The sequence below is a fragment of the Cottoperca gobio genome, chromosome 10, assembly GCF_900634415.1.
Source record: "Cottoperca gobio chromosome 10, fCotGob3.1, whole genome shotgun sequence".
NCBI classification, from domain to species: Eukaryota; Metazoa; Chordata; class Actinopteri; order Perciformes; family Bovichtidae; genus Cottoperca; species Cottoperca gobio.
In genome coordinates, this window is record NC_041364.1 from 8,853,064 (window position 1) to 8,914,975 (window position 61,912).

At 40.9% G+C, this 61,912-nt stretch overlaps 3 protein-coding genes and 1 long non-coding RNA gene across 13 annotated transcripts in view; 2 read left to right on the forward strand and 2 right to left on the reverse strand.

The window, feature by feature from the left end:
* The window catches only part of map7d3 (MAP7 domain containing 3), a 28,397-nt gene extending 13,721 nt beyond the window's left edge, over nt 1–14,676 (reverse strand). For 2 of the 10 annotated variants that reach the window (XM_029441169.1, XM_029441168.1), the window contains exons 1-10: nt 14,526–14,676; nt 7,288–7,389; nt 6,862–6,942; nt 6,576–6,739; nt 6,247–6,358; nt 5,106–5,189; nt 4,231–4,338; nt 3,352–3,453; nt 2,846–2,944; nt 778–903 (exon numbers count right to left, since the gene is read on the reverse strand). In XM_029441169.1, the coding sequence (XP_029297029.1) occupies nt 778–903; nt 2,846–2,944; nt 3,352–3,453; nt 4,231–4,338; nt 5,106–5,189; nt 6,247–6,358; nt 6,576–6,739; nt 6,862–6,942; nt 7,288–7,389; nt 14,526–14,571 (1,024 nt within the window). In that variant the 5' untranslated portion in view covers nt 14,572–14,676. The remainder of the gene's footprint in view (nt 1–777; nt 904–2,845; nt 2,945–3,351; nt 3,454–4,230; nt 4,339–5,105; nt 5,190–6,246; nt 6,359–6,575; nt 6,740–6,861; nt 6,943–7,287; nt 7,390–14,525) is intronic. The other 8 variants (XM_029441172.1, XM_029441171.1, XM_029441176.1 and 5 more) reach the window with 6 other exon arrangements.
* A 26,911-nt stretch (nt 14,677–41,587) lies between these two features.
* Nucleotides 41,588–49,763, forward strand: tmtops3a (teleost multiple tissue opsin 3a). Its single transcript, XM_029441733.1, has 4 exons — nt 41,588–41,972; nt 42,234–42,562; nt 49,113–49,346; nt 49,452–49,763. The coding sequence occupies exons 1-4, from the start codon at nt 41,588–41,590 to the stop codon at nt 49,674–49,676; spliced, it is 1,173 nt and encodes a 390-aa protein (XP_029297593.1). The 3' UTR covers nt 49,677–49,763.
* LOC115014698 (uncharacterized) lies at nt 44,867–45,980 on the reverse strand. The gene is made up of 3 exons (XR_003832929.1): nt 45,808–45,980; nt 45,052–45,724; nt 44,867–44,893 (listed from the first exon to the last, which is right to left on the reverse strand). It is a non-coding gene; the product is annotated as an uncharacterized LOC115014698 (long non-coding RNA).
* An 8,333-nt stretch (nt 49,764–58,096) lies between the features above and the next one.
* On the forward strand, nt 58,097–59,982 carry cd40lg (CD40 ligand). The gene is made up of 4 exons (XM_029441911.1): nt 58,097–58,357; nt 58,884–58,917; nt 59,013–59,099; nt 59,212–59,982. The coding sequence occupies exons 1-4, from the start codon at nt 58,157–58,159 to the stop codon at nt 59,589–59,591; spliced, it is 702 nt and encodes a 233-aa protein (XP_029297771.1). The 5' UTR covers nt 58,097–58,156; the 3' UTR covers nt 59,592–59,982.
* Nucleotides 59,983–61,912: the final 1,930 nt, after the last annotated feature.

Below are 61,912 nucleotides of genomic sequence, written 5' to 3' on the forward strand. Positions count from 1 at the left end.
TATATATATATATATATATATATATATATATATATATATATATATATATATATATATATATATATATATATATATATATACATACATATACATACATATATACATATATATACATACATATATACATACATATATATATACATACATATATATATATATATATATATATATACATACATATATATACATACTATGGAAATGCCAGTAATTACTATTTCAGCACTGCGTACTGAAGTCCCCAGCACTATCAGAACACATGCAATAGCACAACAGTCTCATTCTGACGTAACAAGAACCAACAGGTAAGCAGCTTAGAGCAAATCTCCCAGCATGGACCCGGAGGCTCCTCAGATGCAGAGAAATGCTCCCGGCCAAGTGAGACCTGCTCAGCTCAGCTCAGCACACAACAGCCAATTGTGTCAGATCTGAGATTGCATGAGAGCTGGACGTGTGTGTGTGCGTGTGTGTGTGTGTGTGTGTGTGTGTGTGTGTAAATGTTTACTGAGTAACTATGCTCTCTCACATGAGCGTACTTTGCTGCAAATAATAACTGTACACACACACACACAGCATAAACAGCTGATTGTTTACAATAGTGGCTTAAAAACAGCGACTTCTAGAACTCCACCACTAAGAGGCAACTATTCACTTTGAGTGTTACAACAGCTGGAGGATCTGCAGTAAGGCTGACTTTCTACTGATAGAATGAGGGTAAGTAGGGAGGACCGGGGTCTTTGTCTAGTTATCCTTCCTCTCTGTCAGGGTCTCCTAGGTTACCTGGAGCATCTGTTCCTTCAGCTGACAGGGCGGCGGCGCTCTTGCTCCTAGCTAGTGAGGCCTGGGTGGGGGTGAGCAGGCGACTAAGGACCCCTCCGTCCACAGTGCCGGCCAGTGGCCTGCGAGCTACACGGCCAAAAAATCACCCGAAAAAACAGAGAACACAAAGAGGCCAAGAAGGAAAGAGTGGATGAGAATGGGGGATGAAGGCAAAACAAAGAAGGGAAAGGGAGGGGGGGGGTCAATTAAGTTTAGAAAGGTCACCATGTGATTTAACCAACAGGAAATAATCAACATTAAGAACCAAAGGTTATGTCTCAATAATCTTACATGGGCTCCTTATCAACAGCTGTATCCTGTTAACTTTCAGTGATATTCAATTAAATGAGGATAGTCGTCAAGGAAAGGACGCCATGGAAGAGTGCTGAGACAGACCAAAGACTGATTGTCTGGTAACTGAAGATCAGTCAAAACAATAGTCAAAGTAGACAATGAGGTCAAATCAATGGTCCCTAAAAAAAAAGGTAGAGGGAGGTGTGCTGATGGGGAAAAAACAATCCATTAGTGAACTTCAAAAAGACAGTAGAGGAATACTATTGGGTAGGAAGATGAGAAGTGAAACAAACCTAAAAGTGATAGGGCAAGTGACATGCAATAGTTCTTTTAGCTTCTGCTGTGCAAATCCTTCTATTGTTAATATAAAGTACGTTAAAACAAGGAGCCTACAATAGTCAGCATGTTATGGAAGCACTATGGTGGACATTGATTTCACAGCAGAAACAAAGAGCTCTTGCTTCCATGAAATGAAATAATTAACAATTCCCCATTCAGTCCGTCGTTGCTACCTAAGCTACAAAGTAAAAGATTATACCAGAGGAAGAGTTAAAAATGTTGATGGGTTGATGTCAACACATTCCTTAATGCTAGCTCTTGATAAAGGAGAGTACAGAGTCACACACACTTCTCTTTGAGGCCCCTTACGGAGAAGACATCTGTTGCAGACAGATTTGTTTGTTAGCTGTTGAGTTTTAGCCCTTGAAGCTCGGCAGCACGGCTCGATGCTCTGCACCCAGGTATTAACAATCTGGGTTATTAGTCTGAGATAGCGTTCTAGTAAAGGTTATGTTTTATGTGTGGGGAGCTTTTTGGGTTAGGTAATTTTAAGGAAAACCTTTTTTTTTTGGTTGCAAATGATAAGTCAGTATGAATGATGATGTTGTATTAATGTCTAGTTTAAGCACACCGAACAAACATGTAAACAGAACAGGAACATTTTTACACCTGATCATCTCCACAAATGCTGACATGGCTATAGGACAAACAAAAGCATTGGTGGTTAATGGCGATACACAGACTGCAGTGAGTTGCTGTGGTTATTTCTGTGCTCTGGGGGTGCTATGGTGGGATGGCACTGACACACACCACGCTGAAGCACGAGCCTAGTGGCTGAAATCCAGCTATGACGTCATCTTGGATGGAGGAAACAATCAACACTTTGTGACAACAAAACAATACACTGTGTTAGTGCAGACACGGCACACAACAAAACCATTCCTGGGTTGTCACTTTGAGAGAAAACAATAAAAAAAAAAAAAAAAAAAGAAAAAAAGGTTAACAAAAGATAAGCCGTCAGTGAGAAACATGGCAGCGCACAGGATTTGGTAGGTTAAGACAGCAGAAAGGTTAAGGCATACATGGAACGAGCCCAGTGTTCCCAGTAAATCACACACACACACACAGTTTAGAGAGGATTAGCAACGGGCCTGGGGGTAATTCAGCAGTCAGTGAGCAAGACTTAATTAGAGAGAACATGGACAGAAGGAACATATCGAAAGACGAGTCGGCCCTTTTATATAGAGCCATAAAGCTGATGACACTGAAATGTGTTAGCCCCGAAACCTCTTAGTAAACCGACGGCGTTGATAAGGTTCTAAAAACAGAGTCAATTCAGAATGAGCAAGCCGTTAACATCATAGCAACATGCTTTGTTATTCAAAAAGAGTTGCGCCTGAGTGATGCAGACAGGGGCGTGAGAAAAAAATGATTGCCGATTGTTCATGCTAGCCACCTTGATCATCCGTTGTCCCCTTATCAGGCTTGGCAGGGGTCTGTGCTCTGCCCACACTTACTCGTGTGAGGGAGGAACTTCTCTTCTTGACGGAACGGCCTACGGACATGAAAGTGGAGTTACAGCCAAGCGGGCACTGCAAAGGAGTTAACAAGGAATCCCCAAAGACAGTTTACAAGTCATGTGCACTTTATTTGGCCTTATGCGAGTCACCAGGCTGGGGCAGACAGCAGCTGATGTGAAGTGTAAATAGACAATGCCCAAGTACACAGAGGAGAGTTGGAACTGATAATAATTCAGGACGTGATGCAGCTTCCCTGTATTAGTATTAAAAGCTGTGTGTGTTTAAACTATTAGCATGTACAAAGTCAGCTTGCTATGTGGTTGTCATAGCTGGGACGGAGATACTTCATAAAAAGGGACCTGTGGTGGTTTGCTAAATTGTGCACTGTACACCATCTTTGTTATGAAAGCATAGTGGAGGGTGGAGAGGGGATCTTTGGCACCTGTCTGTTCCACCTGAAGCTTTTTGGCGTCTTCCTTACTGGCCTGAGTAGCGTTGCCATTGCTAGGCAACCGGTTACAAGACGAGCTCCTCTGCTTAACACCTGAGAGACAATGATGAAACACCCAATGGTGAATTTACACAGCGCTCTCTTGTGAATGGTACAAAGTCTCTCAGACGTTTTTTAGAATATAGTCACAGACCTAGGAATGGAAAAGCTGAAATATTAAACAAGTTGAGAGGGATAGAGAAATCAACAGAAAGACACACATGGAGTGAAGCTGTGGAGAAATATGAATCAACTGGTTGTGCTGATTCTTTTTTTCAACAGAAATCAAATAAGACTTTTTGTGAATCAAAATATGCTGAGGAAAATTGTGACTATACCACTATGTGCATATTTATTAATGAATCACCAGTGCTTGGGGCCCCCCCCTTCTGATTCTGAACATGTGATTCAGTGCTTCATAGAGCTGCGTAGTGAATGGATTGAGAGGCTACTTTATCATTAGAAGGAAGCAGAGAGCTAAGGCAATTTTGTTTTTACCAGTCTGTCAATGCTCCAGTGAGCCTGTGTGTAAAACCCTGGACATGGAGAGCACAGGGGTCAGAGTTCACTCCACTGTAAGAGTTGGAAGAGAAAGTGGGTTTGTCCCAGATAATCTAGTTTGTCATCGGGTAGAACTCAGTACATTAATCATCACAAAAGACACATACACTCGGCTGATAACAAGACTGTTAGACTGTGGACCATACTACTTTGGTTAAGACACAGAACATGACTGCAAGGAAGGAGGGAGGGAGGGAGGGAGGGAGGGAGGGAAGGAGCAAATAAGGAAGGGAGGGAAGGGGAAGGAGGGAGGGAAGAGAGGAGACTTACTTTTGTCAGGAGATTTTATAAGGGTGGCAGAGGAGGAGGATAGGCGTTTGCTGATGCCAGCCTCGGACAGCTGTTTCAGGTTCATGGTGGATGTGGAGCGCTTGTCCACTATAAAGGGAGGAGGAGAGACAGACAAGGGAGGCGGGGTTTACACTGGAAGTTAGCCAATGGGGGAGGGCATTTGGATGCACACAAGGGAGTACAAGGTTCTGCAAGATCCTAATAACCCTAATATGCAACGGGTGATATGCTGCTTCATTACTATACCTAAAATAAACACTACCCCTATTAATATCTAATCTGCTACTAATGCAGTGACACACACTTAGCAAAACACATGATATACAGCATGAATTTGCTGGAAAATATCATGTTTAACGCGACAATGTACATTTTTGACAAACCATAACAAAGTTGTTGTGGTTTTAGAGTCAAGCATGGTGGTTAGTAAACAACAGATTCTTATGTTTGACCACTCCAAAGAGAGGAGCATCACCAACATTACATGACCCGTGCCAGAGAATCCAGAGGCGATATTAGTCCAGTTTTTTTGGTGTGTGTGTGCCATTCCACTGGACTTCCATGCAAAGTCGCCCACGTGACCCGGAAGTGGTCGACAGTGTGAGTGAGTGAAAAAACCTAAAGTTTCACTTCCAGCTATTCACCCAGCAAAAGGCACATTCAGAACACAGGCCACCCATACAAAAACTGTTAGTGAAAAGCTGCCAGTTAGACTGCAGGTGGGGGGGTTGGTGAGGTGGGGGTGGGGGGTGGGGGGGGGGTTTGGTGGGAAGCGTAGTAGGTAACCAAGATATCTAGAGTGCCAGTCCATGCTGTGTTGCTACATTGGTGGGCATATTATCAACAAACAAAACCTTGTCGACTCCTTGGAGGCTTGTCTGGCGAGGCAGGGGAGATAACTATAGTTACTGGAGATGAGGCGCCGGCGTCAGAGTCTCCTGTGGGAAAAGACAGCTCTCAGAGAGGAGCGATAAAATACAAGATGCTGAGGCACATCCTTCATACAAGGAAAGAGAGAAGAGGTGAAGCCTGGCTGTTAGCCATCAGCCTTTGCTTCACAACCAGAGCCTAAAGCACAACATATACTGACCTGAGTATTTACCACTGTGGCACCAAAGAGTCATCAGTTGGTAACTCAAAAACACAAGACAAAGTTACATTTAAATTACCCGTATATTTCAGAGTTACAAACAAAATGAAAACTGTGGGAGTGATTGTACAGCGGGAGCAAGTGATATCACATGCATGTAGTGTTGTGAGAGTGAGAGCGTGACAAACTAGTTGTCATTTACATTACATCCTCAGATCTGCGTGATAAAATTGGATTGTATTACTGCATGACAAAACAAGGCTTGCATAATTACTGACAGCTAACAAATATCTGACCGTACTGTTCGCAAGATCTGATTCCATAAATGAGATTGTTGAAGGCTCTCCACTTTAACAGTGTGATTAGAGAGCATGTAACTGGGGGGGGTTCAGCTCTGGAGCCATTAAGTTGAAAAGTATCTCTATAGCATTAGCGATGATAATAAAACAAGGCTTTATTATAGCTGCTGCTGCCCCATGAAAAATGAATTAAAGATTTAACACAAAAGCATGAATATGGCAGCCAAATGTATCATCATGCATAGCTCCCCGGTTTATATGTGGTTAAACAAAGACAGTCACCTGTGAATAGCCACATTTGACCGTGTGTCATGCGTATCAACACCCGTTTGAGAACACATTTACCATAAGACAGCTAAGAGGCGTTACCTGGCATCAGTTGCTGGCAATACAAATAGTTTTTTAATTATTTTAGGCACGTCGTGGCTGGATTTAATCCCGACAGTGTTGAAACATAAACCACATTGTTAACTTGACAACTTTCCTGTCTAGTATTAAAGAAGTGCGGAGCGTTTGGTGTATCCTAACTGGCTCTCTGATGCACCATGGCGAGTGAAGTTAGAACAGAAAAGAAAAAGGTGAACTTTTAAAAGAAAGGGCCTCTACCTGTTCGTCCATCAGAGTCTGTGGACAGTCCTCCCCAGGACCATCTCTTCTGCCTCTGCTCCACTCGCTGACTACGCTCCAATGTCCGCCGCATCACTGCCTCGTAGTGCTCCTGCAGCGTTACAGGGGCAGATGAAGAGACAAATGCAAGTCATTTACAGCAGAGCAATATCGATCCCTAAGCCAGAAGCAGAGAGGACAAGACCTGCGTGGCTTTGTCATTATTCTAAATTCTCTTGCTCTCCTTTTACAAATGATATGAAAGGAAACCGTGCAACATAAAGCTGCGTTTCTATGTAAATGTAATTATTTTAGTCAGCTGCAGCTACCTTTTCCTCTTCCTGTTTCTGCTTCCTCTTCTCCTCCACAGCCAATCTTTTCTGCTCCTCCTTTTTTCGCTGTTCATCCACCTTTTTCTGACGTTCCTCCAACTGACGCTCCACTTGCATCTTGGCCTTGCGCTCCCGCTCCATGATCTGAGAGTCTCGCAAACCTGCCCGCACATATAACGTATGTACGTGCATGCAGGGAGAAAAAAAGTATTTTATTTTAGTATGGGTTTTTTTTTTTTAGGCTAAAATAATTTCACACAGAAAGTGGGATCGCCCCTCTTACCCTGTTGTCTCTCTGCCTCCTCTCGTCTCTCTTTTGCCACTCGCAGTCGGTCGTCTATTCTAAGTGCGGCACCGTCGATGACTGCAAACACATACATGTGTATATGTGGTTAAAAAGGTAAAACATATCAGCAACGCATATTCAGAGAACAAAAGGAGGGTGGGGATTACAATGCAGCATAGAGTTACTAACGGCTTTGAATCTGGCAAGCAGATGTGTGCATGTGACTGTCATTAATGAGCTTTGTCAACTGTTACAGTAATAAGATGATGGCTTAGGTTTACCTGCAGTAAGTTACACTGACAGGCTGCTGGAAGTGGATTGTGTTGCATCTAATGGTTCGGATTATGGAATACAATAAAGCGGTGACAGGGCAGTATCTGTGGGAACCGGTCTGTTTCTGTGTCACTGTGTGGTGTCATTTACCTGGCCTACTCCCCTGAGGTTTAGCTGGTGGGTTGGTTGTAGGTCCTGGGCTGTTTTCTGACAGGCTACGCCGCTCCTCGGCTTGTGCCTGTGCAGCTGCAGCTGCATGTAGGAAAGCACACAGACACCCACAGTTTACACACAGGGAAATCGAGTCACATCATGTCATGGCAAAGCAGAGGTATCAAATAATATCTAGGAAACAAAATTGCTTTGGGTTCTCCAAACAAATCAAGTTTAAATCAGCCGTTTTTCCCTGTCCTTTGTTTTCCATAGGAATGCTAGTTCTAGACAGATCCAACGGATTTGAAACTACAGAACAATCCAGCTATTCAGAAATCTGACATAACCCCCCCCCGCTCATGGTCAACCCTGTAGCCAGCCATACACTGCTTTCTGTGACCAGCTCGGAGGGATGGGCTGCTGTGAGAAACATGTCTGGAATCAAACCCTTGTGAGCTTCCTGGTATACAGCGAATATGACCAGGGGTGTACAACATTACAATCATAAATACTCCCTAAAATATAAACATTTAATGAAAAAAATCATAATGGGAGAAATGTCATGTCATGCTTGCAGAAGTTTTAATTTCCAATTTGAACTGTTTTTGTCTGGAACGGGATTTCTCACACCACAGACACAAAATGCCAGTGCTGTGCATGTATGCAGTAGGCCACGTGTTGTTTTGCTGCAATACAGTCCCCGAAGACTATCGAGCAACGTTACGAATATGCTTTTAGAGTGGCCAATTTATGAACTTTCCCATCCAGACGAACAAGGGATCAATAGCATGCTCCTCTAACAAAACTATTAACAAGAACAATCACGATTAGGAGATACAGGGGCAGGAAGGAAGGAAACAGTGAGGACGTGATTGAGCTTTATGCACTGTGGTATCAGCCTTTTCTCCAGTCTCTTTCCTTTTGTGTCGGTGTGTATTCAGCATTACAGAACTGCTGACAGAGAGACAAATGATGGTCAGTCATGTGATATTCACATTACTGGTGAACACTTCTAACTGTGTTCTGAAAGTCTCTCACCGTCTCCATCACCACCACAATAACACTCTACTGTAGCTTAGAACCATTAAAACTAGTGATTGCGACAGGAAACTTTCTGTGATCATCATTACATCTATATTTATTATGTAATCCCTTCTCTTCAAAAAGACCAGACTGCTTCTACAGGTTTAAGTCTGTTTATGGTACTACAAATCACATGTTCTTTACATCACCACCGACATACGTTTTGTGGTAATAAGGTTCAAACTGTTTAGTAAGTTCTGACAGGTGAGTTTTGAGAGTAAATTGCTGAAATTACATAAATTCACCTGCTTTATTCATACTGTACTTCACCTAAATTAATCAAAGTAAGGACTGTCTGGAAGGTATGCTTTGGTAAATGATCAGTCGTAGTGTGTGCAATTTGTAGTAATTGCAAAAGGCAAAAACACCAGCATAACTGACTCAATTGGATGAAGAACATCAAAAATGAGGTCATCAATGACATAGTTAATGTGGAAAATAATATATAAAAGATTAGATTTGCTCGTCAACATGAAAACCGCACTGATTTGTCGGGTGTAGTGTCACAGAACAGCCAAGCCAATGTTGACCAAATGAACTTAAAACACTTAAGTACTGCATCGCCCTCATCTTTCGGAGGGTTGTCAAGATAAGAAATGGAACATTTCCATTGCTTGTGACATGAAGTGCTGAGTCATGATGCGCTTCCAAGCAGTGGATAACCAAACTAACAACTCCTGTACTTTTGTTCTTCTCTTTTCAATTCCTGTTCTGCCTTTCCAACATAAAGCAGCCACTGTATTCACATCTGCTCTTCTTTGCCATTAGTACAGTAGTATCTGAAATAGGGGTGGGTTTATGTCATTTCGCAACATAGATAAATATTGTGATACAACTGATGGTAGGCAAATTCATAGTTTACCAGAAATATTGTAACCTCTCCCACCCCTAATTGGAAAAATCATTAAGATTCTCTGCAGCTTCACATCAAACACGTTCCAGCAGTGAATCACAGGAAGGCAGCTATAGGAAGTGCAGCCTTAGACATTTGTCTACAAAAGAAGGAGGCACAGTGAATTCGTTACATGAAAGCACTGATTGGATGTCCTCGAAGTACGTGATACCTTTTACCGTGCGGTCTATAGTGTATGGAAAACATTCATGCTGTGTCCGCCACAGGCGCTGACCATGGTTTCTCAGAGTACAGCGTGGTGTGCATGTCCTGTCTGTATGGAAATGTACACTCTCCTACGTTGCTCTCTGGAAGGCAGAGGAGACAAAGAGTCCTTCTTACATGAAGTAACACAGACACATTGAGAGATAACATTTGTTCACTATGGATTATGCTTAAAGATTTATCAATAAAGAAAGCTGTAAAAAAACTAGCTCTCAGAGTTAGCTGGAGCTGACAGGGTAAGTAATCATGCTCTGATTATCTGTATTCTGCTCTATCTCTGACTGTAGGTGTACGTGTGTGTGTGCGTCGGGAGCGATGCCCCGCCCTTTGCAAAACAGCGGAGGAGTGAATGTGCAAAGCAACTCTGTAAACACTGAAACGTGCACATAAATTAGATAAATAACACGAGCGTTTACTTTATTTAATACAAGAGCACCTGTTCAGTGTGAAAAGTGAGTTGTGAATATATATATTTATTTTAAAGAAATCCACAAAAAACTAAAACTAAAAAAGAAAACACCTTTTGAATTTCAGGGGGGGGGGGGGGCGCGGGGTTCCGATGGGGAGGCACAGCGCCCCTCCAAGACAATGGTAGGGGAAACACTGGTGTGGGAATCATACAATACCACAAAGAATACACTGACCACATAAGCAAACATTTTATGTTTAGCAGACAGTATAGGTTAGCACAGTGGTTCCCAAAGTGGGGGGCGCAGAGCAATTGCAGTGGGGGGTGCGGCAGAGGGACATACAAAGATGCTCAGCTATTGTATCTTCATGGCTCAGGGACCAGTTGTGCAGAAAACCCAGCACATAATCATTACTCAAGTCTTTTACCAAACATTCCCTGTTTCTCTGCACCTTCATATAAAAAAGGTAAAAAAAGATTCATTAAATAAATGCCAAGTGATCTGTGTTGCATGGTAACGGTTGCTAAGTGATACACACAGCAGTTCAGGATGGATAAAAAGCTTCTCCACCATTGTTAGGCCTGTATCACAGTAGACACGGACGTAGCTCAACAAATAGAGAGAACAGGTCGGTAAAGCTTTGAACGCTTACTCAGACTAATGTGTCAACTTACTAGCAACAATTACTTAGTTAGACTGTACAATATACAATATATCAACAATAATCAATCAATATCAATAATCGGTGGAGTTATGGTCAAATCTATGAAGAGGCAGCTCAGCTTCTCTGGTCTTTAGAGGGAAGTAGAATCAGACAGGACAGCAAAAGGACTGAGGAGGAAACAACTGCTTAGCCAAAACCATGCTGACTCTTTCTTGAGGAGACTACTCATGCATGAAATCATCTTCAGTAATATCCAGCTTATTGAGCAATTCTGTCACAAACATTGTGGACTGTTTTACTGAATTTCCACAACCACAGAGGATGTACCTAACCACTGAACTTACTGTTCAACATAAGTGCAATATAAGGACACAGGATCTCGGGAAACAACATTTAAAGAAAATGAACTCTCCACTGACGCACACATTCATGTGTTGATTAAAATGCCTAAATGAGATGGGTGAAGAGATCCTGTTTTCCCAACAGACCTCAAGAGAGCCAGGTGTGCTCATAGAAATGGAAAGAGCCAATCGGAGGAGCTGTCTCTCATCCCGCTATCGTCACTAAGGAGATTTGCATGCATTAACATAAATCACTGCTGCTGCATCGACAGACACAGCTAAACCCTTCAATAAGTTGGAGGGACAAAACAACTAGTAATTAACCTGGCCACTTATCATACACCAGGCTGATCAATGGCATTATCAGAGCTAGACAATCAATCATGTATATGTATATGTGGGCAGTTAAAGGAGTGGGGAGTTAAAGATCCAATAATAATCATGTGGTCATCAAAAAAAAATCATCATGTAGTTTAATGTGATGAATTTTAGTCATGATTTAGTAAGTGATTAATCCTGATTAATATGGTCACATACAGTATATTGAAAATACATTTGTACAGCTATAGTGATCCTGACAACATGTTGAGTGCACCACATGTGCCTATACATATTGATTTGATGTGGTTTAACCTTCAGGCCACTGAGTTATAATGGCAGGAGTGAAGGCCACCAGGGGGATTGGTGATGACCCGGCTCTGCAGGCCAGAAAAAAAAAAACACTTAACAGGAAACAGGCCTGTCTGCATTACATCATAACACTTCTAGTCAAATGCCAACATGGATTCTAGTTCTCTAAATAACAAGCATCGTTGGACATATTTGTCAGGCTCTGTCACAGAGACCATGTTGGTATAGTTGGAAAGCAATAGAGGGTTAGGGCTCTCTCCTGTCACTCTTCAGCAGCCTATAATGAGCCCTGCTGCGTGGTGCAATTAAGTAGCTTGTCGCACAGGAAGTGTCGGTGCTGCTTAATGCAAGGGTGGACAGCCATTTGCCACTGAGTGCTCAAAGTACATAGGGATTTTCAACTCCAACCTATATCCTAACTATAACAGCCTAATTCAATGGCCAAATGACCATGATCTTGGCCATCTATGGCACACAGAGCTTCCCATCGCTGGGTCAAGATTTCAGGTTCTCAGATAACACTGCTGATGCACGCTCACAAGTGCACACACACACATGCACGGCACTCACAAACACAGCAGATCTTCTATGGGATTACACAGGACCTGTTCATGCAAAGGTAAGCCTTGGCTATTTGCAGGACAGGCAGGATAACGATGACACATCCCAGTTTCCTAGGGAGTCTCCTCTTCCTGGTGGACCATATTCTCTTGTGTGGATGGGCATGGAGGCTAAAATAGAGATATTAATACATTGCAAGTATTCTGGAGTTATTAGTTAGATCCCAAAAGGTAGACTGTAATTAGACTTTATTGGTGTATTAGTTATTTAACAAGTTAGAACTAAAAGTGCCAAACCAAACATCCAACATGTTGTGACAAATACTGTCACATGTTACCGCATTAAATCAAACTTTAACTCCATGCCTCAATGACAGTTGTTGTCTTTGTTAACAATATCTCAAACATCGACAGAGAAATTGACTTTCAATATTTGAATAACTTGGAACTGGTTGCAAATGGGAATTTATCTAAAACCCCAAATGTCCAGGAGAGGTTGTCAGGGTGGTTGTGTATGTGCATGAAAGTCTTTTCCGATGTGAAACGATAGACTGACCTTAGTTATAGCATATACAAATGACCATGTTTTGTTATTCAAATCTTGCACACATACTGTAACGCATCCCGTCAGACAATTGTAAAAAGTTGACTTACAAATGGAGGTGGGGCATTTGAGCTAGAAGTGCAAAGCTAAGTGGACAGCTCCAAGAAGCTCCACACTGAAAATGAGGCTGGTCCATTTCTTCCTTTGGTTAAATCTGACCAGTTCAGAAATACTTCTCATGCTTTTAATTCTGCAGCAGCAACTGCTGAGCCAGGATCAGGATAGCCTTGCCTGCAGTGCGACTTGCAGTAGTGTGATCTCCTTCCATAATAGCAGGGTAGATGTTAACCTTGCTCACATTCTTGTGGAAATGACCATGCACACGAGCTAGATTCCTAGCATTATTGCATTATCGTCAGTCTTCTGCTCCGACTGAAGGCCGAGCAAAATGACATCCTTTTATTCCTCGCAGTGCAAGGATTCCTACATTTCACATCACTCTAAATATTGGGGATATTTCCATAAAACCACAGAACTGGGTGGGTGCAAATTCCAAATTGAAAGTATTGAATGGAAATGTTAAGGTAAACAGGAAGAATATGGACTAAATACGGTCCAGCCAGAAGTAAAACATGCCTACACCCACACTGGGTATGCAGAATACTCCCTCTTACCCTAAAACACTAAAAAAAAGTGTCAGCCCAACTGCAGCTCGAATCATAACAAACTGGGCATTCATGCCACAGATGCAGACACAGTAAACATCCATGTCTAGGCCTGGAAGGGGCCAGCTGAAGCATGGATAGGAAGCATTGATAGATACTTTCCTGCTGGAGTTGGCCTATATAGTACTATTTACAACAACAAAAAAAGCAATGTGCCTTTCGCTTAACAGAGCTGTCATATGGCTGCTGCTGCAACCAAAACTCCTTTATTATCACTCAATGCTATTTAAAAAAAGAAAGAAAAGGTATGCAGCCTTATTCTCTTATCAGAGCTGTGTTTCTGACAGTGTCTGACACCCCAGCTTTATCTCAAATTCAGGTCAGACATTGTTGTAGTTACCCTCCCCGGGGAATGGAGGGGGTTAGGCCATATGTCAACAAATAAACATAACTGTCCAATGGATATAGAGGCAAACAGACCACTTTTGTAAAAGATAAGGAGTTTTGAGCAGGAAAATACAAAACTGTTGATGTACTGTGAACCGGCTGGTCTGTGGCTGTTAGAAAGTTGCTCCTGTAGGCATCAACTCACATCGCTGTCAACTAGCAACAGAAAGGCGCTTCCTGAACTCTTCCTGATGGGGTTAGCAGATGATCACTTTTGACAATAATCCCCAAGTGATGAGCAACAACGTTATCTAACCTGCTGACCGATGTCAGTTACAACGCAGTTAGCTTAGTTCACGAAGCATTTACAGTGTGTCCATGTCGTCTAATGTATCCACACAGCAGCAGTTTGTTCAATAACGTGATTAAAATGCGGTAAAGCAAAGCTAAAGCACAGCTAGGTGAGCTAGGCGCCAGACAAGTAAAGTCGTGATACGTCAACCGGCTCTCAAAACCGGCTACACAAAACAACGCTAACTTTAGCTGACGTTAACTACAAGTTAGCTCGTTTAGCTAACTTATCACTACACACTACAGGTATCAGGCTAGGATGGGTACAACCAATCCAACTTTTACTGATTTTCCCGCATCCATTGTGAGCAGATAACCGGACAGCGAGCTAACGTTACTAGCCAAGACAAGCTGGTTGCGTTACAACGCGTTCAAATAACCCGGTTAGCGGCGGCAGTTGCCGGCAAACATCATAAAGTGATTAGTACATTGTAAGACACAACTGGGACAACAAATAACCACGACTGCCAAGATGTTTCTTACCCATTTGGGCTCGCAAGCCTTTGAGAGTCGTTGTACCCTCCGCCATTTCTATGAAGTTTCCTTCTCTGTTTTTTCTAAAGCAGGGGCGCGTAACACATCGCAGCCGGTAGGACTCGGACACCACGGGGACGTGGACATCAAAGATAGTGTGACACGTGACGAGATCTCACTCTGACCGATTCCCGTAAACCAACAAAGCGCGGAGGAACTAAGCCTTTAAAAATGCTGCTGTGTGAATAGAAAGTTCTCAAATATCTTCTGTTATTAAAAATGTTTTTCAAAAACAATCCCATAGCCTGTAATTTAAATACAAAATAAACAGTGTTTTAAATCAGCAGTGGTGCAGTTTACTTCAGTAAAAGTACTACACATTGTAGAGATGCTCCACTACAAGTACACATCCTGCATTCAAAACCTTATGCACTGAAAGTATGAAAAATATAAGTATTCATTGTGCAGTAAAGTGTTTTACTATTATATATGATGTTTTTGGATTAATAGTACTGATGCGTTAATGTGTATTTTGCATTTTATTGCAGCAGATGTAATTTTAACTGCTTTATATGCTGTTGGGTAGTTTGGTAAACAGAAATGCATCATATTCTCTAAGATGTCAACAGCTCTATTTATCTATCTATCACATCTTTGTGATCATTTTCCAGCTGATCCCAGAGGGTATTTAACTAGTTTGTTTTGCTTAAGAAGTAGGGGGATCTTCTCAAAACTCAAAGAAAGCCTTTATCCTTCAGTCTATCACAAACATTCACTGGACAGAAAGGGGATGAAAACCTGTATTCTGAAAAGTAACTAAAGCTGTCAGACAAATGTAGTGGAGTTAAATGTACAATATAACTCTGAGATGTAGTGGAGTAGAAATATAAAGTAGCAGAAAATGAAATTACTGTTAAGAAGAAAGAATTAGAACCCAATATCTTTAAATTACATTTTTTGTTTGCAGCTGAACACAAATGTGCAACTGCAAATAAAACACATCTTTATGAGCTCGAGCTCTTACAGTAAAGACTTCAAACATGGTGTTCGACATGTGAACTCTTCCACGTCCACTTCCAAGAACATAACGTTACGTAGGAGAGGCTGCCGAGCAATTTGCAGATCCTTCCTCACGCCACCACTCTGGTTAACAGTTAACATCTGTCATATGATGTTATATATATATGATGTTATACATATATATTTACAGTTTAAAATACACAGTGTGCTTTAACATGTATACATCATCACTGTCAAATATAATTCCTGTAGTTTTTGTACATGTTAACATGCATATGGGCCTACTATGTTGCTTTTATATAAGCATATTTATTTTTTCACCTACTTGTACGCACGTAATTGTCCTTGCTTTTAGCTGTGTCTATTTCTAGTAATAATAATAATATTAATACTAATATTAATTAATACTCAAATACACTTTACATTTACAAGTTAAAATGTTCATATCAAACAACAAACTCCAAATATACAACCCACATCATTAATCACACACAGTTATGATTTGGGATTTGAACATGGACAGATTGGTGCAGCCTCAGATGTATTTATGGAGAGAGTTTCGCAGGGAGGGGGGCAGCTACGGAGAAGCCTGTCTATCTCTATTTCTACTGGAACTATGTGTAACATTGAAAGCAACAAATTCCCTACACAACACATACTTGCCGATTCTGATCATAAACTAAATAGTATTCCACCCGCAAGATGTGCCAGTATTTGTGACTAGTAGTTCATCTTATTAATAAACGATCTAAGGGGTTGCTGGTAAAACACCCAAGAGCGCCCCCTAGCGCGTGTGTGACGGTTGTATCATGCTAATTAATTGAAGGTTCATCCACAAGAAATTGTGACCTGACCAGTTTTGAAGTTTCGGAGACAATTATTTGAACAGGTATGATACTTTCATGAAACAAAAAGCCTCAATTAAACAAAACAATTACTTTCATAATATAACATATTTGTCATTAGGCTTCTGAGGTTGTACAGTTTTCAGAGTAGAAGGAAGATAAGTCTTAAACAACACAGTACACTTCACTGAAAATGTGTTCATCATTTGTTTTTTAGAAAAATAGCTATTGGAAAAATATAATAAACCTTACCAGATTGTGGGTGACGAAGAAGCTGCAGAGCAAGAGATCAGGGGAAAATGATCAGTTGGTAAAGTAGAAATGAGAGAATAACAACTGTTCTCAGGGCTCTATGTTCTTTTTCTTGTAATGAACACTGTATCCTCTGTCCTAGTCTGTCTCACATGCTTAAGCCAGAGGGCCTCTCATCTATTTTACATGGTAAACAGGAAGTAACACCGCATGTAGGGTTCAGTTTCAATGACCTGGATATTGTGTTATTTAACACTGTACGCACACATAATGACTTCTTCCTGGTCTTGATTTCATAAATCATGTGACATATATTAGAAATACGGAATTTATTCAGATGGAACTTCATAAAGCAAATATCCATACAAATAAAGTACAACAATGGACAGCTAGGTGAATAAAATGACTGTTCTTTCATAACAGGTTATTTCAGTCTCCACTAAAAGTCAATTAATTCCAGTAAGAAGAATGTCTTCGTGTCCCAACAAGACATTTTAGGCTTATCGGATGATCTGTCTTGTAGCATTGTCATCGTGCGAAGTGGTTCAGAAATACTGTTGAAGTCATGGTAACACACCCTTAGGGTCTGAGTCGTCACTTGTTCACCACAGCTCTGTGTATTCTAGCAACAACTTCAGGATTAGGTAAGAGTGCAGCAGCCTGGGCCAGTTGGGGCAGCAGTGTGTAGGTGGAGGTGCGCAGGTACTGAAAGAGATCCTGGAAGCCTTGAAGATGAGCGTTGACCTGAGGTGGGACACCCAAAGACCACCCCAGTCTCCTCAACACGTTCCTGTTGTCAGCAGAGTCAAGCAGCAGGGACAAGTCCTGGACCGAGTCATAGTCGAGCATCTCAACACTCTGACCTGGAGTCAGAACAGAATCACCAACACGGACAAAACAGTTATTATGGACAGATATATTTGAGAATGAGGGACCATTTACTTAGTCTAAGGAAAACAAACATACCTTGAGCCACTTCCCATATCGTCTGAAGGTTTTGCTCCATCTGATATTGACATAGACAAGAGGACAGCAAAACAAAATTAGGTGTAACTTCACCCCCAGGTCTGAGCATAGGAGTCTGATAGGAAGTGTGTGGGGGGGATTTGTGAGGCAGGAGTTGCTCAGTCACATGATTAGCGGGAGTCAAACAAATGTTACGAGTCCATGAGTCCCAACCGGTCGACTCTATATCAGCTTTGGCCTTTCAACAGTAGATGGCGCGTTGAGCAATATTCAACCCATGAAATGCATATTTTTATACATTTGGTAAGAAACACCAGCATTGATGTGTTTTATCCCAGTACAGTCATATCATTTAGTTTACAGCTCAAACAACATGGTTCGGTGTGCAGTACCTCTTTGATATATATAATCGGTGTTCGTATTCAAACTGATTGAATGAATAAGAAAAATGTAACAGTGACAAAAAATGACATCAATTAGCAAGTAAAATCTTTTCTAGATAAAGCTTCTGAAATGGGACAATACTGTATGCGTGGTTTTCTCTCTTTGATATCATTTTTAAATTGTAAATGAGGACGTTTGATACCTGTGAGGGGCATATCTCTTATTTCTCTTTAGAAACAGAGAAGACTCAGTGAATCATGAAATAGGAAATCAGCCCTTATTAATACAAACACAGTGTTTGATCATTTCATTGTGTTTGATTTACATGTCTTACTTTTGAGTAGAGAATGGAGGCTCAGATGCTCAGGGGTTTCTGGTTCTGCTTACATACAATAACACTGAACACACATAGGCAATAGCCTTTATGAAAACTATTGATAGGGATGTCTGTGGATTATCTGAGACTTACATCTGGAAAATTGCTGTTGAGCTTTTTCAAAAATCATTTTCCCATGCTTTGTTCACCACAAACAAAATGCCATTCATCCCACTTGTACTGAGGAGATGGCAGACATCTCACTGGTTAAAATGTCCAAACGTCAACAAATGAAACCAAAAGTACCACTAGAATCCACAAGTGGTCATTTATTCATTGTGTGTGTTTTGGTTGAGGACATTTCTTCTTGGTTTGTTTGTGACAAACTGACCACATGGACTCGAACCGATATGAATAAAAACTGTCAAGCTAAAAATTCTCTTGCAGTCAGTTTTTTATCAACAAAGGCACATTTTATTTAGAGTATTGGAAAACTGTACGCTCGTCTTTCGCTGACCGTGGCACCGTGGATCCTTAAAAGTACATGATAAGTTAAACCACTTTACCTCCTCCATGGAACAGCTGCTTCTTTGCTTCTCCTCTTCCTCTTTCTGACCGGAGGGCTTAATGTTGGTGGTGACATTAATGACGATAGAAGTAGGATGCACCTCGTGCTCATGGCTCACTGAGTTCAGACCTCTGGGTAGAGATGAAATGAGTGTAATTAATTACATAGAGAATTGAGTAATCAAACAGTGTGTTGTGTTTGCAATTACCTCAGTGGATCTTGAGATGGATCCAGTGTCTGTGAAGAGGCCTCTGATTGTTTGGCTGCTCTCTCTGTGGGGCCGTACAAAGGTGTGTACTGGAGGTCATCTGCAGACAGCTGCCCTTCAGGCCCAGCACAGTGCTCAGGAACATGCTCTGAATATTGCAGAGTGTATGTGATCCAAATGTAGTCAAACAAACAAAAGACGGGTAGGGCAGACATGTCATCATGTGTCTAACTCACTGAATCTCTCAGCAGTCAGAAGGACGGCCCAAAGCAGCAGAGCTATGAGGAAGATCGAGGAAGCTGTTGCCGAACCAATCAGGACCATTGAAAATGTTTCTTCTTTTACTCCTTCGTAAAAAACAGAAAATCAAAAGTTTAAAAAATCAAAACTTAAAAGTTCTTTGTGAAAATCTGCAGGGTTACTTACTCTTCTCTTTAGGTTCTTTGAGATTTCCCCCGGGCGCAGTGATGTCACTCTCTGTCAGAGAACAAGACCTATAACTTTTCCTTGACAACGTCTCTGGAAACTCACCAGTCAATAAAACTATTTATACAAGCTTATTAACTTTGTCATTCAGTCTATAAGGTTTATCTCTGGTTCTTACCTTTAGAGCCTCGAGCTGACAAAAGCAAACACTCCTTATGAACTGTGTCATGATTGTAGCAAGGCACACAGGGCAGCTCCACTTCCCCAGTCATGCTCCTGAGTTCATAATACCTGTACACACAACCACATTCATACACTTCTAACAAAAACAAAAAAAGGAAATGCTTGCACTTATCAAGTGGCTGGTTCTGTAGGTGTAACTCACCCAGGGATGCACTGACCACACTGGGCATCGCTGGTGGGTGCGCATGCTGTCTTCATCGGGCGGTTAAGCAGATTGCACTGGGTGCACCGCATGCAGGGAGCAACACCTGTATCTGCACTGAACTTCCCTTCTTCACATAGAATACAGACACCTTCACCACCATCTCCAAAACCACAGTCCTGAGAATGATGTACAATACAGACTTGGAGCCAAGTAGAGTTGTAAAAGTGAACGGGGGCTGCCACTGTAATGTGTGTGTTACCTCTGAGAGCTGTTCTCCTGGCCCACATACAGGGCATGCATCACAAGTGCCATTAGTGTGTAAGAACTCTGTCTGATCGCAGCTGGGCTCGGATTGCACCAGCACGCACAAAACCTGAGAAAACACATGTTAAATAATCAGTAGCGGAAGAATTATTCAGAGCCTTTACCAAAGTAAAACTCCTGCATTCAAAGTCTTACTTCAGTAAAAGTACAGAAACATTACCAGCTAAATGTTCTTAACGTACTCCTTGGTGGTGTTTTATAACTGAACGCTGTTTTCCCAGGTGTTGCAGTAAGGGTGTTAATGTTTTGGCTGTAGTTTGAAGAAAGAATAAGTCAGGCTACTGAACTAAAATGATGAAAAATGACATTATAGAATATACTTCAAACTATACATAACATGTATAACAAACAATGCATCATATCATGCAGCATGAACTAGAAATACAAGTAAAGTGCAAGCATAATATCCATGCCTGAGAAAATCACTGAAAATAGTGATTGTTTGGAACTGATACAGGATCAGAGAGTTAGAAAAAAAAGGAAATAGCTTGACGGTCAGACCTACCATGAGCAGAGCGGCATAGAGACAAGCCTCCATTGGCAAACTGTCCATGGTTACCTCTACCTGCATACACTGAAACTGTAACCCCTAAAAAAAAATATGTATTCACTTCTGAACACAATTTTTTAATCACATATATAAAGCTGATGTAAAAAACATTTGAGAGGCTACCAGAAAAAATCAATAAAACGTATCTTTCATAAAAGTCAATAAGCGCCGAGTCTCTCACAGACTAATCACTCATTTGCAGTTGTCATCTGTGGCAGTGTGTGTTGCCTCAAGCTGCTCCACATTCAGTGGTGGGAAACATCTTTGGGAATGCCCCTCATTCTACATCACTAATGACGCAGAAGAGGTTCCCAAACAGACTGTCAACAGATGAAAAGGAGACTTTCAGGTCCCCCACCTGGGTGCCTCGCGTCACACCTGGTCTTCTCATATTCCCTCAGGGGAACCCGCTTGTTTTGGCTTCAGCCTCCCAGACAAGGAGGAGGGGAGGGAATTAAAATGCATGAATGAGACCCTTGTTAACGAACGTGTTTCCATCCATCGAAGAGACTTTGTATGTGTGTGTGTGTGTGTGTGTGTGTGTGTGTGTGTGTGTGTGTGTGTGTGTGTGTGTGTGTGTGTGTGTGCGTGTGTGTGATTTTGGCTGGAATAAAATCTTTAATACTACAATAAGTATTGTTTTCTTTTCTTAGGCTCCACTGACGAGGGGCAGGCTGATGGTGAGACACATGTTGAGAATTAGAAAAGATTTCCCAAAATGAGTTCAATGAAAATAATTCAGTTGCAATATTCAGTTTGACCACTTTGTGGTAGTATGGAGCCATACAACGGACAACAAACATGTCCCTACTTATTTCCAATTTTACCACACTGACAGGATATTATGAGTGTAAGAAAAGGAAGCGTTATTGACGTACATTGATTGTTTCATTTGTTCAGGCTCAAAGGAGGGCTGTGCTATGGACTCGCTTTACTTCCAGGTCTGTGCAGTTGAGAAGCAGAAGACAGACATGGCCATCATGCGTCACACAGAAAAGTCAATTAGATTTGTTTGAGCAGTTATCACTTGAAGATAACTGTAAAGCACAAGAGTAGAACAGGAATATTACTTTGACTGTTTGCAGACCTGACATATAGAACACACACAAATCATGTCTGCTTTCAGCTGCCATGATCGTTAACGTCAATTACAACCAATGTTCACGAGCATCCGTGTAGAATTAAACAAAGTAAGCTTATATAACAACTCTAAATGTAAAGCTTGTTATGCGTCAACAACAAGCCCTTTTGTCCGTGTCATTAAACTCTACACAAACAAGGTGTGTGTGTGTCAAGTATTTCTCAACATCCTGCAGTATTTCTTTAAGCCTGCTGAATATAATTATTACCATTCAAACTCTCACTGGAACCAGGTGCATTCACACAGAACACAAAGAACTTGAATGTGTCAATGGGATGATTTTCAGATTCACATTTGCAAACATTTCATGAAGTTATTAATGTAGCGTTATCATGCTTGTTAGTTATGTTTATTGACGGTGATTAATGAGTAACTCGGGGAACTACAGAGAGAGGGCGTGGAGGTCTTCTTATAGAGAAATGAAGCGACGCTTGGCAGCAGACTCATGGCTCGGCCAGCTCCTCGTGATCTGATATTGATTGTTTCATTTCTAACTATAATAGCTTGAACTTCAGATATCAAGGAGATGACTGTGGTAAGTCTAAGTTATGTATTAAGACACATAAAGATAAGTGAATAATTGTTGTATTATTTCCAGTTGAATGTAAATGTCTTGTTTTTTTCTAACTTGCAGCAGACGACCACTTGACTGACATCAAAAGCGTTCTTGTTTGCTGTCATGAACTCCATCAGAAGCCTGTCTTCTCGAACTCTAATATGTCTCTGTGTGCAGCTTATGGGTTCAAGTAAGATTTCAATTAAATGAGCACTTAACAACGTTACAAAGTAGTACAAAATATAGCATAGAGTAATAGCTGCAGCACTTTTAATGTCTTAAATTGTGTCTCGTACATCTTAATGTTTCTTTTATCGACCTGTGTCTTTTCCACCTACATGTTGCTTCAGCTGCCTCTGCCAGTACCAGCCTGTGGGGTAAGAAGCTTCTGTTCATGGGTCGTCCGTGTACATGGCAGCTTCACCCAGATGCTGTGGTACCAGCCCTCGAGGAGCTGAGTGTATGCATTGTCTTACGCCGCACCCATACGTCAGATTGGACAGGTTTTGACTACAAAGCACCAAAGGGGGGACACATAGAGCTGGGGCTTGAGGGCACGCGTGCAACGCTGGCAGTGTGGCTGTTTGGAGAAAAACACACCTTGGAAAGGGATCTGAAATTGAATGAATGGCACTCTGTCTGCGTAACCTGGTCTGGCCGAGCTCGGCGACTGCGGATCTACATTAACGGAACCATTCAGCACGAGGCCTCGGTGAGCCACATCCCGTCCCAGCAACTGGCAGCAAACGGCACTCTCACTCTGGGGATGTCTCATTACATAAACTCAAAAGGAGAGGTGCAGCTGCAGTCTGGGAAGGATCTGCTTGGTGACATTGGTCTGTTCAGGATATGGGCCAGAGAATGGAGCGCTGAGGAGCTGAGCGGGCAGAGCTGTGCAGATGGAGACGTGGTGAAGTGGGACCTTCAGCAGTGGAAACACAACTGCCCTCCTGAGCCCAACAACCTACATTGTGGTAATGTATCTATAACATGGCCTTATCATTTTTGTGTCAGCTATTCACTCAACAAGGCAATCTACTGTAGGTGAGAGTTGAACGAGTGGGCAGATAATACACTTTGCTGTTCAGTAACTACAGTTTAAGGTCAAAGAAAAGGTAAATCACACATTCCTGAGTTGAGCAGTAACCGCTTCATTAACCTGTTGAGAGGTCTAACACTTTCCTCTGGAAATATTGCATATTTTACATCAGATATTGTCTTTGCTTAACTTGTTTAGCATGGTCACTCTACAAAATCAAAATGAGGACTTTCATAGTTCCCTCTAAGGAGCCTGGGATTTGTTCAGAGTCGCTGGAGGAAGTCACAAGAAACTGGGTATGAAGAATACGTGAATATGAGAATGGAATCGGGCAAACAAACAAAACAAAATGAAATAATTCATCTTTGTTGTCATCTCTTATCAGTTGGAGAGCATTTTCCCTCGCAACATTTCTGTCCAGAACATCCTGGTGTCATCCCCAAGGTTACTCAACTTCTGTTGGTAAAACACTCTTGTCAGCTGGCAGTGATGGAGAAAGGATCCTTTGCTTAAAGTAAAAGTACTTTTTAAAAGAAAACTAAATTATTATTATTAATTATTAAGTACTAAATGATACAAAAGTGCTTTAATATATTATATTATTGAATTATTATCACTGAAGCATTCATGTGTAAGTAGGGTTTTCCTATTATAGCTTCCTAATCTAACTATTTCAAATACTGTTTAACATTTGAATCTATTGTATAAACTGTCATCTTGAAAGCAACGTGTAACTAAAGCTTTTCAAATGAATGTAGTGGAAATGAGAAGAAGATGAGTAGAAGTATAAAGAATACAAATGGAAATATTGGGGTAGGCAAATGTAGGCTGTTTATTTACCATCCACCACTGCCAGCTGGTTTGTCATTAAAATAACGTGTGTGTGTGTGTGTGTGTGTGTGTGTGTGTGTGTGTGTGTGTGTGTGTGTGTGTGTGTGTGTGTGTGTGTGTGTGTGTGTGTGTGTCAGTCTAAATGTATACTGTGATCATGGTTGCAGTCCTTGATAACATTCCTGTTATCTGTGTTCCCGTACAGCCGTATCTGCCATGTGGTTAATAGTTCTGCTGCTCTTCCTGCGCAACAACCTCAGGTACACCACTACTATAAGTCCTCCCTTTGATTTTCCACGGAAAGAAGCAGCAGTATCCTCAAAGACCAGCTGATTAGGAAACGGATGAAAGGCATTTTTATTTATTGAGACAATGTGATTTTCCGAGGAAATGAATGACGTGTGTAAGCACTGTCAGAGGTCACGTTCAGAGGCCAGGCGGCTGTGAATTACATTAAGAACAATCAGTTGTAAGTAAATCGTACAACCTTTTAATAAAAATGTGTTTTCAGGGATCAAGAGCCGTTTCAAATTCCACCTGTGACAAATGGTAAGATGAATTCAAGACATGAAAATGGATTATCACGATTACAGAAATACCTGAGGGCTGCATGGCACAAGATGCATGGCACAAGCCAGATATTCTCCAAACTCAAGTACAATGCAGATGTAATCATTGTGATGCATCCCAAGTTTCAGCTGCGAAGTCTACTTGAACGTGGATCCTGCGGATAATGTTGAAGTGGTTCAGGCAAACATTCTCTCGTTGCTGAGTCCGACCTTCTCTTCCGGCTTTCTCAGCCTGAACGCTGACCCTGACAGCATCAGTGTATCACCTGTGGGTACGTGTAGTCCGCACAGTACACTGCAGTCCTCTCACATGTAAAAGCACTCACTGTTTTGTTTTTACTGGACTGTTGCATCCGTCAAACATTAACCAAACCCAGATTTTATGACCATTCTTATAGTCTTCAAAAAGAATGCATGTTCATGTCATATGACTGTTTCTGTTTCTACATGGTTTTATGATATTTGTTCAGTTCTTGTATTTTATAGTCACGAAGCAGACACAAATAACAGATCCATTATTTACAAAGCAGTTTCACTGTGTCAAATGGCTAAATCAAAAAGGATGCTGCGTATACAAGTATGAAAAAAAGGTTATTGCACATCTGCAGGAATACGTTAGAGCCCGAGACATTCTTTCTATGTTTCTAAAAATAGATTACCATACAATGTGTGACTTTTCATTCCCGTAAGACATCATGCTATATGCTATGAATTAAATAGTTTATTTTGTGTCTTTCAGAGTCACTCCCTGCAGTGTCAGAACCACCTACACCTACACCTACATCAGGTGAGCATTCTTTTAAACAGATAGTTATGCAAGAAAACCTCTCTGTGCTGTAATATTTTCTTCTCATGTCATTTAATTCACAGGAACAGGTCCAACTGAAAGTCTGTCAGCTCGACCCGCTAACATGTCAACGACAGCAGAGCCTCCTGACCTCAACGAGACTGCCGGTCAGTTCTCAAAGAAGCTCAGATGAATCATGCATGCCGGTCATCTTCACTGTTGTTTCTCTGCAGAACAGAGAACACGTTTTGCTGGAAGGCAACATTAAAGCATAAAAACATTAAACGGCATACAATACAAACACAATAGAACATTTGAAGACTTTAAAAGTGCTGTTAATGTTCACAAAACAGAATATAGTAATGGAATAAAAGCAGGAAAACATGTGTTAAGCTGTACTGGGATCAAAGAGGCAGTTTATGGTTATAATAGTATTAAAAGTGCTTATTGCACATGAGATAAATGAACTTGTTGCACCCCTGACGAGATGTTCCTTCATGACAGGAATGAATGATTTGAACTTGCTGCCTTGATTGATTCCAGTTTCACACATTTAAATTCCCATTCCAACAATTTGATCATGTTTGATTTTATGAAAGATCTGTAAAATCAATATTTGACCCACGCAGAATATGCAGTCTATGATGCTGAGTGTTCACATATAAATATCCATTTATTTTCATTATAAGTAGAAAATGTTAGACAATGTGATGGAAAATGAGTCTTTGAAAGGTCAGAAAAGTGACAACATGCACATGTACTGTATAGATACACTATATATAACATATATAGACATTGTCTTTTCACTCCTGCAGTTGGATCAGACACATTCTTCAGAGTTAATCTAACTTTAAGTATGACTGGCAGCCCGACAAAACCAGAGGATATAATTGAGAAATGGGTAAGAGAGTCGCACAAATGCACTTAGAAGCTGTGTTTAATAAAAAAAAAGAAATGTGTGTACACTGAATATCTCTCTTCGGGCATAAGGTGAAGAAACAGCTGGAGGTGAATGTCACCATGATTGTGCTGAATCTCATCATAAAGGAGAATGTAGGCAGGTGGGTCTCATTAAATGAATGCTTACAGTAGTACCCTGTGTTTAATGTGTGTGATATGAAAGATGGTTGACTTATTATTCATCTGTATAATTCCATAGGAACGTTGAGCAGCACAATGGACTGATGGTGAGACAAGACAAGTTAGTGCCATTACTTTTCCTTCATATCTCAAACCACTGCAACAACTCATATTTACAATGCAACAACTCTCTGCTTTCCTTTCTTTTAGTTGTTCTACAGCCAACAAAAACAGTAGGTGACTAAATAAAGAAAATAATTATGGCGCAGAAAGCTACTAATTGAATGTTTCATCCGCAGATATACGTGCACCTTCAATGTTCAGGAATACAACTTGCACAGCGTGGCAGAAATCACAACTTTTATTTATGCTGCCTTAACATCAAAGTATGAAAATAACTCCATTATTATTCAAACTATGGACGTGGCGATCAAGCACATAGGTACGCTTGCATGTCCGAACACGAGTAAAGATGAGTTCGGTTATGGAGAAAGACTTGACAACGTGTATATGTTCTTTTCTTTTTTTTCAGTGCCAGAAAACTGTTTGGAAGAAAATACTTCAACAATCTTTGGAGATTATATTTGGCCTGAAGCATTTCCACAAGTGGTTCAAGAAATGCGATGCAGGAAGCCAGAATCAGAGCAAGCCTTCAGGCTTTGGTAAGACATTAACTTCCACTTTTTCAGTGCATTTAATATTTGACCATAGACAATGAAATGAACAAGTTAATGATCCAAACACTCGCCAATAATAAGACTCTTAAACTGTCATGCTGTCCAAAATGATTTAATGTTTTATTGACTGACATTAAACATTGTCGTATCACATAATGTCTTTCAAACAATAATAAAGCATAAAGTTATTTACAATTGTGATAACGTGTACTAATGTTCAGGGGTTTGTTGTCACCAGCCTGAGCCAACACACACACACACACACACACACACACACACACACTGTTCTGTATATTGCTGTATTTACTTGATCCTGTGTATCTTTGAGGCAACAGCCTGTTTCCATCGAGGCAGCTCAGCGAGACAAGAAAACACCCTGAATTACAATGTCCTGTTCCTACCAGCTCTCCCACTCTGCACACACTCTCCCCCCCCACCACCACATGTAATACTGATGGATCCATGCCAGCCTGCAGCAAAAATCAATTTCCTATGAGTTATTAGTGTAATGAAGGGCTTCAATCTTCACATTTTATCTCTGCTAAATTTGATATCACTCGAGGGAAAATATTGGTAATCAGTTTTATGGTTTCTTAGTGAAGCCATTGATGCTTATAAAGACTCAAACACAATCAGCAGCACAGGTGGTTTTTATTGTTTTTATCGCCCCTTCGTCTGAAACTGACAATGATTATACTAGCTGAGGACCAATACAAGTACTTTGTCAAGATTAATTAAACCGGTTTAGGAACAGAGCAGAAAGAAAATGTATCGTGTCCGTCATTTCTGTTCCCTCTGATTATCTCTTCAGTAAGTTAGACATTGAAACTGACGCGACCAGCTGGGCTGATCCTGATATGAAAAGTTGCAAGCAGCTTGTGACCATATCAGATCTCGGAAATATCACGATCACTACTGGTAAGCGGATCATTCACACACACAGTCTGGGGAATTCCAATTCCTCCATATCTCAATAAAACCAAAATGGTGGCACAACAAAAAGCATTAATGACATTATTGATTTGTAGGTAATGCGGCCGGGGTTGTGGACATGATTCAGGACCTTGTAGATGTCCAGTTCGGTAACAGCGAAGAGCTCTCTTCCCACGAGCTGTATACAGTGGTGAAGAAGCTCTGTGAGGTGGTTGATATCAGCGGCACCAAACCTGCTGTTGGTGCCAATATCATCAGTATTGTTGCAAAAATCTTGCTTTCTAAAACTGACATCACTTCAGTGGCTAGCACGTAAGTGGAGAGGTTTATTTTAATCTCAGTAAATGTGAACAGAACCTTTGGACACCTGTATGTGAGATGTTTATTCCTTCTAAATCCTTATTTCTTTGTCTTGTATCTAATCTGTCTGTCTTTTGTCCATGGAAGTGTCCTTAACCTGACAGATAGAATGGGGAAACAATATGGATTTCCAAGATGAATCTGTCAGTATAACAGCACCCTTGCTGGCCCTGTCCATGATCAATGTAAATCGAAATGATTTCAGTGGTCTCACCTTTGGTGTGTCCTCTGATTCTTCAATAATGAATCCAGAGGTGAGACGCCATAAATGCTTATATGCAATATATATTTGTGTAAACGGTAAAAGTGAGATGTCCACAAGCAAAAATAAACAACCTGTTTTACTGTTTCTTTTAATTACAAAACTGGGTTCCACCTGAACATTTCTGTTGCATAAATGGAAAACAGTGTTAATAAACAGACATTGTGGCCTCAAGCATTAAGGGCACATTAAGCTTTAACAAGAAAGCAAATGACAACAACTGGAAGTCCGACACACTGGTTTTTTTTCCCTCAGATTTTTGTCAACCAGAGCTTTGTGAGTGGACCGCTCCCTGACACAGATGCAACTATCTCTTTGCCCTCTGAAATCTACATGTTTTTCCCTCCTGGAGAAAGAAATACAACTCGTGTCCAGTTTCAGTTCTATGCAACAGATGAACTTTTTCAGGTACTTTCTCGTGTTTGTATTTGTCATCTTGTTCTTTTCTCTTTTGGTTATTGTTCTTGCTGTTTCCTCTTCCTCCTTTTCTATTTTCACAAAACTACAATATGTTATGCAGACCACATAATGATTACAGTTGTGAAATTTTGGGAAATAAGCTTATTTGCAGTCTTGCAGAAAGTTAAATGAGAAGATCGACACCACACTTGTGGGATAAATATGAAGCTACAGCCATGAGATTGAAGACTGGAAACAGGTGGACGCTGCAGGCCTGACTGAGAGTAAAGGAAACAAAAAACACTTACAAGCACCTCACTATTAAAACATGTTATTTCTGGTTTGTTTAATCCGTACACAACCAAAGTGTAAAAACAGGTTTTACAGGGGGTTATGTACCAGGCTGTTTGTGTTGCTGCGTGCAGTGAAGCAGAGAATTGTTGTTTGTGAGGATTAAACTAACAAGATATGATGTGTTGATTTGTGAGCTGTGGAGGATTTTACACTGAGCCAGGCTAGCTGTTTCCCCAAGCTTCCAGTCTTTGTGCTAACTAAGCTAACTGGCTGAAGAACATAGCTTCATATTTACCATGAAGACAGTCGAGTATAAAACATCATCATCTAACTCTCAGCAAGAAAACAACTAAGCCTAAATGTCAAACTAGTAGGAAACAGCCATAAACATCTGTGGCACTTAAATAATTGCATTTTAGAGATGAAATAATCAATAACATACAGTGGACAAACATGTTCTCTCTTCCTGTAACACATTTGACCAATGACCTTATCCTCGTCCTGCTTCTATAATGTAACTACAACCATTTTATTTTTTACAGGACCCACAAACAACCAATGCAACACAGAGCAGCTGGACATTGAATTCCTTTATAGTATCTGCCAGTATCAATAACAGCCATGTCAGCAACCTAAAGGACCGAGTGGTGGTGACCCTCAGCCATCACACGGCTAAACAGGTTAATACATTCAGTTCATCAGAAGGAAGAAGGGTTTTGTACTTCACTCTAAAGCCGTCACAATCACTTCGCCATTTTCCTTTTTATAGCCAGAAGACAAGGTGCAGTGTATGTTTTGGGATTTGCAGAAACATGGTGAGTTTATGTATTTATTACATGTGTTTACAGTTGGATTTAGATGCACTCATAGCACTTTTTAGGAACCAGTGACACCAATAAACACTGTGTGTGTGTGTGTGTGTGTGTGTGTGTGTGTGTGTGTGTGTGTGTGTGTGTGTGTGTGTGTGTGTGTGTGTGTGTGTGTGTGTGTGTCAGGCGGGCAGGGTGGTTGGAACAGCAGAGGTTGTGACACCCGGAGTGTTTCTGCTTATCAGACCAGCTGTCTCTGTGATCACCTCACACATTTCGCTGTGCTCCTGGTGAGTCACTGCTTTGTGAACTCCCACAAGCACCAACATAATGTGTGCAATCTGGCCTGAAGCTGATACAATGTGTGGATTTTATTTATAATGATATCATTATTATTCAACGTGATTATGATGGGGTTAGTTTACACAGCTTGTGCTGCAGCTTCCCACAGTGCATGTTTTGATACTGTGGTCTGTTTGTATGTTGTGTTTCAGGATATATCCAGGACACCGATCAGTGAAGCTGACAGTCAGATTCTGACAGTGATCTCAAATCTTGGTTGTGGTTTATCTTCCATCTTTCTGGGCATCACTATTCTCACCTACCTTGCTTTTGAGTAAGTCACTCAGGGCGACACTTACATGCTTATCACGTTGTAAAAGGTTTATATTGTAAACAACATCTTTACTGCAATAATCAGCGAGAGGAGGCTGAAGGAAGATATTGCATAAGTGGAGATTGTTAGCTCTCATGCTGCAATGCTGTTTCATAGCAGATTGTGTCATTTAACTATAAATTATTTTATTTAAACAATAGATATTTTTTCTATTTGTGCATGCCAAACATCAGCACAAAATCCAGAGGCCTCTAACAAGATTTCAGACTTTGCATTAATCTTTCAGACTAAGTTGTCTGTCTCGATCGGTCCATCTTGTACACTTTAGGAAGCTCCGTCGAGACTACCCATCTAAGATACTCATCAACCTGTCATCCGCCCTGCTGGGGTTGAGCATGCTCTTCCTTCTGAACTCCTGGCTCTCGTCCTTCTCCAACTACGCTCTGTGCATTGCCACTGCTGCAACTATGCACTACTTCCTGCTGGCTTCTTTCACCTGGATGGGCCTGGAGGCCGTGCATATGTACCTCGCACTGGTCAAGGTCTTCAACATCTACGTTCCCTCCTACATCCTCAAGTTCTGTGCTGTGGGGTGGGGTAAGACAGAACTTTAAGCGCTCCTATTGTAGTAGAAAACATCCAATTGGCTTTGATTGATTGATTGTGTTCAGGAATGGATTTTGATTGGTTGGGGTCAAGCAGCTGGGGGTTTGGTTTGTACCACTTTATTCAGATCAATTTTATTTTCATAATTTCCAAGAATAATCTAATAATTTTCAGCTATTTAACAAAAATATTTTTTTTAAGTTTTAAATTTGTGAATGACTTCAAAAGCACAAACTGCAACAGACAGAAAATAACACTCAACACTTTTGAATTTTCTTTATCTTTTTAATTATTAGTGGCAGGATAGAAAATGAGCGGCTCGTACTGTCAGTTTGGGAATTTAAGAAGAATGAAAATAAATCAAGAAAACTTAAAACTAGAAATATATTTGGGAATTGTTTTCATCTTTGTCACAGTGTGTCTTTTGTTTGTGTTCTCACAGGTATTCCTCTGGTCATAGTCAGCCTGGTGCTGACCATAGATAAAGATGCTTACGGCAGTGCTGAGCCTGAAGAGGCTGCTCTGACGCTTCTTTCCAAAGACCAATTGTAAGTACGAGCACTGGCCTGTTGAACCCAGCGTGAGCCATCTTTATTTGGGAGCATCATGTCTGATGTGTGATGGAAACTGTGAGATTAGGTCATATGAGACATCCCAGTGACAATGACATAATGAACGACCCTCTCCCTCCCTCCAGCTGCTGGATACAGAATGACGTCTTCTTCTACGTGACCGTGGTGGCATTTGTCCTTCTGATACTGTTGTGCAACATCTCTGTGTTCATCGTGGTTCTGATCCAGATCAGACACATGGCGGACAATAAGCATTCAACAAACAGCCGCAGCTCTCTGAATGACTTGAGGGCGGTGGCCAGTCTCACCGTGCTGTTAGGCCTGACGTGGTCAATGGGCTTTTTTTCATTCGGGCCAGGCAAAGTGGTCATGATGTACCTGTTCTCCATCTTCAACACCTTGCAGGGTAAATATGAGCTGTAGCTGGTATTAAGTATAGTTATTAGTTACAGAAGAAGGAGTCATTTTCAACACATCATGTCTAGATGTACTAGTGTGTTATTTTTGCATTTCTCTTCCAAATTGTCCACATTTCCAACCATACAGTTTATTTCCTCAACTCCTAGAGAAACATGTAGTGTAAAATAATCCATGAAAATTAAACTATGAAATAAAACAAACAGAGAAATAGAAAAACTAAACACTACTATGTCTATATGCTGTTGTAGTATTCTCACACATGTCTACTATGTCTGCTCTCTTGTCCCAGGGTTCTTTATCTTTTTGTTCCATTGTTTGATGAAGGAAAATGTGAGGAAACAGTGGAGAATCCACTTGTGCTGCGGAAGTTTCAGACTCAGTCATAACTCAGGTACATATTGTTTGTGGACGTAGGACATATGGCAGTATAATGGCCAGATGGTTGAGGGTTGAAGTATTTTCCATGTGGATGATGTATTGTTTTCTCTCTCTTGTCCCCTGCGGTGTTCAGACGGGAGCCGTTCTGTCACAGTGGGCGGTCGCTGCAAAAAGAACCATCTTGTTAACTCTGACTCAGTCGCTTCTGACGACACCTCCACCATCAGGAAGGTCTCTGACTCCTCTACAGGATCAGCACCAAACCACCACCAGGGGGCGTGAGCGAGCCTCTGTGTGCCTGTACAGCTCTGAGCTTCAAGGTCCATTGTGTAATCACAAACACTGATAGCCATGTGTCATTATGGGCAGGGGAAGATCAAATAAAACACAAGTTCAGCGAGTTCATTGGCTCTGCGTGTCCTAATATTAGCCACGAAAATGATCACGATACTGTGCCGACAGTCAGCTCAATGCACAGTAAAGAGTGTGCAATGAAAAGTGCATTCCTGCTTTCATTGACTTGGAAAGAAAATGTTTTGTGTTTGAATTGTAAAGTAAAGTAGTAAGTAGCGGAAAGGACAGTATCTGTAACCAAGAACTTGTTTTCAAGTACAGAAATGATACATATACGCAATGTGTAAGACATGACACCATCTGTCTGTACAGCTTGAAGTTTCCAGTCTGCTTCTTCTTTGGAGCTTAAAGGTTTTACTGCTCATGATGTTTCCTTTGAAGGCCTTTTTTTAAAGGAATACTTAATGTCAATGATAAAATATTAAACTAAGTTTTGTGAGCATCTGAAGATTGCTTTTATTCTGAGTGAAGATTTCAATCCATCAAAAGCACCACTGATTTGTCTTGACTCTAAACTAAAGTGAGACTTTAAGCACATACAGAATATTATGGGAACATTTTCTCCTATTGATGTCCTGTATAACAATAATGCAGAAATTGAAACACATTATAATTAGCTAACATTAGCAAACAACTTAAGCGCAATTGCAATATTCTCATTATACTTTTGTTTCTTCATTTTTGATCAGATTTCAAAGCCACCCAGAATTTATATTTATTATTTAGGTTTAACAGACAAAATATCCGCCAAGGACAGTCCACCACTCTCCTGAGCAATGTAACATGATGTTATTATTACAGTATTTGAGTATAAAGAATGTATTAATGGAAACAAATAGGATCCAACCCTGAACGTTTGCAGTTGGAATAAGGAAAACCAGTCAACAGGCTCCAAACACAAGTTCTTCAGATTCATTTAAAATGTGTGACATAGGCTAAAACTTGACGTTGTAATATCCATGTGATATAATAAATACTATATGAAATGTAACCCCTCTGACTGGCGATTGACTTCAGAGCTGGAGCTGTTTGTAACTCTACAGCAGTGTGACAGGAATGTTTTAATAAGGAGTCAGTCCGTTTCTGGAGGAACTCGCCGGATGACATTCTGCTCATAGCTTTCTAACGTTCAGGAAGCATCACACGCCCTCTCGGTTTAACACAACATGTACCTTTGGAGGTTCAGTGAGCGAAATATTTTGTCCGTACAGGAGAGAAACGTTGACACTGGTTTCTTCGAATCTAATCCATGACTCGGATGTTTAAAGTCAAGCCAGGTGACATTTTCTCCAACAATCTTGGCTGCTGCTCATATAGGTGAACACGTCCGATTTGATCTACCAGTAAATGCAAGGACTCCCCGGCCATCTTTGTTCAATCATCAGCTCAGGTAAGAGTTAAGCAAGTTACTTCAAATATCACTGACACTATGCTTCAGTGCTTTATTCACAAACAGAAGTTTCTTTCTATCCACTACAGGATGGATGTAATCTGATTATTTTCACTTCTTCATGTAGTTTTCAGTTTCAGTGGCCGACATAATGTTTTAAGTGAAAAGGGCCACATTCATTATGCACTTCAGCCTCTTTATTTACACATCCTGCAGTGCAAAACAGCACAATATATCTCCTTTTAAGTCTCTTTAAATGTACAACTGCAAGGCCAATTTTCTGAAGTGAATTCTTCCAGATGTTGACGTGTTACATTTTCATGCATTAATAGTGCAGAATCTTAATACTGAGTTAGAAGATTTACACTCTTACTGTTTGTTGTAAAATATTTGTACATTGTATGATAAACTATAAGCACTCAGCCTCAGGGACATGTCAGTAGAGAGTTAACTTTAAATTGCTTCCAATAATTGGCATCCAAGAGAAAAGGGTTTCAGAAGAAGCAATAAATAAATACCACCTCATTACAATATGCAAAGAAAGACCAACTAAAAATGTGGACGAATATGTTAAATGAACACAGTTGCAGGTTTCTTGTGGAGTAAACAACCTGTTTTGTCGTCTCAGACACAGCTGACCATGCAGGACAGAACAGGCAGTCCCATAGCTGTGAAGGTGGAGGAGCATTCTCGGTGTGTCATCCTGACATACTTCCAGGGGGACATCAACAGCATGGTGGATGCTCACTTCACCCGCGCTCTCAGCAAAGTCTGCAACGCCAAGGCACCGGCAGCAAAGACAAAGAAAATCCGTAAAACTATTAAACTGGGTAAGCAAACTAAATCCACAGCGTATGACCTGCGTGACGACAAACCGAACAATCTCATTCATCCTCACTTCTGTCTTTGTTCCCCTGTAGAGGATTCCAGTCCCGGTCAGGGGAGAGCTGTTGGCTATTACTCAGAGTCACAGGTCCCTCACGCAGCAGAACGTCTCCTGAACTTCAGCCCTGCAGAAGACGCTGCTGGATCGTGGCACTCGTTCACTAGCAGAGCAGGAGAGGGCTCGGGGATGCCGTCCATCGCCTACTCTCTGTCCCCAGAAGGGTTGAATTTTACTGGACAGCAATATGCCACATCCCTGCTGAACCTGCTGCATATTGACCAAGGTGAGATGGGACCCACTATGGCCTCCAGCTCCAAGCCAGAGCTGCATCCCAGCTGGATGATGCCTCAAGGATTTAGAGACTCCGTGGACCCCGCTATGGGCTATGAACCTGGTAGGCCTTCAGCTGCAATATAACATCTTTAAAAATGTCTTCCAACCAATAAAAATAAAAACAATGGCTTCTTAGATTGAGGAATGGATAACACTTTAGAATAAGGGATAAAGGAACAAATACCCTGTAAGTATAAGTTCATTAATAAATAACCTATGAGATACTATGCTAATGGTTCTGAAGGAGCTTTCCAAAGTGTGAGAAAATATTGACACATACTAGGGATTAAAAGCAAAGCGATCTCTGCCTCTGGTGAATCACATTTTACCATCTGTTTCTTTCGAGTGCCAAAAATGTAAGCGAGAGCTAGATTCCTGGAGTGCTCTTGAACTTGTAACAAAAGGGCACGTAACAAATAACAAACTATTTCTTCCTCGGTATGTTCGTGTGATTCTGTGTCAGTGTCCCCTCAGGTAAAGTAGACCAAGTGACTTTCTGCTGGAAAGCATTGCTAGTTCATAACAATAAATACAAATTGTTGTCAGAGCACATTCACATTAATATTCACACCTGTGTGTTACAATCATGATGCATTCCCACTTAAGTAAAGTAATTATGTGCCAGGCACTAATATTTAGACGACACACAGCCCATAATGATCTAATCTAAAACGTATTTAGAATGATGTCGGAGCTATTGGTTATGTATTTGTTAATTATTTGTTTGTTGGGAACCACTCAGGAATGTGTACATGTTATTCTGAGAAGTGCTACTGTGTGAAAAGATATCAAATATATTTATAACATCTTATTTACTCGTTAGAGCAGCTGAGAAATCCTTGACATTTTGTCTCCTCTCTGTCAGGACGGCATCTGGAAAAGAAAGACTTATACTGGTGTTGAAGAACGAGAGAGTGGCTGGAGCAGCAGGGACAGGGAGCAGCTTCGTTTACATCACATACTTGCGGCTCCGTAAAGCCACCCGGCTTTCTGTTCAGCTGTCAGATGTTTTCTCGTCAAACAGGCCTCACTGATCTGAGAATACACAAAGAAGAAACACCGCAGCGCGTCTTTTTTCTTCCTTTCATATCTCAGAGAAATGGCGTTAGTACGTCAGCATGAACCTACTGGGACAATCTGTCTGAACTGGAACACTCTCTGATAAACCTGTTCTTCCACTCTTTCACTCCTCCTGTATCTCAAAGCACTGTATATGTTGTTTCTCGCGGCATTTTCTTGTGGTTTTTTCTCTTAGTGGGCCTACACCAGCAAATACACCAGTATTAGAGCAAGTGTGAACATTTGTATGTGTATAAATGTCGATGTTAATATCTGTCTGCAGTTCATCTATATACGTTTTAGATGCTGGTGGAATATTTCATACTCAAAGAAACAAAACAAATGAAGGATAGTGATGTTATGTCAATGACTTGTGTTCTGTAATCTTGTGTCAATCTCAATGTTGACATATTTAACATATTCATAATGTGAAATAAATCTAATAATAAATGTACATGATCCAAACATATATTAGTATAATCCTGTAGTATTTTTACTTTTGATTAAGTACATTTTGTTTAATTGTAATGAAGTATATTTATAGTGTTTTTTACTTCCTGTGTTTCCTCCCATTCATACTATTTAGGACCTTTAGTTACTGACATTAATCATTAACATTAACAATAATCAAATGAAGAAATACATATACTGAACCAAATGAAACCAAAGTTAATCACAAAGCCGACTGTAAGTGGCTCTGCTCTGTTTGTCTTGATTGACGGACAAAGACTTGATGATTTAATGATGATTTAATATGGCATAATGAAACCATCTTTGGGAAAAATGGCGTTATGGAATAAAAAAAAGGACATTTAAAGAAGAAGAAAAAAAACTAAGCTTGAATTAAAATGAAAACGACCTTTTAATGTGTCAAGGTTACACAATATATTTGCTCTGTATTTATTCCTATGACTTATTTCGTGTCCTATAGATTTATTCCATATTGTACATTTCAATTGACATTGTCCCCACAAAGTTGTTGAATGCTGCTGTGCGAAGTCCAAGGAGCAACCCCATTACATCTTCATTAGAGTGCCACGATGACACACAATGCACATCACCGTCACCATCCTTAATGTCTTCAGCTCTATTCACCGGTTTCTCCTTTTACCTCTTCACACATCCACATGACCTATTTCGTTTAGTAACCCAAGAAGAAGACGGTGTAAAAGTTGTCTAATTAAAAAATGTGGAGACTACAGTGTGTGTTTTTTAAGAGAACTTCAGAGGTCTGTTGTCATTATTGAATCATGTTCACGCCTTGACTTTGGCTGTTTTGTCGATATAAATTTCACCTGAGGCTTTTGTGAGGAGGTTTATTAAGTTCAACACCGAGATGGCACCGTTTGGAAGGTGTGAATGTTGCAATTATACAAGATAATTGAAGTTCAACTTCGACAAGAGAAAGTTAAGAGTGAAAGTAGGTCATGATCTAGTAAAGTCTCGATCGATACAGTCATATGATGCAGAGAAGAGGATACTTCAGTGTGAACAGTGTGCTGGTAATGGCTTACTTTATCTTTCATTTAGTAGCCAGTGTGCCGTACATACTAATTGATTATGTTGTATACAGTATGCAGTATGCAGTATGTAGTATGTTGTATACAGTATGCAGTATGCAGTATGCAGTATGTAGTATGTAGTATGTTGTATACAGTATGCAGTATGCAGTATGCAGTATGTAGTATGTAGTATGTTGTATACAGTATACAGTATGCAGTATGCAGTATGCAGTATGCAGTATGCAGTATGTAGTATGTAGTATGTAGTATGCAGAGATACATTATGACATTTCACTGCAGACACGCTTCAAGGCCACAGATGGAGGAGTAGACTCCACATGAGGAGGGGGGATTATTGATGATACTGTGCTAATATTAGTTTCCTCCCATCCGGTACCACATTAACCATGGATGGGTTACCAAATGGGCCTGCTGTGGACTGTTCCAGAGGACTCATAGACCCCAAGCCAGGTGCATTGGTGGAATAGAGGTCCTTTCATGTGTCTGTGCTCCTCAGGACCAGAAGCACCATATCCTGCAGCATACTTCCTGCAAAGGGAATTATGCCACCAGTAACACAGGTGTTGGTAGTCAGACTCACTCCTCAGTGAGTCTGACTCGAATCCTACAAAGCAGATCGACATGAAACATATTATTACATATTAATATATGTATTATTTGCACAAAACTAGCTAAAAAGCTAGAAAATAAATCATAGTGAGTATCTACTAAATGCTGCAGATATATGTCGGTGGATTTTTATTTTAAATAAAAGGGAAAATAATCATTGAACTGTTGAATAATGTTTTTAGTTTTAGTTTTTTTTAAAGGTTACACACTTGACAAGTAGAAGGATATGGAAAATTCGCATCGGTATTTGGTCAATTGCAAAGGACTCGATAATATCGGCTGACCTTACATTTTAAGAATATAACATTTAATGCATATGCTTTAATCTCCAAATGGTTATGTTTAAATCTATAAGAAGGGTAAACTGTATGTGAACTACATTCCTCTTCGCTTGTATATATGATAGTCAGGTTTCTTATAACAAATTAATGTCAAGAATAAGAAAAGCAAACGGCTTTTAAAGCAACATGGCTCACACGGGGTGGTGTAAAAAAGCCAGAATTAAATGTGAAAGAAGCTGTAGAGGTTATGGGACTTCTCATTAACAATTGTACTAATCTTTCTGGTATTCTTTTGGAAATATTATTAAAAAAAAACAGATGGTCAGCAGCTGTGGAGGAGATACAACCTTCTTTTCTCCAGGAGGCAGGCGTGGATTGAGCAGCCATGCAGACTTGAAGCCATAATCTCTCTTGATCCCCTGGCTTGATCAGGCTGATGGAGGGAGGATGACGGAGGATATTTGCTCTGTATTGATGACTGCCCATCGAGCTTTCAACTAACCACTAATACTGACTGCAGCGCGAGAAGCTGAGGCATTAAGTTTTCATAGTCGCTTCGTCTGGGTTCCAGCTGAAACCGGTGACCGTGAGATTTACAGAGAGATCCTCAATGACCTTTGGCGTTGGCAAAGAGCAGAATGAGGTCCAGTCATGTAGCCACGGGAATCGTAGGATTTCACATGAATGCATTTCGTCTTTACAGAACCAGCAGTGTCTGTCCATCTAGTGTGTGCACAAGAATATAAAAAGTGGTCAGATAGGTATTTAATATGTTATCAGCGTTTGTTTCCTTTCATCTGGGTCTAATTTCTTTTTAATTTTGATGAAAAAGAATAAAGTAGGAACAGAAAAAGTGACTTTCTTTTGCTTTGGTATTTTCTTTGGTGTTGTTGGTGTAAAAAATAAAGTAATAATAATGGTAAACTAATTATGTTACATTGTCCAGAGGGATCAAATTGTAACTGTACTTAAAGTTGAAGCTGTGAAAACGTTTTAATTATGCTTTAGTAGTAGAGGATACTGGTGTTTTTCTGTACTTACAGACATCCATTGTTTTCCATTTATTTCACTAGGAAATAAACATTTGTTTATTATAATTTGAGATAACTTAAGTGAAACAATCCATTATAGTGTTGTGCCTTTGCTGTTGTCAAAGTGATGTTAGCATTTCATGGCAATGCAGTTGAATTTTCAGATGTCTTCAGGCAACAACAACTGAACTTTGACTTATATTTTCAACACAGGGCACATATCTCAATGGTATAAATTCACACAAAGCAGAAATGAATGGGAACTAGTGGCTGCCTCTGCATGTGGGTAATGGTTAATGTAATCTACATTGGATAAAACACACAAAAACACTAGATGGTGCTTTAATGTTTTTGTGGAAGTGGGTTTATTGTAAGAGAGGCTGTGCAGAAAAGAAAATGCTGAACAGGAGTGAAACCTTCTTTGTTGTTGACTTACTTTATGCTCAATTGAAGCAGCTGTATGCAGCTGTACACAGGAGCAGTCTGGCACAGAAAACAGCAATGAATATGAAACGCACAGCTTAGCAAAATCATGCAACCAAAGTTTGTATTTCTGGAGCGGAACGCCTTGACTAATTCTATCCAATGTGACTAGAAAATTAAAACTTCATTTTGGACAATGACTTTATCTGGCTTATATCTGCAATGAAAAATCCAAAAAAGTCAATGAAAGTCGTTGTAACTATGTGAATATGAATAGCGTCTCGAAATGAGCTCAGCACAACGCGTTGAAAGATATTGCATTTGCTGCTGGAAAGCATTTCGGGGATTTAGTCTATTTACACAGGCCTCTGCGATCAAAGGGACTTATTATAAAAGCTGGAGAGATTCTGAGAAAGAAAAAAAGAAAGGCAAGCTGTGAGAGTTTGTGCGTGTCAGACAGAAGGGGGTGGGTTTTCTTTACCTGCATTACAGGGGTGCCGGTATAAGAAGTGCACAGGACACACTCAACTCTCTTCACTCTCTAATAAGTGTGATATATCGGACTGTGTGCTTCTCTCCTGCCCTCCGCTCTCCTCTCTCTCTGCTATGGTCGTCGACATACGTGGTTGCAATTTCAGCACCACAGACAGCTCTCTCTCCAGCTCCAACCTCAGCACCGTCGCCTCTCTGCGGGCCTCCCCGGCGTCCCAGAGCCTCGGCGGGCTGAGCCGGACCGGCCACACGGTGGTGGCAGTATGCCTCGGCTTCATTTTAGTGGCGGGAATCCTCAACAACTCCGTCGCTCTTCTTATCTTCGCAAAGTTTCGCTCCCTCTGGACGCCCATCAATGTCATCCTGTTGAACATCAGCCTGAGCGACATCCTCGTGTGCGTTTTCGGCACACCCTTCAGTTTCGCTGCGAGTCTTCATGGGAGATGGCTCATTGGAGAGTACGGCTGCAAGTGGTACGGGTTTGCCAATTCCCTCTTTGGTGAGTGCGATGAGTTCAAATATACAACTTTTCGTCTGTTTACTTTTGTTTTTCACCCACTTGTTTTCAATGTATGAAGTTGTATGAGGAATTTAGACAAGTTAAGGCTGATTGGAATGGCATTTAGTTTTGCAGGCGTTTGGCCATACATTAAAGTATTGGAAAAACTGACATTTTAAATCAAAGGATGAATCTCTGTAAGAATTTAATTCTGATAACTGATAATCTACTTTTCTATCTTCTCCATTCTTCTTCTTTAAGGGATTGTGTCCCTTGTGTCCTTGTCTGTTCTGTCCTATGAGCGCTACACCGTCGTGCTGCGTTCCTCCCAGGTCGACATCTCAGACTTCAGAAAGGCCTGGCTCTGTGTCGGAGGCACCTGGTTCTACTCTCTCCTCTGGACCTTGCCGCCCTTCCTGGGTTGGAGCAGCTACGGGCCCGAGGGACCCGGCACCTCGTGCTCCGTCCAGTGGCACCTTCGTTCACCCACCAGCGTCTCATACGTGTTGTGTCTCTTTATCTTCTGCCTGCTGCTGCCCCTTCTGCTCATGGTCTACTCTTATGGCCGAATCCTGATGGCAATCAGGAGGGTGAGTTCATATTTATCTGTTGCACTCTTTCTTAACAAGGTAAACGTTTTTTATTCACAAATTCACTGACTAGACAAGAAAGAAACTAATAACTACTACAAAATACATGTGTTTATTGAAAGCTGTTTATAGAATCTGTTATGTTTTATTAATACACATATAAGCAGGGTAATGAAAACACACATAAAACATCAAAGTTAATGGTCTATGTTTCCCTAATTTTTAATGTTAAAGATACTGGTCATAATATCTGCCCAGAGAATTCATCACTGTTTTTGTTGCTGTTTAAATTATTTCCTGATCATTACAGAAATGCACAAACAATGTCATGTATTTATGTAGCATAACACAAATCAGTATAAAACACAAATTGCATGCATATAGTTCTCAGGATAATGTGCTCAAGTCACCTTTCATCATGTCTATCTGCTGGGGTTGAATGATGGTTGTCATTCAGACCCCAACTAACACATGGTTACATATTTTCTAGGTTATTTCAAGATAATCCTAGTGTTTACAGTGTTTACAGTGTTTACAATCTTACAATTAATTTATATTATTATTTCAGTAGCGTGCGTGGGGGTGTGTTCGTGGCTGGCTGTGTTCTTGAGGGCAACGACCCCCCTCAGCTTCGAGTGACTCATCGCCACCTTGGTGGGGCTTACATAAACCTGTCTCTCACACAAATAATTGACAATTAAGGGTTCCCAATTAGTGTAGGGTTCCTCTGCGCACTTTGCAGATACTACTATCAATGAATCATGCGGCCATTGCCCTCATTTTGTGCGGCCCGCGAGAAACAATTTCCAGAAATCAATCTGTCGGAGCTGCAACATTTTGCACTTTTGTGTGAAGCCTTGTGACCATAGCTTTCCTACTTTAGTGTACGGACTGGTTGCTTTCTGCAATGAATTATGGTGATACAATTAAAGTTAAAAAAAAAAGGATGCACGTGACTAGTTCATTTCATGTATTAGTCACTATTAACACTACTGTAAGTAAGAGTCATTCATTGACAAAGTATTGTGTGGCCCACTAACCCCCAGTGATCTTCCTGTTACTTGCTAATGAAGTTGAACAGCCCTGATGTAACGCATCGTTTGGTAGAGGATCGTCTTCACTAGCTTTTAGTGGGAACCCCTATTTGTTATTGATATCCAACATAATATATGAATTAATAGAAATAAAAAATGTACAACTGTAACAATGGATTACTATAAGAATCCTTTATTAATTATTTATTTATAATTGACAAGCTTTTTCTGATGTCTTGTTAGAAATGGAAAAACTCAAGACCCTTTATTAATAACTTACTAACATTTGTAACTTACTAGAAAGAGACACATGAGCATTTATAAGATATGAAATTATTCTTATAAACCATTCATTAGGGGTGACTTATCACAAAGTAACTAGTTGGTAAAGTTATCTGCTGGCAAACTCAAATAGAAAAGATAAAAGAAATTAGAAACTTGTGACGAGACAACAGCATTCAAAGTTACTCATTTATTCGGATCCCAAAAATGTGTTTTATGTTAATTCTTGTGGACTCAAATGACTGAACTGATAAGTTGACAATGATAATCTTTATTGAACAGTGCAAAGGATCAAAAGTAAACAGTAAAAGTGAAAAATGGTCGGGGATGGGGAGGAGGAAGAAGCATCTCTGGTACACAGCTGGTGGAGAAGGAAAGTATCCTGCGATCTTAAGTCTGTGAAGTCCAACAGAGTCTGGAGGAGGAGAAGAAGAAGAAGAAAACGTAAACCGAACGTAAACAGAAACGCAGCTTTAAACTATCTGCCCAGGCAGCTATAAATGTGTTTGCATGTTAACTGAAAGATCATAGTGTGTGTGTGTGTGTGTGTGTGTGTGTGTGTGTGTGTGTGTGTGTGTGTGTGTGTGTGTGTGTGTGTGTGTGTGTGTGTGTGTGTGTGTGTATCTCCGATCCTCGCTGCAGCTGCCCCTCTTACATACATTTTTTAAATAATTCTGTCACACTCAGTCATAATAATAATAATACTAATAATAATAATATAATAATAATAATAATAATAATAATAATAATAATAATAATAATAATAATAATAATACATTTCATTTAGAGGCGCCTTTCAGGACACCCAAGGTCGCCTTACAGTGCATTTAAAAGTTAAAATAGCAGATTTGAAAGTCGTAATGCAGTCAGACTGTTTGATGTGTGGAGGCAGAGAATTCCAGAGTCTGGGCGCGGTGCAGCTAAAAGCCCTGGCTCCCATGGTGCTGAGGCGGGAGGTGGGGACAGTCAGGAGTCCGGCTGAAGATGAGCGCAGGGAGCGGGAGGGGGTGTATTCCTGGAGGAGGTTTGAGAGACAGGTGGGGGCGAGGTTGTTAATATAATAATAATAATACATTTTATGTGGAGGCGCCTTTCAAGACACCCAAGTACACCGTACAAAATACAAGAGATAAAAACAGTAGGACATTGGAAGGGAGAGCAAACAAACAATACCAGAGATATGGAGAATGGGGGTGATGTGTTCAGAGGATTTGGTGCAGGTCGTGATCCGGGCAGCGGATGATTTGAAGTCGAATGGTTTAGGTCAGCTGGGTCAGCACCAGGCTTTTTGAGAATGGGCGTAATTGCAGCTGTTTTGAGGGAGGGGGTACAGAGCCAGTGGTGAGGGAGGAGTTAATTATTCTTGTGATCATGGGGGAGATGGAAGGCAGGCTTTGATGAGGATAGTGGGGAGGAGGTCGAGCTGACAGGTAGATTTAAGGATGAGCTTGGAGATGGTCGATTCTGTTGCTAGTGAGAAGTTGGAGAGGGTGCTGGTGAATGGTTGGCTGGTGGTAGCCATCCAGGGTGGATCACTTGGGGAAGTACAGGATGAGGCCAGCTGATGATGGATGGTGTTGATTTTGGCGTCAAAGAATTGCAGGAAGTCATTGCAGTGGTCGGTGGAGACATCTGGAGGGAGAGTTGTAGCAGGCTGAAGTAAGTGGCTGACTGTTGAGAAGAGGAGTAGTAGGAGTATTTTGCGGTGGAGAGAGCGTTCTTGTAGAGGTGTAGGTGTTCAGTGTAAAGTTGGATGTGCACTGAGAGTCCAGTCTTTTTGCACAGCCACTCGAGTCGCCGACCAGTGGTTTTTAGTTGTCGAAGGTCTGCGGTGAACCAGGGAGCACTGTGAACAAAGGAGACTGTGTGAGTTTTGAGGGGGGCCAGAGCATCCAGGGAAGAGGAGAGACAGTCATTGTAGTGACTCACCAGTTCAGCAGGGGAGAACTTGTTGAGGGCTTTGTATGTCAGCAGAAGGTTTTTGTAATCAATCCGGTGCTGAACAGGAAGCCAGTGAAGTTGGATGAGGGTGGCGGTGATGCGGTCAGACGATTTGGTGCGGGTAATGATCCGGGCAGCCGATTTGGAGTCTGTTGAGTAGTTTTGTGGGGAGGCCAGAGAGGATAGGATTCATACTCTGCCATACTCTGCCTCACTCTGCGAGATTCTGTCACACTAAGTCACACCCTGTCACACAATGCCATACTCTGTCCCACTCTGGCCAGATTCTGTCCCACTCAGTCACACCCTGTCACACTCTGCCAGACTCTGCTGCACTCAGTCACACTGTGTCACACTGTGACATACTCTGTGACACTCTGCCACTCTCTTGCCACACAGAGTCACACAGAGCTACACAGAGCCACACAGAGTCACACAGAGCCACATAGAGGCACTCAGAGCCACATAGAGGCACACAGAAGTCCCACAGAGCCACACAGAGGCACATTGAAGTCACACATAAGTCCCACAGTAGTCCCACAGAGCCACACAGAGTCGCACAGAGCCACACAGAGTCACACATAGTCCCGCAGAGCGACACAGAGCCACCCAGAAGTCACACTGATACTGAAGAAGAATTCTCTCACACACTCAGAGACTGTGTGAGAGAATTCTTTTCATGACATCAGGTAACATTCTGGAACCATAGAATTCTGGAATGGAATTGTGTCCATATAAGGCAATATACTTTAAAACTACTGTATGTAATCCAGCTTTATACGTTTTGTAGTCATTTTGTGTCTCTTTGTGCTGTTTTGCTCCTTTCTTTTTATTATTTTGTGTCTTCTTGCAGTTGCTTTGCGTGTCTTTGTAGTAATTTTATATTTCTTTAGTCATTTGTAAGTTACTTACTGACTTTGGTGATCCCATCAATTTACCACTAGTGCCACCACAAGGTTTTTTTAATCAAATGTCATGACTACTATTGGATGGATTGCTATGAAATTGAACACAGTGATCGGTCATGTAATCGATATATGGGCATCCCGTATACACTCTGGAGACCACCCCAGATGATGCCCACCATCAGAAGACACCAGGGTATTGTGGTAGCCCATCCAAGTCCAGCAGCACCACCATGGACTCCCTACTCAGCCAAACTTTATTTGTATATAGTGCAGTGTTTCCCCTACCATTGTTTCACGGAGCGCCCCCCCCCCCCCCCCCCCCCCCTGAAATTCAAGGTGTTGTTTTTTTTTCTAGAGTTCTTTAAAAATAATAATAATAATTATATATTCACAAGTCAGATTTCACATTGAACAGGTGCTCTTTTATTAAATAAACTAAACGCTTATGTGTATCTAATTTATGTGCACGTTTCAGTGTTTACTTTCTTTACTCAGTTTTGCAAAGGGCGGGGCTTCGCTTCCGACACACACACCCACACACACACACTGCGCATACACTTACAATTAGAGACAGAGCGGAGGAAAGGAGAGGAGGGAACTAAATATAATCTGTGCCACGCATCCCACGCACCACACGCATTCAGTGTTGCCAATTTGGCAACTTTCTCGCTAAATCTAGCGACTTTCCAAACCCTCTTGTGACTTTTTTGGTCAAAAGTTACTAGTGACAAATCTTTTCCTGGTGTTATTGGAGACTTTTGGAGACTTTTCTGGTGTTTTGGAGACTCTGACTTATCGTTCTGCAGTTACTGTCCTCAACGAGCAGCGGGTGCTGCCGTGAATTTAAATAGTTTTTAAATATAATATATATTTTTTAATGAATATGTTATTTTATATATATATATATATATATATATATATATATATATATATATATATATATATATATATATATAACATTTATATCGGGGCTGTCAATATATCAGATTTTCATTACATAATTATCGTGGCAAAAAGAATTCACGATAACTATATAATCGCAATATAAATAAACAACAGTTGTATAAGATGTCAAGGTAATCGCTTGTATTTCCTTCAAAGTTGTCTTTCTGGAGAACTTTCCTCAGTAAACCTTTCTCTGCCTGCTGCTTAGGAGAAAATATAAAACAAATATAGCGCATGCTGCTTGGGCTTCGGTGGGTGGCTAACTCCTCTTTACTGCTCACCCTGGAAAAGGTTTTAATGTGTCAGGAGAGAGCAGTATGCATATTAATGTGTGCTGTGCTGTAGTTATTACACATGGTATTTGCTCAGGAGCTGATTTAGTTGACTGAATACAGATATTTAATAACACAGTTATCAGAATGGACATAGCGTTTATACCAGGGGTGGGCAATTGGCGGCCCTCACGGAGCTCCTGGGGCATTTTCTTTTTTTAATACAGGTAGATCAGCCTGTTGATCCGGCCCTCCACAACAGTCCCAGTTTCTCATGAGGCTCTCTACTCTACTAGAATTAATTGCCCACCCCTTGACCTAGAAGGCATTATTAGATTGTGGAAACAGCCGGTTACTATTGGATACCTGCTATTATATAAGCACCTCTATTTAAACTATGCACCCGAGGGAGTCGGAGCTTAGCTGACTTGATTACTGCGCCGGTGAATGGCGGCTCAGCTGCACACTATCCTCCCTTTAACTGAGGGCTTTTCTTAGAAACTGAGCGATCAGTCCACAGAGCTTCGACTGGCAAAGGTGGCGTAAAGTGATACAGGAGAAGCAGCGGTGACGTTTAGATCAACAGCTGGTTTTGTTTTTCTCTTCGCATTTAGATTAAATTCACGATGCTGTCCATTTACTGTTCCATATATATATATATATAATATACAATTTTAATCCAAAACAAAAGTCACAATTAAAACATTTTCTATTATTATTATTATTTATTGGAGCACACTTCTGTAGCACTCTTTTGATTTTATCTGTCATATTTTAGTCTCTCGGTTGAGATGAGACAGTGTTAAGATTTGCTGAGATTTGTACAACCTTATACACTATACTGCTGTTGTACAAAATGATCTCAACTCATGGTTCACATAACAACTTTTCCAGCATGCATTGCTGTGTCACATTGTCTTTTTTCAATACTACCACTGGATGGCGCCAAATAAAGAAATGCTGAATGCATGTGGGAGAGGCATGAAAAACCTACATTATCTACCTTTCCTGTGGCCTACCTGGTTCCACCTACCGGAGATCCTCATAGAGTCTGTGTTGCAAATGATCAATGCCTTGTAACTATAGTATTTAAGTCAATATTGGGTCCAATTATTGTCAAACCAGGTTGCACCTCTGTCCCTCTTCCTCTCCTCGGTCATGCCTCCAGGTGGGTAAGATCAATCTGCCGGCAGCTCAGCGCAGAGAGCAGCACATTTTGGCGATGGTTTTGTCCATGGTGTCCTGCTACATGCTGTGCTGGATGCCCTACGGCATCATGGCGCTGATGGCCACCTTCGGTAGCTCGGGACTGGTCACTCCCACGGCTAGTGTGGTGCCCTCCGTCCTGGCCAAGTTCAGCACCGTCATCAACCCCATCATCTACGTGTTCTTCAACAACCAGGTGAGAGCAGAAGGCAGAATGATGAGGCTGAATCATGTCATCATCTGGTGTCTTTTGTCCTGAAAATCACCAAATTCATTCATAGTCTTTTATACTTTTACACAGTTTTATAGATGCTTTGTGGCCTTCATGAAGTGCAGCGAGGAACCCCAGTCTCTTCACGGAGAAGAGCACCTGACACCGAGGACACCGTTATCTGGTGTCTTCCCTGTTCACAGACAACACTCCCTCAGCTCTTCACAGCATCAGATCCTCAGTGGCTCCAGAAGCGCTGCCCTCTGCAGCCGGCACAATGTCCGGCACACTCTCGTTGTCCACTACGCTCCATAAGAGCTTTTCATCCTTTTTCGACTGTGAAAGTTAAAACAAATGTTTGTTTGAATTATTGTCCAGAATCCAAAGTGCAACTAAAGACACAAATTCTTCAATACCCTTCTATTGATTTTATATATGAAGATGAATGTCACTGTCAACTCCTTAACATCTGAATGTGAAATCTCAGTGCCATGTAGCCCAGCCTCTGCTTTAATGCATATTTAATTTGGTCATGTACTGACCATACATGCATGCAAGTGTCAATGTACATGTTTTGAATAAATGCTCTGATAATGATTGCTGCTGGTTTGACCAAGTTAAAGAAGTCCACAGCTCCCTGAGAGACACCCAGCTATTACAATTAAATGAATGTTTTTCATTATTTATGTAACAATAATATCCACAACCATCTCAACCAATACCACCTGATTCACAGCTTCTTTCCCACAGAACCCTTACCTCCCCTCACCACAAGTTCCCATATACGGACCCATATTGTTCTCCATGCACTTGTGTGTGTTGTGATGGTTATCGTGTCTGTTTATTTCTTTTTTATTTGTGCACTGGAAGTAAGCTACCATGCTGTACCAAAGAATTACCATCAACACTGTTGCATGGCAATGCAATCTCATGGCAGTGAGATGATGTTTGTTTTGCAGGGGTTTCAACATCTGTCAGTTTGAGTTTGTACATGGGAGAAGACCACAGTTTGCCTTTTGTGTCTATACAAATGTTTTATCATGCTTTCTACTCATCACTTTGGAGCAGTTTTGTCACTCTGTTTTTCTTCTTCTTTGCTGTACAGAGAGTAGAGTTTGGAGAAACAAGTTGTCAAGTGCCATAGACCTTGAACTGTTTGAATAGGGGAGGACATTTGACCCCAGAACCCAAGAAATATCCACACATTCACAACCTACATACGTTTGCAGCATAATGGCTTAAAAGCAATATTCAATGCCTTTTATTTTACACTGTTGACAAAAAGAATCCAGTCAAAGCTGCATCTCAGAACATTCCTAATATTTGTCAAAGAAATATGTCGGAAGGAAAATATGTTTTTAAAGGCAACATCATGTCTCCTTTTAATCTTCATTCCCTGCTTAATAACTTTTGAGTGAGATGTGTTTCCACAAGAAATGGGAATGATAGAATTCACTTAGTAATGGCCCAATAAATCCAACGATACATTTGTGACCACTGAATAGTTTGTATAATATATAATATAATTTTATCCTCCAGTGTTTCAGCAAATATCATTCCCTCAACCTGTTAGATCGTGTCATCTACTGTTCCCATATGGAGTTCAAATTGACATATTGTATGCTTGTGGCACTGTCCAACCAAAATAAAAACACTGGTAATTAACTAAATTAAATATCCCTTTAAATAATAATAATAGTTCCCATAATTTAAAAAAACTGGATTTAAAATGTGTAAATTTTATTCACAAGCAAATTAAATTAAAATAATATTAAAAGAATTAATAACGGCATTAGTGACTTGAAACCAGCAACACATTGCAATGTAGAGGCACTCGTTTTAATGTACAGCTAGTATTTCTAAGGTTTCTCTGGAAACAGCCACAGTGAGATGATGATTGATATGCATTTATCCAACATTACAGATGTTGTACATAATTACCTGTTTCTGAAGTAACCTGTGTAAAATAAACTAATGCGCTTTAGCAAGGATTCTCCTGTCTTCATTTCATCTTCTGCAGTAAATGAATATCACAGTACATGCAAGACAAATGGACAGTTGAAAGTACCGGGAGACTGTATGTGTTTACAGGCTGCAAACAGAATAAGAGATTTATAGAGTGATAAATTACGACTACACCTATAGCACCAATAATCCCAAAACAATGAGTTTGAGTCCGATTCTTGCTGCTGTAAACATGAGGGAGAGGTCCAGAGGTTTTTGGGAAAGAGGAGTGTGTGTAGGATGGTACAAACTCTTCCTGCCTGTTTCTTTAATCTGGTGTTTTGTATTTGTGTCTAAGATATACTGCTCCAGAAAGCAAAAATATCATATTTTCAACAGTTGTAATGTAACTACAATGTAATTTTATGTATAGTTGAAATGTTGTCAAACTGAGACCAGCTACACTGGTGAAGAGCCTTCTGTCATGTAACAACATGGCCGCACCTCTGGCGCCACCTTCAGGCCGAACATCCTCATTGTTTTCGGTAGTCCCTTGTGGGATCCAAGTATAGCGCTGAATTTTCCTTATTTTTCAGCCTTCCAATATTTTTGATGTGTAATGACCATAACAGTCTCACATCCTTCCCGCCAGCATGGCTGTAGACTTTTAGTTTTATTGTACGTGTGCAGGAAGCACCATTTTTGTTTGTCTTTCAAACCAAAAGTAATGGTTTACAGTAACTAATGAAATAGTTATATTACACAAAAAGCGCCCTTTAGCTGTGATATAATCACAACATACCACGGCCTGTCATGAGCTTTTGCTTGAATATTCTGGTAGGTATATGTAAATCACCTTTCCTGTTTCTGTGAAAATATTTCTGTATGCGTTTTGACAGTTTTCTCTCATTTTCTTACTTCCCTGATCTTTGATGGTTTCTCAGAACTTGTGGATATGTGTCAACACGTTAATCTGTATATGTTCTACAAAGTAATGCAGATCACTCAGTATCTGTGTTTGTTTAAAGAGGCAGAGCAGTTTAAGCTGCATTTTAACCATTGTACATTTTATGATGCCTGCAAATGAAACACTTTTTAACTCAACATCACAAGTAAAAGAAGAAAATCACACAAAACAAAGATCAAATTTACATTTCAGGGAGTTTTATTGAACTGATAAACTGGTGAGAGGTTTGGTTGACATCTCAGGGAGTCCAGGATTTCCAGATATTTACCCTCCGTTAGTCAGGATCTCAGGTGCTGGAGGAAGATACGAGTAAAGTAAGACAAATATTCTTTGAATTATTGAAATATTTTTTTTTTATAGTTAACATACCTTTTTTGGCCATATTAAAGAGATGACTCAGACTTTTTGTTTACACAATAACATGAACTAACAGATGGAGGCAGCGGTAGACTAGCAGCTCCTGTGTGCTGCAAGGTGAAGTGACTGTTGTGAATGAAGTCTGGTGGCTTTGAAGAGAATGTAGATAAGTAGTGGCTGAACTACGTTGTGCTTTGATGTTTTTGTAGGGGTCCACTCTGGCCCTCAGGATGAAATAAAGAAAGATCAATCCAGCGTGAAAAGAACGAGGAGACGCTACAAAAATGCCCGAGTGCAAGACGCTTCCTGAGGTGTTGACAGCCCTGCCAGAAGCGAGGGCTACCTGGGGCAAAACGAAATCCTCAGGATTAAAGAAAGAAAGAAAGAAAGATCGATCCACGGTGCAACAAATGAGGAGATCCTACTAAAAAAGTCCCGGTGCAGGACGTTTCCTGGGGCTTGCTTGCCCAGCCAGACGCAAAGGCAAACTCCTCCATGTTGAAAATGGCCGATCCAATCAGTGCTAGACGCTCCCTGGACCTGCCCTGCAAGACGCAAAGGCTTCCATGAGAATCACTGGTCCTGCTGTGATTTAGACGTGATGAGGGGCAGATATGGACAAAATGATTGCTCTGATGTTTCCAGGAGGATTAACAGTCCATCCATTGTAGAGTCAATCCTCATCGCTGTCCTCAGAACCGCCTCCACCTCTTTGCAGAAGCCTCCTCCTCGTCGCTGTCTTCCCTGCGTCTTCTTGTGGAGGAGCCGTGGCCAGAAGTTGAGGGGGATCCAGGAACCTCTGCATCTCTGGAGTCTTCGGAACAATCTTCTAGGGGAAATGGCCTGATGTCCTCAACATCCAGAACAGGGATATCGTACACAAACTCGTCCTCAAGTCCCACGACATCGACCTCAGAGTCCGAGTCCCGTTCTGATCTGTCTTCCTGGTCCTCATACCTGTACCCATCAAACCTTTGATGAACATTATACCTGTACCCACGAACCATTTCCTCAACAGCAGCAGCAATATCATCATCAATAGCATGAGGGTCAGCGTGAGCGTCAGCGTCAGCATTAACGTGAGCGTCAGCATGAGCGTGAGCGTCAGCGCAAGTGCAACCGCCAGCACGACCGGTAGCGCAAGCCTCAGCGTGAGCATGAGCATAAGCATGAGCATGTGCGTAAGTGTAAGCGTGAGGGTAAGTGTGAGCGTAATGCGCGTGAGCGTCAGCGTAAGCGTCAGCGTAAGCCTGAGGGTCAGCGTAAGCCTGAGGGTCAGCGTAAGCCTGAGGGTCAGCGTAAGCCTGAGCGTGAGCATGAGCGTAAGCCTGAGCGTGAGCATGAGCGTAAGCGGGAGCGTAAGCGGGAGCGTAAGCGGGAGCGTGAGCGTCAGTGCCAGCGCGACCAGTAGCGCAAGCCTCAGCGTGAGCATGAGCATAAGCATGAGCATAAGCATGAGCGTAAGTGTAAGCGTAAGCGTGAGCGTGAGCGTGAGCATGAGCATAAGTGTAAGCAATAGCATCAGGGTCAGCGTCAGCATGAGGGTCAGCGTAAGCATCAGCGTAAGCAGGAGGAGCAGCATGGGGGAAAGCGTAAGGAACAGCGTAAGGAGCAGTGTAAGGAACAGGAGAAGGAGCAGCAGGACCATGTTGTTGCCCATCCATCCCATAGTTTGGGAGGTGCTGCTCACTGTCTCCATTACCTTCATGAGGCTGAGCCTCCTGAAGCCCATCCACAGCGTCCTCGTCCTCGTAGTCAGGCAGGACGGGGTCGTCGGGAGGACTCTCAGCGTCGGGGCAGTTGTTGTTCAGAGGCCACAAAGATCCACCTGAGGAACACGATTTTTATTTAAAAAGTCACATTCTGCACTTCCATTAAATAGACTTAAACAGAGGGTTTAAAGGCCTAGTTAATCATGTTTTACTAAAAGTGACATTCAGTACTACTGTCTCTGCCCAGTTAGGGAAGAATCAGTCCATTTAATAACATAATTCTACACAATAATCTTTATCTTCTTCTAAAAAATATCTGAGAATACATAATAAGCTTTGAAAAACACTGAGATACAGACAAAAAGATTTAAGTGCACAGACCTGTGTGCGCAATTACGCACGCTTCAAAGTGTTAAAAGTTAGATTTTAAGCAGCAACCTCAACTGTCCCCACAGAGGAACGTGCCTTGGTCTGTTTACACCTGCACGTTCTGACGTTGCTACGTTTGCTCCTAAAACGTTCGATTATCTCCATGTTGAACAAAAATAACAATTTCTTTGGCATTTTTCAAAAAATGGTCCGGTCGCCATCTTTTTTCCTAAATTTTCGACGCCAAATTTCGAAATTTGAGACCCTCAAACAAAAATAACGGTGTTTTCAAATCCCTACACCATTGTTAACACATTCCACAGCTGTCCCGCGAAAAATATTACATTCTTATCACATAATTATTGTTTTAGACCGAAATAACGTCTAGTGTCACCAAAATCAGTTTTTTCCTTCAGGCCAACCAACATTCTATTAACTTTAATCTTAATATTCAACAATTTAACATAATTAAATGCACATTTCTTACTGAACTTCACTTTTAGTCAATTAAGGAACATTAATAAATACATTTATCATGAAATTAAAATATGTTTTACCTGCAAAAGCAAAGAACCACCGAGTGACCCGGGTTAGCAGGTGCTCCTCCGCAGGGGATCCAGCAGAAGCCATGTTTTCAACTAGAAGGTTTGATGTAGATGTACTCTAAAGGTTTTTCTTCGGCTCAGTTATCCAAAAGTTGTTTTCAAGGCGATCAGGTATCCAAGATTTCAACTTTCCAGGTTTCACAAGTCAACTCGAGTCAAGTCAAAGCGCAAAAGACAATTCTGAAGACCTGCAGCTCTTACATCACTTCGTAGTCAACGTTCTGTTTCCATGACAGTGCGTGCGTCCGTGCGTGTACGTGATCGTGTACAGTACATTGTAAAGATCGTAAATGTGACTTTTGTATGTGTACAGGTGTTTCTATAAATAAGAGACGTGTATGATGATCTATGGTGATGAACACACGCAGCCAGGATTACCACACGTAACACCATCATGACCCAGAGCACACTTACAAAGTTAAAAGAAATGTCGGCTGACAGTAAATGTGAATCAGTACAGGCTCCCATTAACATCATGCAAAGACTGCCTAATTCAGGGGTGTTCAAACTACGGCCCGCGGGCCAACTGAGGCCCAGTGTCCATTTTTAATTGGCCCGCAGCAAATTCCAAAAGTATAATGGAATATGGCCCAGATAGAAACTTGCGCTTGAATGTTTTGTACTTCTTAGTTCTAACACAGAAACACAGTGTTGACTTGTCAGGTAACTTAAAACATCAAGTGTCAGATAAAGCTTGTGCTTTAGATTTTTACTGGATTGCATGTGATGAGAGCACAGATGCGACGGACACCGCACAGCTTTCCTGCCTGTCCTGTCTGCACTCCACAGTTCTGATGTGCGCTGGCTGAGTCGTGGCTCCGTGCTGCAGCGGGTTTATTGCCTGAGATCAGAAATCGATCTGTTTTTGAAAGAGAAGGAGCAACCTCTTCATGAGCTGAGTGACCCTCCATGTTTGGCAGACCTGCCATTTTTAGTTGATCTTACTGGTCATCTCAACACTGAAGAAGAGCCTACTGCGCACATGAAAGCATTCTGTGTGAAGCTCCGTCTCTTTGAAACACAATTACGCAACTTCAATGTTGCGCACTTCCCCACGCTGTCCGAAATCAAATGTGCTTTTCCAAAGACCAAATATGAAATATGTGTCTGTGATCACGTCTCTCATCTCATGTCACGTCTCATGACAGCACTTCCAAGATTTTTCTATCATTGAGAAAGAAATCGAGCTGATCAATGCAGAAGAAGTTTAAAAGAGTCTGCAACTAGAACTTATATAATAATAATTATATACGATAATTCCCTGAAGAATCAACATCAGCTTCTCTGCCCTCCCCGACTTCTACCGGAGCTTGGAAAAGTTTCCTCTGATGAGACGCCACGCACAAAGAATGATGAGTCTGTTCGGCTCATATATGTGAGCAAACATTGTCTCTGTTAACAAAAGCAGGTTGAGAACCAAAATGAGCGACAGTCATCTCTGTGATGTCCTTCGTATCTCAAACACCAAACTCTCTCCTGACCTGCAGCATCCTTCAGTCCACAGCGCAGCATCACTGCTCCCACCGAGTGCAACGCTGTTCCCTATTACAGGAGAGTTAACACATATATTACACAGTATTTATGTAAGGTACATTTTTCAATAAATTCAGTCAATTAAAGTTGATAACATTTTCTAACTAACGTTAGTTGAAGTGTCATATATTTTTCTGTATGTGGCCCTCAGTGAAAAAGGTCTGGACACCCCTGTGTTAAAGGATCACATATTTTTTGACACCACAGGCAAAAGTTAAGACGATACATTTGGGAATTCTAGGAATTGTGAACAACATTTTGTATATTCAGTGTGTTTATCGATGTACCGTAAATGCTCTGTATGCATATATTTACAGTTGAGCATATTTGTAACCACTAGGGGAAGCTATGAGCCGTTGCAAAAACATGAAACATGTCATTTACATGAGTGTCTGCAGTTGTCTCATATTGGATGCATTGCCATAATGCTACATATGCTGAATACATAAGTACATAATAATAATAAATTATGTCGTATTGCTAGACTGCATGTGTGTCAGTCATTAGGCAGCATGGATTTCCTTTAATTAATTTTTTTAAGGAAAAGTGTCTATTAAGAGAAATTAAGAATCTTTTGTGGATCAAAGATGCAGGTTTTATACAAATGGATGAATGTATTCCATTATAAACTCTATCAAATAACACTTACTTTGCAGTGTACACAGTAAGCACAGTGTGAAGTATGTTATACACATTTAGGAGGTTTAAAGCACAACACAATGCAGGATGAACACCACACTAAAACGTTGTAAAACCTCAGTTTGAGTGACCATAGTGCTAAAACATTTAACCAGTTTTAAAGGGTTGTTTCACCAAGTGTTGGTGTTTTAAAAAATGATTAAATGACTATTGGGCTATTATTTAAAACAATGTATAATGTATACACATTTTGACCCAGTGTTAGACACAACAAGTTCAAGTGTTGCCCTTATGTGCTCACACATGTGTTGTTAGTTATTCACTATGGTACTATTCGTTACTTTCCAAAAATAGAAAAATTGCCACATTTACATAGAAATACTGAGTAATGCAAGGTTTTGTGGCAGAGTGTGGAATATAGGGACACCTATCTGACATAAAGGTAGGGAAAAAAATACAATGAGGCATGTCAGACAACACATACACACACACACACACACACACACACACACACACACACGCGTATGAAGCAGAGGTCACAGATCTGCATCTCAGAACTTCCAGGAAGTAGCAAGAGAAAAACTCAGTTGCTTGAGAGTGCAAGTGTTCAGAAGTGCAAGGGATGTGACAGAGCCCAGGCCTCTCCAGGATTCACCACTGCTCTCCACCATGATCAACACGTACATGACCAGCATGGCTCCACCGCCGGTGCCTCCGCGCCACAGCAGGTCCCACTCGGTCCTCATCCCGGCTCCACTTCCATCCAAAGGCCACAGCAAGACTTTAGTCCGGTTTTTGGTTGGCGTAGTGTTGATGCATTTATTCCTGTCGGTCGGAGGATTCATCTATCTGTACCAAAATGACAAATCGGTAAAGAAAAACATTGCACTTCTTTGAATGAACTAATAGTTGATGGCACTGCTGCATGTATTAATCCAGTAATTATCCAGAAATCTTCCAAGACAAGTTAAAATATTTAAATGTGCACCTACTATTTTAAGGTAATGGATTAAATAAAAAAGTCTTATTATTTAAAAATAAATCTTAAACTACTGTTCATCTTAAAAATGTAGTTTGAAACAGATCTTTCAATTGCGTTGGCAAATGATTTCAGTTTTGTTCTATTGTGTTGAAATAGATGTTTAAATCTTCTGACGGTTCACACACCGCTCAGTGTGAAATTATAACAGTCAGGTAAATGAAACTGCGCTACAGGAAATGCTCTTGAACAAACAAGTGAAGTGTGATATTCACAGATCAAGGTCTTCAAAATGAGCATTTTGCAAACTAAAATATTCCGTTATTTAATTATGAACATCAAACATGTATAATAACTATCATTAGAAAACATATTGTTCTGCTTGTTCCTGATCTTCTACTTGTTTCATTCCCTCAGCTTTCAGTTCATGTTCCCTCAGGCGAAGGAAAAAGTATGTTCATTTCATTTATCTCTTCCTGAAAGTAATTTCATACAAAAATGTAATCTCATCAATGTCTCTGACCAGATGTTTGTTCTCTTCTCCAGCTGCGCCTCGCTCATCAGGAAAGCAGGACGCTTCCTACAGACCCATGGCACGCATGGCAGTTACGCAGCGATCACACTCATCAGCACGTAAGAAATTATAAAAAATGACATATTTTGGATTTTTCAAGTGCAAATAAAAAAACCGATCAAGAAGTTAAGAGTGATAATGTTGCTTACACTTCTCCATGTGTCTCTCCAGCGGGTAATCTCCAGTGGGAAATCAACCACTCAGTTCATAGGAGCATCAATTACTACAACAACAGTTGGTTGACTATCCTGCAGCCTGGTGACTACTATGTCTACTCCAGGGTGACCTTCTCCAAGGGCGACTCTGTGGGCCCACTGGTCAGCAGGGTGAAGATGAGGAAGAATGAGAAAGGAGAGGAGAAGGTTGTGATGGTGGCTTACTGCAACCTGGACAGTGCCAGTGGGTCTGCTTTGAGCCCTCAGCTGTGCACGGCCTCACAGGGAGAGACGATCACACTGGAGAAAGGAAACCAGCTCAGTGTCTGGGTACAAGACCTTTCACTGGTGAACTACGAAGAAGGAGCCACAACCTTTGGGATGTACAAACTGTAGGACTGCTGGCCCTGAGCTGAACTGTGGGAACTCATTGAATGGATGTACTTGGATTTTAAATCTACCGAGAACGCTGTTAAAAAGACTTGATCAATAATCAAACTAATGGATTCTGATCTTTTTCGTGAAGACAAAGACCACATTCCTAAAATATAATTTATTAAATCAGATTGTGTTATTTTCCTGTGGCAGTGCTGTGAATGGCTGTTCTGTATTTATTAATGTAAATGAGTTTGTATGGCTGTGAAATGAAACTTTGATATTTAATCTCAAACATTTCTCCTCTTTTCCTCACTTTGTTCTGCATTTGCCTCCTTTTAAGGAGTTAATTAGAAGTAAAAGGATAAAGGAGATACACACATTAGACTAAAGCGTCACATATTCAATATTATACCGCGTGCATGTCCCAGTATTGAGCATTTATGCAAGAAAATGCTAAATACTTTAATTGGTGTAAAGGAAAGATCAGAAGACATTTCTGTAAACCTCCAAAAAGGTTTTAAAATAAAAATCTGAAATACTACAAGTGATCAGGTGACCTTATACAAGTCAAATAAAATACTTAGATATACCCAGTATTAACACAGCAAAGACTACTAATAATCTTCTGACATACACAAAATGATTCTCCATGGGCTTCTCAAAAATCTAACTTTTGCTGCACAGTGCAACAACTACTGCATTTTCTTTCTAGCTCAGTCTGCACCACTATGGCTTTGCAACTTAGAGGACACAAGAAAACCACATAGGAAAGATGCTTTTTCGCATGAAGCTAAACCACAAGAAACAAGACCACTCAAGATGTAGGTTACCACTCGAGAGGTGGTAACTAGACTCAGTACTGACGGTCGTCAAGCTGCTTGTTGTTTTCAGTGGTAGAAAAAGGATCTCGGAATCCTTGAAGAGCAAATTCAGTGTCCACATCTGACTCTCTTAAGGAACCACACACAATTAACTCTGATTACAAATCACATACATGTTTATCTTTCCTTTAATTCTTTCCAAGAAAGCTGCAGACTTTCCCCTTTTGTGATGTATTCTTCTTCTTATATCGGTTCCCATTCATGGTATGCGAGTCATTTATCAAACTCATAAAGCTCGTTAGAGTTATGTAATCCATTCACATTAAACCCCCAGGTTTAATATCTGTTCTTTGTCAAGTGGTGATACAGTTTAAATGCAGATTGATTTAAAATATAGGCACTACCGCACAATGATAATAAAGCTTTGACACAAATTATTGATGATGTTACATTACATGTCCAAAAAAGTCGGTTAAGACTCTTCAGTTGATCCAAAATGCAGCGGCACGTGTATTGACTAGAACAAGGAAACGGGATCATATTACTCCTGTATTAGCTGCTCTGCACTGGCTCCCGGTAAAATACAGAATAGAATTCAAAATCCTTCTCCTGACTTACAAATCAATTAAAGGTCAGGCTCCAGCATATCTTAAAGATCTCATAGTACCTTATAAACCAACTAGAGCATTACGCTCCCAGACTGCAGGGTTACTTGTGGTTCCTAGAGTCTCTAAGAGTACAATGGGAGCCAGAGCCTTCAGCTATCAAGCTCCTCTCCAGTGGAACCAGCTTCCAGTTTGTGTTCGGGAGGCAGACACACTCTCCACATTTAAGAGTAGGCTAAAGACTTTCCTTTTTGATAAAGCTTATAGTTAGGGCTGGCTCAGGTTTGCCCTGGATCAGCCCCTAGTTATGCTGCTATAGGCTTAGACTGCCGGGGGACACCTCCCTGCTCTCTTCCTTCTCTCCCTCTCTCTTCTTCTCCCTCTCTTCTTCTCCCTCTCTATCTGTATGCATTTATGTAAATGTATGTTACTAACTCACCATCCGGGGTATCATCCCCGGAGTGTCTGTGTCTCATGTGGCAGGTTGCCACTGATAAAGTTTACGTCAGGATCATGAATCGTGACAGCGCCTGCTGACCTGGTCCTGCTGGACACCGGGAAGCCTTATTGACATTTTCCTGGATTCATCCAAACTTTCTATTTCTTTTTTTTTTCCAACACAACATAATTTCTGTCAAATGTTGTATTTGTACTATGTTGTTTATCCTGTACACACGACATCTATTGCACGTCTGTCCGTCCTGGGAGAGGGATCCCTCCTCAGTTGCTCTCCCTGAGGTTTCTTCCATTTTTTCCCCTTTAATTTTGGGGTTTCTTTTAGGAAGTTTTTCCTTGTGCGATGCGAGGGTCTAAGGACAGAGGATGTTGTAACCTGTACAGTCTGTAAAGCACACTGAGACAAATGTATAATTTGTGATATTGGGCTATACAAATAAATTTGATTTGATTTGAT

Excerpts from the sequence above, each read along its gene's own strand:
- tmtops3a (XM_029441733.1), top strand. The coding sequence starts at position 41,588 with ATGGTCGTCGACATACGTGGTTGCAATTTCAGCACCACAGACAGCTCT. Across the intron at positions 42,563-49,112 it reads TCCTGATGGCAATCAGGAGG|GTGGGTAAGATCAATCTGCC; the intron begins GTGAGTTCATAT and ends TCATGCCTCCAG. Across the intron at positions 49,347-49,451 it reads ACGTGTTCTTCAACAACCAG|TTTTATAGATGCTTTGTGGC; the intron begins GTGAGAGCAGAA and ends ACTTTTACACAG.
- cd40lg (XM_029441911.1), top strand. The coding sequence starts at position 58,157 with ATGATCAACACGTACATGACCAGCATGGCTCCACCGCCGGTGCCTCCG. Across the intron at positions 58,918-59,012 it reads TCCCTCAGGCGAAGGAAAAA|CTGCGCCTCGCTCATCAGGA; the intron begins GTATGTTCATTT and ends TCTCTTCTCCAG. Across the intron at positions 59,100-59,211 it reads GCGATCACACTCATCAGCAC|CGGGTAATCTCCAGTGGGAA; the intron begins GTAAGAAATTAT and ends GTGTCTCTCCAG.